Source organism: Sciurus carolinensis, chromosome 11 (genome assembly GCF_902686445.1).
Source record: "Sciurus carolinensis chromosome 11, mSciCar1.2, whole genome shotgun sequence".
NCBI lineage: Eukaryota > Metazoa > Chordata > Mammalia > Rodentia > Sciuridae > Sciurus > Sciurus carolinensis.
The window spans coordinates 29,886,051-29,958,139 of NC_062223.1; the positions used below are offsets into that span (position 1 = coordinate 29,886,051).

Consider the following 72,089-nt stretch of genomic DNA (forward strand, 5'->3'; position numbering starts at 1 on the left):
AGTTTACTCCCCCACTGAGTTGTGAGTGGGATGGGATGATATTTTCTCATGCATTCCTGATAGTGCCAGAATGCCCTACCCCTTTATTGGGAAGGGACTTACTTTCAAAACTTCAGACTTCCTTTACAATGAATTTGGGACCACAAGGATCATTGTGTTTACCTCTACTAGAATGTGATATAAACCCTGAAGTATGGACCACTGAAGGCAAGATTGGACGGGCAAAAAGCGCAATCCCAGTTAAAATAGTCTTAAAGGATCCCTCTGTCTTTCCACATCAGAGACAATACCCGCTACGCCCAGAAGCAAAAAAGGGCTTATTAAAGATCATCCAGAACCTCAAACAGCAGAAACTTTTAGTACCTTGTAACAGCCCATGTAATACACCAATTTTGGGAGTTCAAAAATCAAATGGGGAATGGCGTTTAGTCCAAGACCTCAGAATAATTAATGAAGCAGTTGTTCCCCTCCACCCAGTAGTTCCTAATCCATATACTTGCTATCTGATATTCCAGCAACTGCTGCTTGGTTTACTGTGTTAGATTTAAAAGATGACTTCTTTTGCATACCTCTGGATTCTCAGTCTCAGTATCTGTTTGCCTTTGAGGAACCAGATAGTGGATCTCAACTGACCTGGACAGTACTGCCCCAAGGATTTAGAGATAGCCCCCACCTATTTGGACAAACTCTGGCTAAGGACTTAGCAGAATTCAGAGATAAGACATCTGCAATTGTTCTCCAATATGTGGATGACATCCTGTTATGCGCCCCCACCCAGGAGGAATGTCAGAAAGCTACTACAGAGCTCTTAAACTTCTTAGCCAATCAGGGTTATAAAGTCTCAAAAAGGAAAGCTCAATTATGTCAGCAACAGGTCCAATATTTAGGATTACAACTATCTCAAGGAGTCCACAAACTAGGACAGGAAAGAATAACTCCCATAGGACAATATCCTCTGCCTCAAACCCTAAGGCAACTCAGAGACTTCCTAGGAATAACTGGATATTGCAGACTTTGGATTCCTGGGTATGGGGAATTAGCTAAGCCTCTTTACAGTCTTCTGAAAGAAACTTTACAACAAGGAGCAACCAACCTAATATGGGAACCAGAACATTAAAGCCTTTGAGACATTAAAAGGGGCCTTACTCCAAGCCCCTGCCCTTAGTTTACCTACTAAGGAGAAATTTAACTTGTTTGTCACTGAAAGAGGAGGAATAGCCCTAGGAGTGGTAACACAAAAGAATGGACCTATTCAACAACCAGTAGCCTATCTCAGTAAGGAACTTGATATGGTATCTCGGGGATGGCCCCACTGTTTACGAGTAATTGCAGCTGTAGCTCTACTAGTCCCTGAGGCAATCAAAATCACCCTGGGAAGAGACCTTATTGTCTACACTTCCCATGATCTCTCAGGAATTTTAAACTCGAAAGGAGGACTATGGCTTTCAGATAGTCACCTTCTAAAATATCAGGCTTTACTTCTGGAAGGACCCATAACTCAGATAAAGACTTGTTCTACTTTAAATCCAGCTACTTTCCTACCAGAAACATTAGAGGAAAGTCCTAAACATGACTGCCAACAGGTCCTAGCTATGAATTACTCAGCCCGAGAAGACCTTCAAAACCTTCCCCTGTCTAATCCAGACCTCACTATGTTCACTGATGGAAGTTCCTTTGTGGAACAAGGAGAACGCAAAGCTGGATATGCTGTGGTGACTCTACATAACACTTTAGAAGCGCAATCTTTGCCCCCAGGCACAAGCGCACAACTTGCAGAATTGATAGCCCTAACAAGAGCCCTGGAACTAGGGAAACAACAAAGAATTAATATTTATACTGACTCTAAATATGCCTACCTAATCCTGCATGCACATGCAGCAATTTGGAAAGAAAGAGGATTTCAAACAACTGAGGGAACAGCTATAAAAAACTATAAACAGATCTTAAAACTATTAGAAGCTGTCCATTTACCCAAAGAGGTAGCAGTAATTCACTGCCCTGGACATCAAAAAGGAATAGATGAAATAACAGAAGGCAATAGATGAGCAGATCAGCAAGCCAAAGAGGCTGCTAAGGGGACTTTACAACAAATGACAACCTTAGCCCCTCTGTTATGGACAGGTCCTCCCCCAGAGATAAGGCCCCAATACACCCAGGAGGAAACACAGCAGGCTTTATCTAGAGGAGGTAACCTCTTGCCCTCTGGGTGGATTCAAATGGAAGATAACAAACTTTACTTACCTGCTAACTCCCAGTGGAAGATTTTACACACCCTACATCAATCCTTCCATCTGGGAGAAGAAAACACTCTCAAATTAACTCAAGAGATATTTGAAGGGAAGCATATTTCAAAAACAATCCAACAAATAGTCAAAGCCTGTGAGATGTGCCAAAAGAATAACCCCCTTAACTCTGCCAAAAAGCCCCCAAGGCTACAAAGGACAGGACAATTCCCTGGAGAAGACTGGCAACTTGATTTTACTCATATGCCAAAAAGTAATGGATTTCAATATTTATTGGTTATGGTAGATACATTTACAGGGTGGGCTGAGGCCTATCCCTCCAGAACTGAACAGGCAGGAGAAGTAGTCAAAGCCTTATTACAGGAAATAATTCCTCGATTTGGTCTGCCCCGCAGTCTCCAAAGTGACAATGGAGCTGCTTTCAAGGTTGCTGTCACTCAGGGAATATCCAAAGCCTTAGGCATAAAGTACCATCTCCACTGTGCATGGAGGCCCCAGTCCTCAGGAAGGTAGAAAAGACTAATGACATCCTAAAGAGGCATCTAAGAAAACTCACTCAAGAAACTCACTACCCATGGCCTAAAATGCTTCCTCTAGCCCTACTCAGAATCAGAAATACCCCCAAAACATTAGGGCTCAGCCCATTTGAGCTCCTATATGGAAGACCATTCCTAAGAAATGATATCCTTAAAATCAGGAAACTGCAGATTTAGTGGCTCATATCACAAAGTTGGCCAAATTTCAAACTGAAATCTGTAAATATCCTGCATCTGAGCCAATCACTTCTCCACCTCTGTATGAGCCTGGAGATCTAGTCATGATAAAAACCTTACCTTCAAGTTCTCCAAATTTAGACCCTATTTGGAAAGGACCATTTCCTGTAATCTTATCTACCCCCTCTGCAGTAAAAGTGCTGGGACAAGAGAACTGGATTCACCACTCTCGAGTTAAAGCCTGCCATCCTGAGTCGACTCTCAAAGAAACTTCCTCCCAAGGAACTGAGGAGCGATACTCCTGCACTCCAATAGAAGACCTAAAATATCTCTTCTGCAGAGACAATGACCGCCCATCTCTCAAATGACCCTCCAACCTATCACTCTTCAACCAGACTTTTACCATGGACCCCTCGATCGACCCGATTTATAAAAAGGAACTCCAAGCTGCTTGCCCCTCGCCGTCCACTTTCAGCTCGAAGAAGTCAGAGCGGTCATCTACCCCCTACCCCAGCAGCATGGAGTTCCTAAGATTAGAGGGGGGAATGAAGCCAGAATTGGGGACAGGCAGTTAGTAGAAATAGGAAATCGGGTCAGATCAAGAAAATGGAGGCCATCAAGCCATCCACCTCTGGAAGTTGGAGACTGCCATGGGAGAATAGAATGTCAAGCACATGCAGAACCCATTGATAACCAAATTTACCTGCCCTTGTCAGAGACTACAGGCAGGAAGGTGCTGATTAATGCCCCCTGGGCCCTTGCCTGTCTGAGTCACCTTGACCCTCCCTCTGCCCCATCCGCTTTTCACTTTTTACATCTCAAAACCAGGCCTAATCCGGTGGGCAGGAAGGGAGGAAATAAGGAGGAAAAGAAATGGGAGAATGAAACCCATAAAAAGGACAAGATTTGCTCATCCCATGGATTCCGCCTTTGGGTCCCCTTCTTCCACCTGGGAGAAGTCTGCTTTTCCTTTTCTTTAATAAAGCTGCATTTTCCACTCTAAAAATAAATAAATAAATAAATAAATAAATAAATAAAAAATAAAAAATAAAAAAGCCTTATGTGTTTCCACCTACATAATAATTTCTGAATAAATTCCTGGCATTTTGAATTCGTACCTTCTGCACATGGCTATACTTCTTTTTTCTTTCCTCCAGGACTTTAAATCCTAAATCCCCAAATGATTGTGCTATCATCTTCTGAGGGTGATAAATTCATTAGGACAGGGTGCTCCACAATGGGAGTAGCCCTCATAAAACAGTCCTACAGATCTCCCTGGAACCTTCTGTGTGAAGATAATAAAAGTAGGGCTGTCTCTGAACAGAAAGAGGCTCTTCCCAAACACTGAATCTCACATTGCCTAAACGCTAGTCTTCGAGCCTCTACAACTCTAAAAAAATAATTTTTGTTGTTTATAAGTCAACAGTTCTATGGTATTTTATTATAACAGCTCAAACTGAACAATAAAATGGTGAAAGCATTGTTTGAAATATTTTGCCATTTACACAAAAGGGTTAAATGTGGCTTACCAGTAACTTATGGATAATTTTTTTTTCTATCCAACTAATCCATCTCCTTCTCAGATATTTACTTTTATTGTGATATCTAAAGACTAAATCAAGCTTCATATTGGCCCCCATTGTTAGATACAGTGGGTTTGAAATTTTTAAAAAAAAGCATTATGAAAGGATGACCAAAAATATCATAAACTGGTTTGATAGTGAACTTGATCTCCCTGAAATTTATGAGTTTGAAATGTATTATGTGAAATTATTGTTAGTGGATTCATAACTGAAACAGAAGTTTGGGTAGATGGTCCATATTAGTTCTTTTTTCCATTTTACTTTTTGTGTTTGTTTTAATTAGTCATGCATGATAGTAGAATGCATTTTGACACATCACACATAGATGGAGTAAAACTTCTCATTCTTCTGGTTGTACATGATGTAGAGTTACTCTGGTCATGTAATCATATATGTACATAGAGTAATAATATTCAATTCATTCAATCTTGGAATTCTAAAGACCTGTGTAACACAGCACCAATGGCCTTGATCTATTAAAGACTGTCCAGTCCAATCCTCATCCTTCCCTTCTTCTCTTCATCTCTCTAAATCACATCCTTCTTTCATGTCAACCCATGACTGATGGCAAATATTGTTTAAATAACCACAGTATCAGTTATTGTGTTGACAGGGTTAATGGTATAGTATTTTCTCTGTTCATTCTCAATATTGTAACAGTTGAGTATAAAAGAATGTAACAGAGATGGCATAGTGGTATATATCTAATACACAGTCTACTTCAATCTTCTTTTACATAAGAGAGAGACAATCTAGATCATTTTCAATGTCCTTTCCAGGTGCCAAATTCTGTCTCTATGAATTATGATTCTATTCCATGTAAACCCATTTCAGTGTTTTAAAATATTTGAAAAAGCATTAGTCACTTCATGGTTGTACAAAAAGATCAAGAACTGCATAGCACAGCCAAAGAAGGGAGTTGACCAGTTCTTGAAAATTGAGCCTGCTAGTATCCTGGCTTCAAGAGTTGTAAGGTAGCAGAGATCAGGAGAGAAGAGGTGACTGAGGAAAGGACAAAGTAGTGTGTGAAGTTGGGAATCCAGTTCTATTAAAATTATCATTACTGGATTTGCAGGAAGATGAAGGAGATCAACAATGAGAACTGTGTGGAATAGTGTCTCTTCCATCCCAGGATTATCAATAATTTCCAAGAGAAGAAATTTACTTGCAGAAGAGAAATTTCTCCTTCATTCTTATTTAGTCCTCTGAAATGCTCAGAGATATGACCCAGAAATTCCTAGAAAAAAATGTTAAACTTTTGGACAATTGCAAAATGATAATCTGTAAGTCAGAAAAGTTATTACTGTATGCTATGTTCTTTATTCTCAGAAAATGCCTATTTTCCTCAGCTTTTTGTTATAACAGTAACATAGTTGATATAATTAACATTAAGGGGAGAAAGTTTTACTTTGGTTCAGTTGGCCCCTTTGCTTCTGGGCCTGTGGAGAAGCAATATTTTGTGGTGGAAATGGGAGTCAAAGGAAACTGCTTCCTCATGGCAACTGTGAGGCCAAAAGGCAAGAAATAAGGCCCAGAGTCCCTAGGTCCCTATCAACTGTACTCCCTATATTACTGGAAAACTTCCAAATAGGACTCACCTCTTAAAGGATGCAGCACCTCCCAATAGTACCATGGACTGAAGACCAAGTCTTTGCACATGGGTCTTGGAGGATGCTTACCAAGCCATTGCAAGCAAGAAGAAAGTTGTATATCCACTAACGTGACATGTCTATGAAATTCTGAATATATGTAAGAAGCCAGTTAAAAGGGTGGTATTTCAAAGTGGCCTTCAGAAATTCATACTCATAGACATCATCACTACTCCCATTTCAGGTTAAAAAAAAAAAAAAAGTAAAGAAGAAGTGAAATCTTTCTGTACAAATAGGCACACACATTTCTAACTCCTTTTTCTATAAAAGAGATAAATGAATATATGACTCTACCCAAAGAAATGCATGAAAATATTCACAATAACATTGATGGTAATAGCAAAAGAGAAAGCAAATCAACTTCTATCAAGAGTAGAGTAGATAAATGATATATTTGTGTAAAGGAATAATTTACAATAATGAGAATGGATATACTACAGCTGTCTACAAAAACATTTTATGGATTTCACAGATATGATGTCAGATAAAACAATGAAAAGAGTACACCTGTAGGCATTCACTTATACATGGTTCAAAAAATGTAAAACTAACTTCTTACGATAAATTGCAAGAGTAATTACTCCCTGGATGTAGTATGATATTGGCTTAGGAGGGAACATTCAGAAGAAGACTTGGAGAGGGTTCTGGTAGTGCTCTTTTCATTGATCTGGGTCCTGGTTACAGCTGTCTTTCTCATATTTCTTGAAAGTTAATCTAGCTATTCTTATCATGTACATACTATCTATGAGCATATTACACTTCAAAAGCTTTCCTAAAATACAAATTTACTCAGCACTGGATTGTAGTTGCAGAATTTTATTATCATAATTTTATCCTTATAAATATAGTACAATAAAATATGTTTGTAAAATAGATGGGGCAGTTTTCACAGCAGCGTTAACAAAATTTCACTATTTTGTAAAGAAGTTATATTTTCAGGAAAAAAGTTACTATATAGTTTATAAAGAACAAATATCCTTTTAAAACCATGAGCAATTTTTATATTGATTCCTGCAAAAAGGAAACCAAGGGTACCTGACTTCATGTGGGTTGGGTGCCATACATTGAACTTATTCATAATGGTTCATGGCTTAGGGTCAGACCATGCTCTGTGAAGGAAGGAGCTCACAGGCAGATAGCTGCCAATGTAATATTACACTTGGGGAAAACTATGGTCACCAAGAACTCATTCAGAAACAAATGTTTTTCAATTGACTTATTTCTCATCTCTTACATCCTGTCATTTTCTTTCCTGATTCAAGAGATACACCTTCAATGACTTACAAATCTCTTTAGAAATGTAATGGTTTAATTTTTAATAATCACAATGAAGCTGCTGTATCCAGGTTGTAAAAGAAAGAATTGAAGAGAAATTATATTACATTGTCTGAAGGGCAGTCATATTTAGGAAGGTAAATTTAGGTTCTGCCTAAGCCAAGTGCAATCTGGAGAAAATTGTCCCCCGTGGAGACCAGAAATCCATCATCTGATAGAAAAATGGGTATAGACCAGGGATAATTCCCCACTCCTTCAAATGTGCAACAGAGAAAAAGATAGGTGGTAACCAAAAATAATCCTCACTCCTTCAAATGTGCAACAGAGAAAATGATAGGGCTGGTAAAGTTCTTGGGTAGTACAACTGTGTCAGTATCTTCAGATGAATTAGTGTCTAGTAATCACAGTTTTTAAATTAGGGCTTGACCTCAACAATACCCCCTATACCAGTAGATTTAGTATATTTGTATCAGTACCATCACTCAAATAATAACAATGAAACATGAAAAGAGATTGAAATGTAATACTAAGTAGCCATGACTCTTTACTCAAATCAATAATATTTTAATGATTTTAATTTTATTTAAAATATTGTACACCTTTGCATGGTCCATTATAGCAATTTAATTGGTATATATATGTACAATTAATTTATATTAATAAAATAAGGATATCAAACATTTACATAGCTTCAAAAATTAATCATTTATATGTGTTGTGAAGTTTGTACTCTTCTAGTCATTTTGAAATACATCATCGCCCAATAAATACTCTACTGTGCTACAGAATCAAGAGTGAAGCCACCATTCTAACTGTGTTTTGCTTAATATATAGTCAAGGTTTCAGGAAATGCAGTCTCAATCTACTGCCTGGTGAAACTTGAGAATACACCGAAATTACTTGCAGTTTCTGTGTAAATACACTGCCTTATATCTATCAAGTTGTATTAATTTTGCACATATAAAATTGTCCTTAGTAATGTAGAGACACTCACGTTTGATGAGATGTATGAACTTGAGAAAGAAACAGGGTGTAGAGGAGACAGTGAGTTGAAGTGAGTGTGGTTGGTGTGGAGGTGAGGAGGATCAGACAATGGTTAATGATGGAAGTAACTTGTGGGCTATATGTCTAAACAATAGTTTAGGAGACTGTCTCAGAAATGAAGAAGCAGGTAGACAATGGAAAGGACCCAAAAGTCAAGTAGGGAATGCATTTCAGTTTTGTAGATGTCTGACTTCATCAGATAGCCAGTAGGGTTATGAGAGCCATGAAGCAAACTGTTACGTAAGTCCTGGTTCATCTCTGACATTAATTAATTTCATGTTAAGGGCAAAGAATTGAAAGTTCAGTCTTTGCTGAAGTTGTTTCAGTATTCTCAGGAGAAAATACTCAGACAAGAATCTAATTAAGGGGGGTTTCAAGATGGTGGACTAGAGGGCGGCTGCATTTCATGTTGCTCCAGGACTCAGGATTCAAAAGAGGAGATAGTGAGTGACTTGGGACCAACTCAAAGCCACTGGGTGAGTCTCTCCCTTTGGGGAGGCGTCCCGGATGGGGCGGTAGCCCCGGAAAGCAGGGAACTTTGTGAAGTAGAGTTGCTCGGCGAGACACCCCTCCCTCCCCCGCTGAAGCGGTAAACACGGACAGCGGGGAACTTTGTAGAGAAGGCCGTGCAGCACAATGCTTGGTTTCGGAGCAACCTGCCAGGGCTCCGGCGGCTGCCAGAGGAAGAGGTGGGCGGCGAGCTGTTTGGACTCAGCAACCTCCTGAACACCAGGGGGGTGCTGTCCTGAAGAGGTGGAGGTGCGCAGTGAGTTGCTTGGTCTCCAAGTGCCAACACAGAACACCGGGTGGCTGCCTGGAGGAAGAGGTGAGCGGTGGGTCACTGGGGCTTGGAGCATATGTACGAGGATCCAGGTGGCTGCTCAGAGGAGGGGTCGCATACCCAGGTGATTAGGTGCAAAGCACGGTCCGGTCCGGACCTAGGTGACTTTTGTTGAAAGAGCTACACAGAGACAAGCTGAGGGGCGGAGCGAAGGTTCCAGGACTGCGGGCAGCTTCTCTGAGGAGGGGCAACCTAAGGAGACTCGTCTGCGAAGGGCAGGGCTCCGAGACCCAAGAGGTAGGTCCAGGCCCCTGGGAACATTGCCTGGGAAGGCTGCCCTGCCCAGGCAGTAGTTGTGGACTGAGGGGAACCTCTAGGAGGGGAACTGACCAGTGAGACCTCCCCACCGGGTGAGACTTCCCCGCCGGGTGAGGTTTTCCCACAAGGACGGTAAAACCAGAGACACAGGCCCAAACAGGCCTTGCCTCAGCCCGCAGCCTAGTTCCCCTTTGGATGACCATTGGTCAACAAGTAGAGGCACCTCTGCCCACTAACAGGGAATATAACCCACCTGAAGACCACCACCCCTAGAGAGGCAGTTCCTTGGGGAGCACCGCAGTATCAACTTCCTCTAAGACTTCAGGCTACTGAAGGATAAGAGGGGATACGCTAGCCATCTTCAGGGATATTATAAGTCAATAGAGGAAATCTGCAACATCTCAGCAGTCCACTGATACCTGAACGACATGAGAAAACAAGGGAAGAAAATGCCTCAAACAAATCTGGATGTTACACCAACAAAATCCAATGACAGCATGGCAGAAGAAATGTCAGAAAGGGAGTTCAGAATGTACATAATTAACATGATAAGGGAAGCAAACGATGAAATGAAAGAGCAAATGCAGGCATTGAATTAACGCACCAATTGACAGTTAAAAGAGCAAATACAGGAAGCAAAAGACCATTTCAATAAAGAGTTAGAGATAATGAAAAAAAAAAAACCAAACAGAAATCCTTGAAATGAAGGAAACAACAAACCAAATTAAGAACTCCATAGAAAGCACAACCAATAGGATAGAACACCGGGAAGACAGAACTTCAGATATTGAATACAAAATATTTAACCTTGAAAACAAAGTTGAACAAACAGAGAAGATGGTAAGAAATCATGAACGGAATCTCCAAGAGCTGTGGGATATCATGAAAAGGCCAAATTTGAGAATTATTGGGATTGAGGAAGGCTTAGAGAAACAAACCTAAGGAATGAACAATCTATTCAATGAAATAATATCAGAAAATTTCCCAAATCCGAAGAATGAAATGGAAAATCAAGTTCAAGAGGCTTATAGGACTCCAAATGCACAACATTACAACAGACCCACACCAAGGCACATTATTATGAAAATACCTAACATACAAAAAAGACAGAATTTTAAAGGCTGTGAGAGAAAAGAACCAAATTACATCCAGGGGGAAACCAATATGGATATCAGCAGATTTTTCAATCCAGACCTTAAAAGCTAGAAGGGCCTGGAATAAAATTTTTCAAGCCCTAAAAGAAAATGGATGCCAACCAAGAAGCTTATACGCAGCAAAACTTACTTTCAGATTTGAAGATAAGATAAAATCCTTCCATGATAAAAAAAAGCTAAAAGAATATACAAAAAGAAAGCCAGCATTACAGAACATTCTCAAATATTCCATGAGGAAGAGATGAAAAACAAAGAAGCAAATCAGCAAAGGGAGGAGCTATCCTAAAGGAACTCTAAAATAAAGAGGAACCAAGTCGTGTCAAAAATAAACAAATAAATGAATAAAATGAGTCAAATGACCAGGAATACAAATCATATCTCAATAATAACCCTGAATATTAATGGCCTGAATTCATTAATCAAAAGACATAGACTGGCAGATTGGAGAAAAAAGAAAGATCCAACAATATGTTGCCTGCAAGAGACTCATCTCATAGAAAGAGATACCCATAGACTAAAGATGAAAGGATGGGGAAAAACAAACCATGCACAAGGACCCAACAAAAAAGCTGGGGTATCCATCCTCATTTCAGATAATGTGGACTTCAAGCCAAAACTAGTCAGAAGGGATAAAGAAGGACATTTCATACTGCTTAAGGGAACCATAAATCAGCAAGACATAACAATCATAAATATCTATGCCCCAAACAGTGGCTCATCCATGTATGTCAAACAAATCCTTCTCAATCTCAGACACCAAATAGACCATAATACAATAATACTAGGTGATTTTAACACGCCTCTCTCACCACTGGACAGATCTTCCAAACAAAAATTGAACAAAGAAACCATAGGTTTCAATAACACAATCAATAATTTAGACTTAACAGACATTTATACAATATACCATCCAACAAAGAGTGAATACACTTTCTTCTCAGCAGCACATGGAACCTTCTCTAAAATAGACTATATATTATGCCACAAAGCTAATGTTAGCAAATACAAGAAGATAGAGACACTTCCTTGTATTTTATCAGATCATAATGGATTGAAACTAGAAATAAATGAAAGAGTAAAAAACAGAAATTACTCCAACACCTGGAGATTAAACAATATGCTATTATATGATGAATGGATAATAGAAGATATTAGGAAGGAAATTAAAAATTCTTAGAGGTAAATGAGAACAAAGAAACATCATATCAAAATCTCTGGGACACTATAAAAGCAGTACTTAGAGGAAAATTTATTTCATGGAGCGCATTCAATAAAAGAAGTAAAACTCAACAAATAAATGACCTAACACTACAGCTCAAAGCCCTAGAAAAAGAAGAACAGACCAACACCAAAAGTAGTAGAACACAGGAAATAGTTAAACTCAGAGCTGAAATCAACAAAATTGAAACAAAAGAAACAATACAAAAAACTGACAAAATAAATAGTTGGTTCTTTGAAAAAATAAACAAAATTGATAAACCTTTAGCCACACTAACAAAGAGAAGACGAAAGAAAACCCAAATTACCAAAATTCGGAATGAACAAGAAAATATCACAAGAGACACGATTAAATACAAAACATATTTAGAAGCTATTTTGAAAATCTATACTCCAACAAAATAGAAAATTTTGAAGATATCAACAAGTTTCTAGAGACGTATGAATTGCCTAAACTAAAGGAGGAGGACATACATAATTTAAATAGACCAATTTCAAGTAATGAAATAGAAGAAGTCATCAAAAGCCTACCAACAAAGAAAAGTCCAGGACCATATGGGTTCTCACCCGAGTTCTATAAAACCTTTAAAGAAGAGATCATTCCAATACTTCTCAAAGTATTCCATGAAATAGAAAAGGAGGGAACTCTCCCAAACTCATTCTATGAAGCCAATATCACCCTGATACCTAAACTAGACAGAGACACATCGAGGAAAGAAAATTTTAGACCAATATCCTTAATGAACATTGATGCAAAAATTCTGAACAAAATTTTACCAAATCGCCTACAAAAACGTATTAAAAAGATGGTGCACCATGATCAAGTGGGTTTCATCCCAGAGATGCAAGGTTGGTTCAACATCAGGAAATCAATAAATGTCATTCACCATATCAACTGACTTAAAGTCAAGAATCACATGATTATTTCAATAGATGCAGAAAAAGCATTTGATAAAATACAGCACCCCTTCCTGCTCAAAACACTAGAAAAAATAGGGATAGTGGGAACGTTCCTTAACATTGTAAAGGCCATCTATGCTAAGCCCATGGCTAATATCATTCTAAATGGTGAAAAACTGAAAGCATTCCCCCTAAAATCTGGAACAAGGCAGGGGTGCCCTCTTTCACCACTCCTATTCATTATCATCCTTGAAACTCTAGCCAGAGCAATTAGACAGACCAAAGAAATTAAAGGGATACGAATAGGAAAAGAAGAACTCAAACTATCCCTATTTGCTGATGATATGATTATATACTTAGAGGAACCAGGAAATTCCACCAGAAAACTCTTAGAACTCATAAGTGAATTTAGTAAAGTAGTGGGATATAAGATCAATGCTCATAAATCTAAGGCATTTTTATACATCAGTGATGAATCTTAAGGAAGAGAAGTTAGAAAAACTACCCCATTCACAATAGCCGTGAAAAAAATAAAATACTTGGGAATCAATCTCACAAAAGAGGTGATAGACCTCTACAATGAGAACTACAGAACACTAAAGAAAGAAATTAAAGAAAATCTTAGAAGATGGAAAGATCCCCCATGTTCCTGGATAGGCAGAATTAATATTGTCAAAATGACCATACTAGAAAAGTGCTATACAGATTCAATGCAATTCCAATTAAAATCCCAATGATGTACCTTACAGAAGTAGAGCAAGCAATCATGAAATTCATCTGGAAGAATAAGAAACTCAAAATAGCTAAAGCAATTCTTCGCAGGAAAAATGAAGCATGGGGTATTGCAAAACCAGAACTTCAACTATACTACAAAGCAATAGTAACAAAAACGGCATGGTATTGGTACCAAAATAGAGAGGTAGATCAATGGTACAGAATAGAGGACACAGACACAAACCCAAATAAATATAATTTTCTCATACTAGACAAAGGGGCCAAAAATATGCAATGGAGAAAAGATAGCCTCTTCAACAAATGGTGCTGGGAAAATTGGAAATCCAAATGCAACAGAATGAAACTAAACCCATATCTCTCACCATACACGAAAATAAACTCAAAATGGATGAAGGACCTCGGAATCAGACCAGAGACCCTGCATCTTATAGAAGAAAAAGTAGGTCCAGATCTTCAACATGTCAGCTTAGGACCAGATTTCCTCAACAGGACTCTCATAGCACAAGAAATAAAAGCAAGAATCAACAACTGGGATAGATTCAAACTAAAAAGTTTTCTCTCAGCAAAGGAAACTATCAACAATGCGAAGAAAGAGCCTACAGAGTGGGAGAAAATCTTTGTCAATCATACTTCAGATAGAGCACTAATCTCCAGAATCGATAAAGAACTCAAAAAACTCAACACCAAGACTACAGATAACCCAATCGACAAAAGGTCTAAGGAAATGAACAGACACTTCACAGAAGAAGACCTACAAGCAATCAACAAACATATGGAAAAATGTTCAACATCTCTAGTAATAAGAGAAATGCAAATCAAAACCACCCTAAGATTCCATCTCACCCCAATGAGAATGGCGATTATCAAGAATACAAGCAACAGCAGGTGTTGGCGAGGATGTGGGGAAAAAGGTACACTCATACATTGCTGGTGGGGTTACAAATTAGTGCAGCCACTCTGAAAAGTAGTATGGAGATTCCTTAGAAAACTTGGAATGGAACCACCATTTGACCGAGCTATCCCACTCCTTGGCCTATACCCAAAGGACTTACAATCAGCATACTACAGAGAAACAGTCACATCAATGTTCACAGCTGCTCAATTCACCATAGCCAGATTGTGGAACCAACCTAGATGTCCTTCAGTTGATGAATGGATAAAGAAACTGTGGCATATATATACAATGGAATATTACTCCGCAATGAAGAATGATAAAATTATGGCATTTGTAGGCAAATGAACAAAATTGGAGAATATCATGCTAAGTGAGATAAGCCAATCTCAAAAAACCAAAGGAAGAATGATCTCGCTTATAAGTGGATGATGATACATAATGGGGCGTGGGATGGGTTAGTTGTAGGGTTAGAGTTAGTGTTAGGAAGGGGGGCAAGAATGGGGGAAGGAAGGACTGTATAGAGGGAAAAGAGGGATGGAAGGGGTGGGGGAAGGGAAAAAATAACAGAATGAATCAAACAACATTACCCTATGTAAATTTATAATTACACAAATGGTATGCCTTTACTCTATGTACAAACAGAGAAACAACATGTATCCCATTTGTTTACATTAAAAAAAAAAGAATCTAATTAATTGTATTTGAACAACCAAAAAAGGAAGGCAGTGACTTAGGAGATTTAACTCCCAACAGTCACTAGGTGAAAATAAAATGCAATCTACTTATCATTCAGTCACCAGAGATAAGGACAGACAGACTTTGTCATCTCAGGTAAGTCTCTGAGTGACTATGCTTAAAAAGTAATGGAAAAATATGAGTTGATTTTCCAATTAGGAATCAAGTCTTCACAGGTATGTGAGTGAATGGTTTTATACCTTCTTACTCAAGTAAATAAAAACCTCAGTCTAATGACCAATGATATTTTCCTGATAGACCTGGGTGAGTTTTACTGCCTTTATTTGTCATGTGAATAAGGACTGTAGAACATTTAGTTATTCATATTTTAGTCGAGATTCATAGAAAATCCACTCCTTCACAAAATCATTATACAAGGGATGCAAATTTAAGTTTCTTTTACTTTTATTCAAAAAATTAACAGAGGTAACACATTATAAATGCCAGTGTATGCAATTTCAAGGCTTGTAGACAATCTACTGTTAAAATCATATATTCAGAAGTAATATATAAATTTTGAAGCAAAGTTAATCAAGTTCTTATGTTAGACCTTTTTAGTTTCTTTTTTTAACATTGTAATGCTTCTTATCAGTGACATTGTGTAGGCTATTTTCTGAGAGTAAAGAAAGCAATATACAGAAAAAAATCATGTAATCATGTTATGCTTCATGATAACATTTTTCAACTATGCATAAAAAGTGATCCCTAATTTATCATTTCTTTATTGACTTCTGTAACAGATTATTAACAAGAACCAAGAATAATGGACAGTGGAAATTGCTCAGCACTAAATCAGTTCTTTCTCTTGGGAATTACCAATAACCCTCAGATCAAAGTGATTCTATTCCCTGCATTTCCTGTTGTTTATTTCATTATTCTCCTTGCCAATCTTGGAATGATAGTTTTAATCAGAGTGGATTCCCAGCTTCACACTCCAATGTACATTTTTCTGAACCACCTCTCCTTCTCTGACCTCTGCTATTCCACTGCAGTTGGGTCCAAGATGCTGGTGGACCTTTTGGTCAAGAACAAATCAATTCCCTTTCTTGACTGTGCTCTGCAATTCTTCATCTTCTGTACCTTTACAGATGCTGAGTGCATGCTGCTGGCAGTGATGGCCTTTGATGGGTACAGAGCCATCAGCAGGCCCTTGAGCTATGCAGTGGACATGTCCAACAGGGTGCGCTCCCTGCTGCTGACTGGAGTTTACCTGGTGGGGTTGGGAGATGCTTTTATACACATGATGTTAACATTCCACTTATGTATCTGTGAGTCTAATGAGGTTAATCATTTCTTCTGTGATGTCCCTCCTCTCCTGTTACTGTCTTGCTCTGACACACAGGTCAATGAGTTAGTGATATTTACCATTTTTGGTTTCATTGAACTGAGTACCATCTCCAGAGTCCTGGTCTCTTACCGCTACATCATCTTAGCCATCTTAAAGATCCACTCTGCTGAGGGGAGGCACAAAGCTTTCTCCACCTGTGCCTCCCACTTAACTGTAGTTGTGGTTTTCCAGGGAACTATGCTCTTCATGTATTTCAGACCAAGTTCTTCCTACTCTCTAGATCAAGATAAAATGAGCTCACTGCTCTACACCCTTGTGATTCCCATGCTGAAACCTATGATTTGTAGCCTACACAACAAAGATGTGAAAGTCAGCATTAAAAAACTGAAAAATAAAATTTTGTTTTCATAAATATTCTACGAATACATATTTATACAGAAATTCATTATCGTGTTTTTTCCTCAAAACACATAATATGAAATCATCTCTAATATCTTCATATAATAGTTTATTGACTACCACATACCAGTAGTTTCTAGTTTATCAAGTATCCTACACTTCATTATATGTCTTCAATTTAAATTTTATTTTTTTGAGTTTGGAAAACTTTTCAGCCTGTTTCAGTGTAAGAAAGTGTCATTAGTTTTATGTAGATTTTATGCATTTAATTATTCTAAGAGTTATTGGGGTTTTACTGTGTGCCTTTCACATTACTGTGTGCCTTGATTTTCATGGCAAAATAATTTCCATGCAAAGGAGCTATATATTGTATTGGAAATTAGAAGCACTAATTAATATAACTTACAAGTAATTCACATTGAACTATAACACACCATGAGTCAAAATTTCAGCTATTCTATTCAAAAGCAAATGTCTGAATCTAGATTTCAATGAAGAAATGGTTCCTTGTAATGGTGAGGTTTAGATTCAGATCTAAGCAATAAGTAGAGATACAATGAAAGTGTGGTGGGAAGAAGAAAGGATTCCAGATGGAGAAGAGAATTAGAGACCCAGAGGTGCCAGGAAAAGGACTCTAGATAAAAGAAAGTTCAAGATGGAAGGAATATGAAGCCAAGTGCTTTTGATTTGTTTTCCCCAAATAATTAGTGAAGTTGAATATTTTTTTCACATACTTGATAATTGTACGTCTTCTTTAAAGAAATGGCTATTCAATCTTCTCTAGAACTTTTTATTCAAGTTATTTTTTCTTGTTTGTTTTCTGAATTGTTTGAGTACCAAAGGAGAAATAAATTTGGTGTTCTGTTGCATGGTAGGGTTACTGTAGTCAATGATAATGCATTGTGTATTTCAAAATAAGTAGAAGAAAAGATTTTGACTATTGTACAATAAAGAAATAATGAATTTTTGAGATAATGCATATGGTAATCACCTTCTTTGAGATTTTGGATATGATAATCACCTTGCTTTTGTTATTATGCAATGTATATATGACTGTTTTTAATTGATGATATTTTTATTTCTTGTATAAATCTTTTAATTACAAAAGATGTGGTATTTCTAAATAATCACAGGTTGAGCTGCTATTATAATAAGTGCAAAACTTGGAGCAATATTCCATATCTCAGAGTCAAGGTATATTTCACTATGTTCAGTATATTGAGAAAAATTCCCATGACCCCAGACCACTATGTAAAAATTACAAAATTATAAGTGGCAATGTGTTTTTTAGGTTTTGTGTTTTATGATGTATAGAATAGTACATACTAAATACCAGGTAAATCTGTATTTTTTTCCAGTTACCCAGGAAAACAACGTTAGGCAGAAGGTTAAGTCTGTGCACTTGAAAGTAAAAAGCTTTTGACATGATTAGGACTAAAAAGGGTATTGTCTGAATAACTAAAAGACATTCCATATGTTACTGATTGTATGGTTTAGTATCAATTTCAAAAATGGTCATTATCTAACAATGAAAGAAAATATTTAGAGTTATGTGTTTTCATTGTTTCATTTTTCATTACATGACTTGATGTCACATTGTACCCCATATATTTGTCAATTATGTGTCAAACAACAATAAAATGAAATGAAGAAAAATTGTAAATGAAGGACTTCAATAAAGTCCACCTTGTACTGAAAATCTCAACTCTGTCACTTCCACTCAGCTTTTCTTCCTTTCTTCCTTCTGTGTCTCAGTCCTGGTTAAATGGGTACCTATGTAATTCACAAATAATATCCTCCTAAAGGCATTATTCTTTCCATTGCTATGTTTATTAAATCTTCAACATCAGGTGAAAGACTGTGAGCATTCTTTGCTGAAGGACAGCATGCCTTGCCCTTCTTATTCTTTCACAGCATTGTGACTGAGACACAGAATGAAAAAACAAGTAAATAATAAAAATCAATCTGTGGGGTAACATTTGAGTGCTTATTAGATATAAAATTAAAATGAATTGAGAATATGCAATATACTTTGAATAAATATAGTTTTTAAAAACAAATAAAATAATTGCATATTCTAAGTTAGTGAATAAATCAAAATGTGCAAATAGTAGAGAGCATTCATCTAAGTACTTAATTGATGGTCAGCTAGTGCATCTGGCTCTGCTTAAGTTTATGTTGTCCAAACAGTAAGAGAATCTTGTTGAGAAAATGCAAATAGGGTCACAAGTTGGAAGGATTTTACAATTCTAAGAAATTCTTAATTATCCATTAAAATTATACAATCACATGTGGTAAGCATGAAACAAAAAGAAGGAAATTCTAACCCCAACAAGTGTGAAATCTTAGGCTCAAAGATACATATCTAAAGGTATAAGGAAACCAGTTGATAAGTTATAGTCTTCATCTCCCTGAACTTGACTAATGGAAAATTGTATTGTCACATATGATATTGCCAATGACTGTTTCAGGAATTAAACTACAGATATGTTTATCTTGCTATATTGCCTTCAACATTAAAGTACTTGAACATAACAGTAGCACCTAATGGTAGGTTTGATGTCTGTATAACAGTGAAAGCACAGATATGTACTGGGGATGGGCTGTATAACTGCATCTGTTAGAAAACATCTGTAATAATGCTCAGTGACCGAGGAAAGGGGAGGTATATGTTAACATCAGAGGCAGCAGCTTGAAATTTGCAGCACATCTCTCTCTCTAGACACATGCTATGGGATTAACACCCAAAGAAACTCCAAGTCACAGTGATATGTAGGAAGTCACTCCCCCTCCCCAGACATAAGTCCCCTCTGTAAAGAAGCTCAGACTAGATCATCTGTAAGGTTCTTTCCAATTGTCATTTTCTGCATTGTTATACCTATGATTCTACTATCAACTATTCCTACTCTCACTTTTGGAGGTATGGAAAAAGTAAATAAAAGGACAAAGGGCTTGATCTCTGTACAGAAGAACTGTGTTGTGTCTCTGGATTGATTTTGCCTGAAATAGCGCTCATGGTGGTGGCAGCTGGAGCACTTGTGTTGTGAAAGGACAGGTGCATTAAAACACAGCCTCCATAACTGGCCTGCTGTTCTGCATTTGGGCTGTAATAGACACAACACAGAATTTGTTACAAAACTATCAGTGTTCAGTTCAATAAAAATTAAAACCTTGGTGCAGTAAAATTACCTAAAGAAAGGCTAAAAAGAAAATGGTTAATGATATTAGTTACATGAATTTATGTTAGTGTGGCTATATAACAACTTTAGATCTTGCACATTGGAAGTTGGAATCAGAATTGGGTTTCGACTGGAAGACTATTTGTTAATATATTTTATAGTTGGACATATACATACCTTATGTCCCCAAAGTGTCCTTATTTTATACCAAATAGAACTAAATGTATATATATACATATACATATATATGTATATGTATATACACACATATGGATATACATGAATATATATATATATATCCATAGTTTATGCAGAATAATCAGTCTCATTATTTGCACTTTGAGAAATAACACATAACATACATTATCTCTATCAGGATGCTGCATATTAATGAAAATGAACTATCACTATACATAACAAATAGTTTGGAGGAATCGCCTAGAAAAGTTAAAGAACACAGACATAAAAGAACACAATCTGAATGAATCCATTTCAATATAAATTTTAAAATTATGCAAAACTAACCATCAAATCGCATATCAGCTTTTGTTCAGGTTGACAAAAATTGTCTGAAAAGCTGACTCCTTTCTGGGTTTTTTGGTTCAACTTTGAAGTACATAAGTGTTTACATTTCTAAAAATTCCCTTGCTCTGTTTATGATGTTTTAAAAATGCATATGTTTCTTTTAAACATATACAGTTTAAAATGTATTATAAGATTTCCAGAAATCAAACACTGTTCACTGTTGGGTTTTAGGATTTGTTACCCCTTTATAAATCTTTAGCAGTTCTGGTACGCAAAGCATATTGAAGCTATGTTTGTGAAATTAATAAAGTACAAATACCTTATATGATATTTCATAAGACAAATATCCTTTAAGTTCACAAGAATGTGCAGTCATGCTTATACAACAGAGATTCTAGCATTCCCAGGCACTGCTTTTCTGGCTTTCAGCAGCAGAGATCCATGACCCTAATTTTCTTTTGACCACTACCTTCCATTGAACCTGTGATAATGGCTCTTGATAAGGCCAGGCAGCCGTCTTCAGAAGGAAGGCCCTTAGAAGTAGACAGTTGCCTATAGTTATATTTAAGGGCACCAGTAATACCAGGAAAGCTGTTTAGGTACAGATGTCTTGTTTGTGTTATTCTCACTTGTTTTTGTTGTTTCAAAATCTACCTTAAGTCTCCTGTTTCTACCCCAAAAATATATTTAAAAAGAGCGGTTCTCTTTTAAAACACAAATTTTGCAGAGTAATTCAGATAAATCAATTTTCATAACATATTACAGCCCATGCTGTCACTTTAATGGGGAGTGGGAGCTGGGACACAAGGCCTGCAGAGATGGCTCTGTTTATGAAGTTGGTCTTTGGACCGAGACTGAGCAGAGTGTAGCCTGAGGAAATGAGGCATCCCTAGAGACAGGGGAGCACTTGAGGGGCAAAATGAGGAGAGCAACTAGCAGGTGCCCGAGGATGCCTCCACCTCCTCCAAATATGCACCTGAGAACTAATAAAGCTTCATCAGGACTGTGAGTGAACCTGTGGGAAAGTAGTTGGCAATAACAGCACAGAGCTGTGCCTCTATGAATAATCTCTCCCACAAAAGTGGATTTGGTATTTTAGTATTAGAATTGTCTTAAAAAAATGAAAATGAAACACAGAAAGACATGAAAAATCATCAATAAGAATTTTTTTAAAGTTATAGATTGATAGATTATCTTTATTTTATTATTTATTTATTTTTATGCACCATGGAGAAGTGAGTGGAGTCCCTCACATGTGCGAGACAAGTGATCTATCACTGAGCCACAATTTCAGCTCCCAATAAGAATATTTTACCACCAGAATATGTGGTGAATGCTTGTAATCTCAGTGACTTGAGAGGTTGAGGCAGGAGGATTGCAAGTTTGAGGCCAGCCACAGCACCTTAGTGAGATCTTGTCTCAAAGTACATACATATATAGGACTGCATATGCAACCCAGTGGTAAAACACCCCTGAGTTCAATTCCCAGTACCAAATGGGGGAAAAAAAAACCCACTTTTCCAAAAATTAAACATATATTAATGTCACTGAACTTCTTACTGATGAATACTGTGGCTTTTTACTCTCAAAAACATTCATCTAATTTTATCTAATTTTACCTTGTTCTCATGAAAGGAGCAAGGAATGTGATACAGGGTTTCACATTTAAGACCTCTTCCAAATTTCATATATACTTTAAAGTTATAAAATGCACTGAATGTGATGGGGGATGTGCTGGAGAGTGATATTGGCCAAATTATATTGTTATAATGTGTACATGCACTAATATGTAATAGCAAAATCCATCATTATTACAACTATAATGAACCAATAAATGTGGAAATAGAAAAAAAGGACCTGTTACATATTCCAAATCATCACAGTAATGAAGCAATTTATAAAATATGTGTTTTTTTTATTATTGTGTACAGATGGGATACATGTTGTTTCTCTATTTGTACATGGAGTCAAGGCATACCATTTGTGTAATCATAAATTTACATAGAGCAATGATGTTTGATTCATTATTTTTTCCCTTCTCCCCACCCAACCCACCACTGTCTTCCCTCTACACAGTCCTTCTTTCCTCCATTCTTACCACCCTCCTTATCCCTAACCCTAAAACTAACCCCAAACCTAACGCTAACCATCCCAAAGCCCATTTTATGCCCTATTCCACTTATCAGCGAGATCATTCGTCCTTTAGTTTTTTGAGATTGGCTTATCTCACTTAGCATGATAATCTCCAATTTCATCAATTTGCCTGCAAATGCCATAATTTTATCATTCTTCATTGCGGAGTAATATTCCATTGTATATATATATATGCCACAGTTTCTTTATCCATTCATCAACTGAAGGGCATCTAGTTTGGTTCCACAATCTGGCTATGGTGAATTGAGCAGCAATGAACATTGATGTGGCTGTATCTCTGTAGTATGCTGATTTTAAGTCCTTTGGGAATAGGCCAAGGAGTGGGATAGCTGGATCAAATGGTGGTTCCATTCAAAGCTTTCTGAGGAATCTCCATACTGCTTTCCAGAGAGGCTGCACTAATTTGCAAACCCACCAGCAATGTATGAGTGTTCTTTTTTCCCCACATCCTCTCCAACACCTATTGTTGCTTGTGTTCTTGATAATTGCCATTCTAATTGGGGTGGGATGAAATCTTAAAGTAGTTTTGATTTGCATTTCTCTTATTACTCAAGATGTTGAACATTTTTTCATATATATGTTGATTGCTTGTACATCTTCTTCTGTGAAGTGCTTGTTCTTTTCCTTAGCCCATTTGTTGATTGGATTATGTGTATTCTTGGTGTAGAGTTTTTTGAGTTCTTTATAGATTCTGGAAATTAGCGTTCTATCTGAAGTATGAGTGGCAAAGATATTCTGCCACTCTGTAGGCTCTCTCTTCACATTACTGAGAGTTTCCTTTGCTGAGAGAAAACTTTTTAGTTTGAATCTATCCCAGTTGTTGATTCTTGCTTTTATTTCTTGTGCTATGGGAGTTTTGTTAAGGAAGTCTGATCATAAGCCAACAAGTTGAAGGTTTGGACCTACTTTTTCTTCTATAAGATGCAGGGACTCTGGTCTGATTCTGAGGTCCTTGATCCATTTTGAGCTGAGTTTTGTGTAGGGTGAGAGATAGGGGTTTAATTTCATTCTGCTGCATATGGCTTTTCAGTTTTCCCAGCACCATTTGTTGAAGAGACTATCGTTTCTCCATTGCATATTTTTGGCCCCTTTGTCTAGTATAAGAGAATTGTATTTATTTGGGTTTGTATCCATGTTCTCTATTCTGTACCATTGATCTAACTTTCTATTTTGGTAACAATACCATGTCATTTTTGTTACTATTGCTTTGTAGTAGAGTTGAAGATCTGGTATTGCGATACCCGCTGCTTCGCTCTTTCTACTGAGGATTGTTTTAGCTATTCTGGGTTTTTTATTCTTCCAGATGAATTTCATAATTGCTTGCTCTATTTCTGCAAGGTACATCATTGGGATTTTAATTGGAATTGCATTGAATCTGTATAGCACTTTAAGTAGTATGGCCATTTTGACAATATTAATTCTTCCTACCAAGAACATGGGAGATCTTTCCATCTTCTAAAGTTTTCTTTAATTTCTTTCTTTAGTGTTCTGTAGTTCTCATTGTAGAGGTCTTTCATCTCTTTTGTGAGATTGATTCCCAAGTACTTTATTTTTCTCGATGCTATTATGAATGCGGCAGTTTTCCTAATTTCTCTTTCTGAAGATTCATCACTTGTGTATAAAAATGCATTGGATTTATGAGCATTGATCTTGTAACCTGCTACTTTACTGAATTCACTTATGAGGTCTAAAAGTTTTCTGGTGGAATTTCCTGGTTCCTCTAAATATATAATCATGTCATCAGCGAACAGGGATAGTTAGAGTTCTTCTTTTCCAATTCGTATCCCTTTAATTTCTTTGGTTTGTCTAATTGCTCTGGCTAGAGTCTCAAGGACGATGTTGAATAGAAGTGGTGAAAGAGGCATCCCTGCCTTGTTCCAGTTTTTAGGGGGAATTCTTTCAGTTTTTCACCATTTAGAATGATATTGGCCATGGGCTTAGTGTAGATGGCCTTTATATTGTTAAGGAATGTTCCCAGTACCCCAATTTTTTCTAGTGTTTTGAGCATGAAGGGATGCTGTATTTTATCTAATGCTTTTTCTGCATCTATTGAAATAATCATGTGATTCTTAACTTTAAGTCTGTTGATATGGTGAATGACATTTATTGATTTCTGGATGTTGAACCAAACTTGCATCCCTGGGATAAAACCCACTTGATCGTGGTGCACTATCTTTTTAATATATGTATGTATGTGATTTGCTAAAATTTTGTTGAACATTTTTGCATCAATGTTCATTAAGGATATTGGTCTAAAATTTTCTTTCCTCGATGTGTCTCTGTCTGGTTTAGGTATCAGGGTGATATTGACTTCATAGAATGTGTTTGGGAGGGTTCCCTCCTCTTCTATTTCATGGAATACTTAGAGGAGTATTGGAGTGAGATCTTCTTTAAAGGTTTTGTAGAACTTGGTTGAGAACCCATCTGGTCCTGGACTTTTCTTTGTTGGTAGGCTTTTGATGACCTCTTCTATTTCTTTGCTTGAAATTAATTAATTTAACTTGTGTATGTCCTCCTTGTTCAGTTTAGGTAATTCATATGTCTCTAGAAACTTGTTGATGTTTCAAGGTTTTCTGTTTTGTTGGAGTATAGATTTTCAAAATACCTTCTAATTATGTTTTGTATTTCACTCGTGTCTGTTGTGATATTTCCTCGTTCATTCCGAATTTTAGTAATTTGAGTTTTCTCCCTCTTTCTCTTTGTTAGTGTGGCTAAGGTTTTATCAATTTTGTTTATTTTTTCAAAGAACCAACTATTTATTTTGTAAATTTTTCCAATTGTTTCTTTTGTTTCAATTTTGTTGATTTTGGCTCTGATTTTAACTATTTCCTGTCTTCTACTACTTTTGGTGTTGGTCTGCTCTTCTATTTCTAGGGCTTTGAGCTGTAGTGTTAAGTCGTTTATTTGTTGATTTGTACTTCTTTTGTTGAATGCTCCCCATGAAATAAATCTTCCTCTAAGTACTGCTTTCATAGTGTCCCAGAGATTTTGATATGTTGTGTCTTTGTTCTCATTTCCTTCTAAGATTTTTTTTATTTCCCTCCTGATGTCTTCTGTTATCCATTCATCATATAATAGTGTATTATTTAATCTCCAGGTATTGGAGAAGTTTCTGATTTTTATTCTGTCATTTATTTCTAATTTCAATCCATTATGATCTGATAGAGTACAAGGTAGTACCTGTATCTTCTTGTATTTGCTAACAGTATCTTTGTGGCATAAAATATGGTCTATTTTAGAGAAGGATCCAGGTGCTGCTAAGAAGAAAGTGTATTCGTTCTTTGTTGGATGGTATATTCTATATATGTTAGTTTAGTCTAAATTGTTGATTGTGTTATTGAGATCTATGGTTTCTTTATCCAATTTTTGTTTGGAAGATCTATCCAATGGTGAGAGAGGTGTGTTAAAATCGCCTAGTATTATTGTGTTGTGGTCTATTTGATTTCTGGAATTGAGAAGGATTTGTTTGAAGTACATGGATGAGTCAATGTTCGGGGCATAGATATATATGATTGTTATGTCTCTGATTTATGCTTCCCTTAAGCAGTCTGAAATGTCCTTCTTTATCCCTTGTGACTTGTTTTGGCTTGAAGTCCACATTATCTGAAATGAGGATGGATACTCCAGCTTTTTCGCTGTGTCCATGTGCATGGTATGTTTTTTCCCATCCTTTCACCTTTAGTCTATGGGTATCTCTTTCTATGAGATGAGTCTCTTGCAGGCAGCATATTGTTGGATTTTTCTTTTTAATCCAATCTGCCAGTCTATGTCTTTTGATTGATGAGTTCAGGCCATTAACATTGTGATATGATTTGTATTCCCAGTCATTTGACTCATTTTTGTTTTTTGACATGATTTGATTTCTCCTTTATTTGGCTATTCCTTTAGGCTACTTTCTCCCATTGCTGATTTGCATCATTGTTTTTCACATCTTCCTCATGGAATATTTTGCTGAGAATGTTCTGTAATGCCGGCTTTCTTTTTGTAAATTCCTTTAGCTTTTGTTTATCATGGAAGAATCTTATTTCATCGTCAAATCTGAAAGTAAGTTTTGCTGGGTGTAAGATTCTTGGTTGGCATCCGTTTTCTTTCAGGGTTTGGTAAATGTTATTCCAGGTCCTTCTAGCTTTTAGGGTCTGGATTGAAAAGTGTGCTGATATTCTTATTGGTTTCCCCCTGAATGTAATTTTTATATTTTCTCTCCTGGCCTTTAAAATTCTGTCTTTATTTTGTATGTTAGGTATTTTCATAATAATGTGCCTTGGTGTGGTTCTGTTGTAATTTTGTATATTTGGAGTCCTATAAGCCTCTTGAACTTGATTTTCCATTTCATTCTTCAGATTTGGGAAATTTTCTGATATTATTTCATTGAATAGATTGTTCATTCCTTTGGTTTGTTTCTCTATGCCTTCCTCAATCCCAATAATTCTTAAATTTGGCCTTTTCATGATATCCTATAATTCTTGTAGATTCTGTTCATGATTTCTTACCATCTTCTCTGTTTGTTCAACTTTGTTTTCAAGATTAAATATTTTGTCCTCAATGTCTGTGATTCTGTTTTCCAGGTGTTCTATCCTATTGGTTATGCTTTCTATGGAGTTTTTCACTTGGTTTTTTGTTTCCTTCATTTCAAGGATTTCAGTTTGTTTGTTTTTTCAGTATCTCTAAACTTTATTGAAATGATTTCTTGCTTCCTGTATTTGGTCTTTTAACTGTTGATTGGTGCAATCATTTAATGCCTGCATTTGCTCTTTCATCTCCTCATTTGCTTCCCTGATTGTTTTAATTATGTACATTCTGAACTCCCTTTCTGACATTTCTTCTGCTGTGCTGTCATTGGGTTTTATTGATGTAGTATCTAGATTTGTTTGGGACATTTTCTTCCCTTGTTTTCTCATATTGGTCTGTTGTCAGTGGGACCCTGAGATATTGCAGATTTTCTCAATTGGCTTATAGTGTACCTGTAGATTTTCAGTGTATCACCTCCTAGCCTTCAGTAGCCTGAAGTTTTGGAGGAACTTGATAATGCAGTGCTTCCAAAGAAAGTTGCCCCTTGCCCCCTACTGGTGCCAGGGCTTGGAGCTGGCTCTTTGCGGAAATGCTGTCACTGGGGTGCCTGCACCGTGTGCTAGCTGTGTGGGAGGAGCCCACCGCCTGAGTGTGCAAGGCTACCTGGGGAAGACTCTAACTGCCCTGCCCTTCTCTGATAAGCCGCCCGTATCCATACCTGCTGCCCAGGCCAAGCTTCACCCTGTGGGGGAGACTCACCTGTGACTCTATTTTAGTCCGAGTCTCTCAATGCCTCCCCTTCTTGAGTCCTGGGTTCTGGAGGGACTGGAGATGCAGTCACCCTCTAGTCTTCCATCTTGTATTGCCCCTTGTAAAGAGCCTGCAGCCAGAGGGGGCAGGGCTGCCTGTAGAAGTCTCTGGCTGCCCTGCCCTGATCCCAGAGGCTGCGTGCGGGTCAAAGCTTTCCATTGGCATGGGGACTTGTGGCTGGCTTTGTGTAGAAAGGCTCTCACTAGGCGGTCTGCTCCGAGAAGTTAGCCTTGAAAGGCGCCTCCTGCCGCAGGGGGCTGGGCTGCTTGGGGTAGTCCCTGGCTGCCCTGTCCTGGTCCCTGAAGCCGCTTGCGGGCAAGAGCATGCTGCGCTGGCTCAGGGACTTGGAGCTTGTTCTGATCAGAAAGGCTCTCACTGGGGGACCTGCTCCAAGAAACTGGAGAAGGTGGCCGTGTGGGAGGGGCCCACGGCCGGAGTGCGCAGGGATGCCTGGGGAAGACTCTAGTTGCCCTGCCCTGCTCCAATAAGCCACCTCTATCCGGGCCTGACACCCAGGCCGAGCTTTACCTGATGGGGGAGACTCACCTGTGGCTCTATTTTAGTCTGAGTCTCTCACTGCCTCCCCTTCTTGAATCCTGGGTTCTGGAGCGACTGGAGATGCAGTCACCCTCTAATCCGCCATCTTGATCGCCCTGTGGCCAAAATATGTGATTTTTGACAGGATATTTGTCTTGCATTATTGATTTGACAGAGTTGAAAAAGAATAGAAAATATTATTTTATCTCTTATTTGTTTTATACAACCTTAAACCAGATATTTGCTTCTCCTTCTGGTTTTGTTTTTCTTTTAAGAATGTAATAATGATAAAAGAGTTTAGTGAAAGAATTTGAACTTTGTAGGAAGAGAGATGTGATTTTGAATCTGTATGCAGTCATTACTTATTAATTTTATGACAACAATCAGTTCTTCATTCTGTCATCTCTTAAACAGAACTTTAGAAAAACATTACAAGATTTTATCTGTATCTGTCAGTTATATAGAGATATAGCTGATGTTTTTCGATAGAATTTCTATAATGACACTCTTTTGGTTTAGATATGAGCAAACCCCAAAAGCTCATGTGTGAGATAAAGCAAGATGATTAGGAGGTTATATAGATTATGAAAGTTGTAATGTAAGCAGTGGATTAGTCCACTGGTAAGTATTAATTGGGTAGTAACTATAGGCAGGTAGGTTATGTTGGAGGAGATAGGTCACTCAGGTATGCTTTAGAGTTTACATGTTGTCTCTCCTGAGAAGAGCATTCACTGTTTCCTGCTTTGCCATGTCTGAGCTGCTTTCTCTGCCAAGCGTTTCATCCATAACGTTGCATCCTAATGTTCTGCCTCACCTTACGTCCAGAGCTTTGGAGTCAACTGTCTCTAGACACTAAAACTTTGAAACAATGAGACAAAATAATATTTTCCTCCTCTGCATTGTTCTTGCCAGGTATTTTGCCCATAGTAACAAAAAAAGCTAACTAAAACTCATACTAGGTCAACTATCAGGGACTAACCTCCTAGTAACAGAATTATTTTTTAAATTTTTTGTGCAAGTTCTCATTAAGTTTCACAAGATGATTTTGAACTTATGATTCTCTTTTTTCAGACTCCCTAATCACTGGAATTATAGTTGAAGGCCTAGTCCCCTAGCTAGTCAAAATCCAGTTGTAGATTCTAGCTTCAGGTCTTGCTTGTGCATCTCTTCCCAGTCACCTTAGGACTTAGTTTTCCTGACTCTGCCTTCACTCCTGGTTAGAGCTTAGCAGAGGTTTCTCCATAGCTACCCCTGCAAACCCTATCATCACCTGCTTAGGTCAGGTGCCTGAAGCTACACTACTATCTTCATTCCCAGACTTCACATTCTCAAAAAGTGAGTTCATTAATTAATCCCAGATCACTGTGTTTTATATTGCACTGAGGGCCCAATCCCAAGGGCCATGGCTGGAATGTCAACTAAAAGGAATCAATAGCTGTCGGTTGTGATGAATCAATGCAACAATCAAATGTTCAGAGAACATTTTTCTATTGATTGTTCAGACTGAAGTACTTCAATTTTCTTCAATCTCAGGGTGCCTTTTCTGTCATCAGTATTGAAAAATCCACGTGGTCCAGAGTCCTATTTCCCTACTGATCTGGTTGGACAAATTTCTTTTTATATGTATACTTCCCACTCTAGGGAACACTGAGGTTTAGATTTACAACTCACTGTCAGAAGGCTTCCCTCATTAGTTATCCTTTCTCACACTATTTAACCTCATCTTTGGTTTTAATACAGGTTTTTCTTCTTTTATTTTCATTTTTACTTTCCAGGAACGTTTCATGTGTCATGCTGTAGCTGTAAACTAATCCATCATCCCACCATGCATAGGTTACTGTTCCTACCCCTGGCTCTCAGAGTATCCCTTCCCTTGAAATTTTAACTACATGCTTATAAATCAAGAGGTTTTAAACTCAGTAGTCTTTTTGGGAAAATATCTTTGAACCAGACTTTAATTTAGTAAATATTTGCCTGCAGTTTGCAATTAAATAAAAGAAAAGAAAAACAATAACCTAGGTAATATTTTGTAATGGTCATCACTTGTATATACAAGTACCACTCTGGAGAATGAATGCAAAGTACTGCACTTGAAATAGCTAGTATTTGCAGATTGAAGGCATGTAATCTAAACTAAAAATAGTCAATGGTAAACTCACATTGATCTGTTAAAATTTCCTCCAACATGTACACTGGGGAAGATACTATACTGAGGCATGAAATTAAATAATGAATACGATTTAATTAATGAATCTGGAAGATTGAGAGAACCTAAACAGCTACAAGGCAAGGAAACAGAAACAAACAAAATGACAATATTTAAAGTATTACATCAAGGATTCCAGTGAGATTCCATTTACAAGTTATCATTTGAAATTGTTGGGATAGTCAGAAAACAAATATGTAGGAACTGCTATTTGATGACATCTTTTAGAATATGGAGGATTTAGACAAGTGAGCTGTTTGAATAGTTGAGGACATATTTACATAGGAATCAAGATTAATTGATAAATAGTCTTTATGAATTGAATATATTTTCTTTCACAAAAGCAGGATTATGAAATGTGGTTAATTTACCCTATGTTTTAAAGGATTGGAGAAAAATTAGAGAAAGAGGAGACAAGGTATAAAAGATGATATATAGAAATTGAGGGGTAAATATTCCCTTACATTGATGTTTACTATTTCAGCTATAAAGCAATAAGCAGGCAGATACCACATTAGTAATGTGAGGGATTCCAGCTGCAAGTTAACTTTCAACCCTATTCTGTGGCTGATACTTCATAATCTACAGATCTGAGGAATATCCAAGTTAAATTGACATTTCCAACAGTTAGAACCAAAGATCAAAGAACAGACCTTATTGAAGTCAACTGGCCCTTTTCATGTCATCTTAAGAAACCAATTTTTGGTGAAACATTTTTCTAAAGGCATTTTTGGCATCTTTGTTCCTCAGACTGTAAATTAGGGGGTTCAACATAGGGATAATCAATGTGTAGAACACAGAGGTCACTTTGTCAATGTCCAGTGAATGTTCTGTGCTGGGGCACAAATAAATGAAGATCAGGGTGCCATGGTAGATAGTGACCACTATCAGGTGGGAAGCACAGGTGGAGAAGCCTTTCCTTCTTACTTCTGCTGACCCTGTTCTAAGGATGGCTACTATAATACAGACATATGAAAGGAGAACAGTTAGAAGACAGATAGCTTCCACCAAGCTAGCAAAGACCACCAGAATGATGTCGTGCATGTGTCAGTGCAGGACAGAGAGAAGAGTGGGGAGATATCACAGAAGAAATGGTTAATTTCTTTGGAACAGAATCACAGATGGAAATATTGGTGGTGTGAATAATTGAGCTCAAAGTTCCCCTCACAAATGCTCCAAGTGCAAACTGACAACACACCCTCTGGGACATAATAACAGTATAAAGCAGGGGGTTGCAGATTGCTATGTACCTGTCATAAGCCATGGCAGCCAAGAGGAAGGATTCTGTGTCAACCAAAGAGAAGAAAAAATATAACTGTGCAGCACAACCATTGTAAGAAATGGTCTTCTCATCAGAAATCAAGTCCACAAGTAACTTGGGGGCAATGATGGAGGAGTAGAAGGAAAATATGAAGAATGCCGATGAAAAAGTACATTGGGGTACACAGGTGGGAGCTGGTGGTGATTAGTAAAATCATCCCAAGATTTCCCATCAGGCTAACAGAGTAGATGGAAAAGAACACAGCCAAAAGAAGACTCTGAAGTTCTGGATGGTCACTAAATCCCAGGAGAAGGAACTCCACCTTCACAGTGCCATTCTCCAACATCATTGTCTGAGGTACTTCTGGTTTTCTGGAGCCCTAACAGAGTAAAGATGGAAGTATTAGGAGGTTTCAAGATGGTGGATAGAGGGCGGCTGCATTTCATGTTGCTCCAGGACGCAGGATTCAAAAGAGGAGATAGTGAGAGACTTGGGACCAACTCAAAGCCGCCGGGTGAGTCTCTCCCACTGGGGAGGTGTCCCAGATGGGGCGGTAGCCCTGGAACACAGAGAACTTGGTGAAGTAGAGTTGCTTGGCGAGACACCCCTCCCCCCACTGTAGCAGTAAACATGGACAACTGGGATCATCGTAGAGGAGGCGGCTCAGCACAGCACTTGGACTCAGAACAACTGCTTCTGAACACCTGGGGGGTTGCCTGGAGGAAGAGGAGAGCACGGCAGGTCGCTTGGTCTAGGAGTGACTGCATCAGAGCCACAGGCAGTTGCCAGAGGAGGAGGCGAGTGGTGAGTTGTTTGGACTCAAATCAACCACTCCTGAACACCTGGGGGACTACCCGGAGGAGGAGGAGGAGGAACAGGGTGGGTCACTTGGACTCGGAGTGACTGCCTAGGGCTACAGGTGGTTGGCAGGAGGAGGAGATGTGAAGTGAGTTGCTTGAACTCCCAGTGACTGCGTTGGAACACCAGGCAGCTGTCCAGAGGAAGAGGTGTGTGGCAGGTCTCTGGGTCTCAGAGCTATTGTATGGGGCTCCAGGTGGTGGCTCAGAGGAGGGGCCACATAGCCAGGCGATTAGGTGCAGAGCAGGGTCCCGAGACCAGCTTCTTGCTGGAAGAGCCCCACAGAGACACGCCTAGGGGTGGAGCGAAGTTTCCAGGACTGCGGGTAGATTCTCTGAGGAGGGGCAGCTTAAAGAGACTCGTCTGCGAAGGGTGAGGCTCCCAGGCCCAGGAGGTAGGTCCGGGCCCCTGGGAACGTTGCAGAGGAAGACAGCCCAGCCCAGGCGGTAATTGTAGATTGAGGGGAACCTCTAGGAGGGGAACTGACCAGCGACACCTCCCCACCAGGTGAGTCTTCCCTGCCAGGTGAGGTTTTCCCACAAGGTTGGTAAAACCAGAGACACAGGAACAAAGAGGCCATGCCTCAATCCGCAGCCTAGTTCCCCTTTGGATGACCATTGGTCAACAAGTGGAGGCACCTCTGCCCACTATCAGGGAATATACCCCACCTGAGGGTCACCATCCATAGAGAGGTAGCTTCCTTGTGGAGCATCGCACTATCAACTTCTGCCAAGACTGCAGTCTACTGAAGGATAAGAGGGGATATACTAGCAATCTTCAGGGACATTATAAGTCAATAGAGGAAATCTGCAATATCTTAATGACCCACTGATTCCTGAACAATATGAGAAAACAAGGGAAGAAAATGCCCCAAACAAATCTAGATGTTACATCAATAAAATCCAACAACAGCATGGCAGAAGAAATGACAGAAAGGGAGTTCAGAATGTACATAATTAAAACAATCAGGGAAGCAAAGGATGAGTTGAAAGAGCAAATGCAGGCATTGAATGATGAGATGAAAGAGCAAATGCAGGCATTGAATGATAGCTCCAATCAACAGTTAAAAGAGCAAATACAGGAAGCAAGAAATCATTTCAATAAAGAGTTAGAAATATTGAAAAAAACCAAACAGAAATCCTTGAAATGAAGGAAACAATAAACCAAATTAAAAACTCCATAGAAAGCACAACCAATAGGATAGAACACCTGGAGGACAGAACCTCAGATATTGAAGACAAAATATTTAACCTTGAAAACAAAGTTGAACAAACAGAGAAGATGGTAAGAAATCATGAACAGAATCTCCAAGAACTGTGGAATATCATGAAAAGGTCAAATTTGAGAATTATTGGGATTGAGGAAGGCTTAGAGAAACAAACCAAAGGAATGAACAATCTATTCAATGAAATAATAGCAGAAAATTTCCCAAATCTGAAGAATGAAATGGAAAATCAAGTTCAAGAGGCTTATAGGACTCCAAATACACAAACGTACAACAGACCCACACCAAGGCACATTGTAATGAAAATACCTAACATACAAAATAAAGACAGAATTTTAAAGGCTGTGAGAGGAAAGAACCAAATTACATTCAGGGGGAAACCAATACGGATATCAGCAGATTTTTCAATCCAGACCCTAAAAGCTAGAAGGGCCTGGAACAACATTTTTCAAGCTCTGAAAGAAAATGGATGCCAACCAAGAATCTTATACCCAGCAAAACTTACCTTCAAATTTGACAATGAAATAAAATCATTCCATGACAAACAAAAGCTAAAAGAATTTACAAAAAGAAAGCCAGCATTACAGAACATTCTCAGCAAAATATTCCATGAGGAAGAGAAAAAACACAAAGAAGCAAATCAGCAAAGGGAGGAATTATCCGAAAGGAACTCTCAAATAAAGGAGAAACCAAGTTGTGTGAAAAAAAAAATAAATAAATAAAATTTAAACAATGAACCAAATGACCAGGAATACAAATCATATCTCAATAATAACCCTGAATATTAACGGCCTGAATTCATCAATCAAAAGACATAGACTGGCAGATTGGATAAAAAAGAAAGATCCAACAATACGTTGCCTGCAAGAGACTCACCTCATAGAAAGAGATACCCATAGACTAAAGGTGAAAGGATGGGGAAAAACATACCATGCACATGGACTCAACAAAAAAGCTGGAGTATCCATCCTCATTTCAGATAATGTGGACTTCAAGCCAAAGTTAGTCAGAAGGGATAAAGAAGGACATTTCATACTGCTTAAGGGAAGCATAAATCAGCAAGACTTAACAATCATAAACATCTATGCCCCAAACAGTGGCTCATCCATGTACGTCAAACAAATCCTTCTCAATTTTAGAAACCAAATAGACCATAACACAATAATACTAGGTGATTTTAACATGCCTCTCTCACCACTGGACAGATCTTCCAAACAAAAATTGAACAAAGAAACCAAAGATCTCAATAACACAATCAATAATTTAGACTTAACAGATATTTATAGAATATACCATCCAACAAAGAGTGAATACACTTCTTCTCAGCAGCACATGGATCCTTCTCTAAAATAGACCATGTATTATGCCACAAAGCTAATGTTAGCAAATACAAGAAGATAGAGACACAACCTTGTATTCTATCAGATCATAATGGATTGAAGTTAGAAATAAATGAAAGAGTAAAAAACAGAAACTACTCCAACAGCTGGAGATTAAACAATATGCTATTATATGATGAATGGATAACAGAAGATATTAGGAAGGAAATTAAAAATTCTTAGAGGTAAATGAGAACAAAGAAACATCATATCAAAATCTCTGGGACACTATGAAAGCAATACTTAGAGGAAAATTTATTTCATGGAGTGCATTTAATAAAAGAAGTAAAAATCAACAAATAAACGACCTAACACTACAGCTCAAAGCCCTAGAAAAAGAAGAGCAGACCAACACCAAAAGTAGTAGAACACAGGAAATAGTTAAACTCAGACCTGAAATCAATGAAATTGAAACAAAAGAAACAATACAAAAAACTGACCAAATAAATAGTTGGTTCTTCGAAAAAATAAACAAAATTGATAAACCTTTAGCCACACTAACAAAGAGAAGACGAAAGAAAACCCAAATTACTAAAATTCAGAATGAACAAGGAAATATCACAACAGACACTATTGAAATACAAAACATAATTAGAAGCTATTTTGAGAATCTATACTCCAACAAAATAGAAAATTTCGAAGACTCCAACAGGTTTCTAGAGACATATGAATTGCCTAAACTGAATGAGGAGGACATACACAATTTAAATAGACCAATTTCAAGTAATGAAATAGATGAAGTCATCAAAAGCCTACCAACAAAGAAAAGTCTAGGACCATATGGGTTCTCAGCCGAGTTCTACAAACCTTTAAAGAAGAGCTCATTCCAATACTTCTCAAAGTATTCCATAAAATAGAAGTGGAGGGAACCCTCCCAAACTCGTTCTATGAACCCAATATCACCCTGATTCCTAAACCAGACAGAGACACATCAAGGAAAGAAAATTTCAGACCAATATTCTTAATGAACATCGATGCAAAAATTCTCAACAAAATTTTAGCAAATTGCATACAAAACATTAAAAAGATAGTGCACCATGATCAAGTGGGTTTCATCCCAGGGATGCAAGGTTGGTTCAACATCAGGAAATCAATAAATGTAATTCACCATATCAATAGACTTAAAGTCAAGAATCACATGATTATTTCTATAGATGCAGAAAAAGCACTTGATCAAATACAGCACCCCTTCATGCTCAAAATACTGGAAAAATTAGGGATAGTGGGAACATTCCTTAACATTGTAAAGGCCATCTATGCTAAGCCCATGGCTAATTCATTCTAAATGGTGAAAAACTGAAAGCATTCCCCCTTAAAACTGGAACAAGGCAGGGATGCCCTCTTTCACCACTTCTTTTCAATATCGTCCTTGAAACTTTAGCCAGAGCAATTAGACAGACCAAAGAAATTAAAGGGATATGAATAGGAAAAGAAGAACTCAAACTATCCCTGTTTGCTGATGATATGATTACATACTTAGAGGAACCAGGAAATTCCACCAGAAAACTTTTAGATCTTATAAGTGAATTCTGTAAAGTAGCAGGATATAAGATCAATGCACATAAATCTAAGGCATTTTTATACAAAGTGATGAATCTTTAGAAAGAGAAATTAGGAAAACTACCCCATTCACAATAGCATCGAAAAAAATAAAACACTTGGGAATCAATCTCACAAAAAGGTGAAAGACCTCTACAGTGAGAACTACAGAACACTAAAGAAAGAAATTAAAGAAAACCTCAGAAGATGGAAAGATCTCCCATGTTTTTGGATAGGAAGAATTGATATTTTCAAAATGGCCATACTACTTAAAGTGCTATACAGATTCAATGCAATTCCAATTAAAATCCCAATGATGTACCTTACAGAAATAGAGCTAGAAATTACGAAATTCATCTGGAAGAATAAAAAACCCAGAATAGGTAAAGCAATCCTTAGTAGAAAGTGTTAAGCAGGGGGTATCACAATACCAGATCTTCAACTCTACTACAAAGCAATAGTAACAAAAATGGCATGGTATTGGTACCAAAATAGAAAGGTGGATCAATGGTACAGAATAGAGGACACGGACACAAACCCAAATAACTACAATTTTCTCATACTAGACAAAGGGGCCAAAAATATGCAATGGAGAAAAGATAGCCTCTTCAACAAATGGTACTGGGAGAATTGGAAATCCATATGCAACAGAATGAAACTAAACCCATATCTCTCACCATGCATGAAACTAAACTCAAAATGGATTAAGGACCTCAGAATCAGACCAGAGACCCTGCATCTTATAGAAGAAAAAGTAGGTCCAGAGCTTCAACATGTCGGCTTAGGACCAGATTTCCTCAACAGGACTCCCATAGCACAAGAAATAAAAGCAAGAATCAATAACTGGGATAGATTCAAACTAAAAAGCTTTCTCTCAGCAAAGGAAACTATCAGCAATGCGAAGAAAGAGCCCACAGAGTGGGAGAAAATCTTTGCCAATCATACTTCAGATAGAGCACTAATCTCCAGAATCTATAAAGAACTCAAAAAACTCTACACCAAGAATACAAATAATCCAATCGACAAATGGGCTAAGGAAATGAATAGACACTTCACAGAAGAAGATCTGCAAGCAATCAACACACATATGGAAAAATGTTCAACATCTCTAGTAAGAAGAGAAATGCAAATCAAAACCACCCTAAGATTCAATCTCACCCCAATTAGAATGGCAATTATCAAGAATACAAGCAACAACAGGTGTTGGCGAGGATGTGGGGAGAAAGGTAGACTCATACATTGCTGGTGGGGCTGCAAATTTGTGCAGCCACTCTGGAAAGCAGTGTGGAGACTCCTTAGAAAACTTGGAATGGAACCACCATTTGACCCAGCTATGTCACTCCTTGGCCTATACCCAAAGGACTTAAAATCAGCATATTACAGAGATACAGCCACATCAATGTTCATAGCTGCTCAGTTCACAATAGCCAGATTGTGGAACCAACCTAGATGTGCTTCAATTGATGAATGGATAAAGAAACTGTGGTATATATATACAATGGAATATTACTCAGCCATAAAGAATGATAAAATTATGGCATTTGCAGGCAAATGGATGAAATTGGATAATATCATGCTAAGTCAGATAAGCCAATTTCAAAAAAAACAAAGGATGAATGATATCGCTAATAAGTGCATGATGACACATAATGGGGCGTGGGAGGGGTTAGGTTTAGAGTTAGAGTTAGGTTTAGGGAGGGGGGCAAGACTGGAGGAAGGAAGGACCGTATAGAGGGAAAAGAGGAGTGGGAGGGGTGGGGTGGAAGGGAAAAAATAAGAAAATGAATCAAACAGCATTACCCTATGTAAATTTATGATTACATAAATGGTATGCCTTTACGCTATGTACAAACAGAGAAACAACATGTATCCCATTTGTTTACAATAAAATAAAAAAAAAAGAAAAAAAGATGGAAGTATTAATTACAGCCTGGACAATGACCAATGATAAAGGAAAATATAAACATAAAGCAAGAACACAGTCAAAATAATGACAATAATGATTCTAAATCCACTTGAGTCTAAGGAAGCAAACAGGCATGTCTACAGTGAGTGTAGTTTACTGCATATAGTTTTAACTTTTGTAAATTAAATCAGATTTACCATCTACCTTCTAAAGGTATTGTTTCCTACACTCAATAGGGCCGTCACCAAATCATCTGAGGGCTCTAAGATTGTGTATGAGCTTTAATGTCCTTCTTTTTTTCCTTGTAATGTCAAGGGTTTTTTTTTTTTTTTTTTTTTTTTTTTTTTGTGTACTGGGGATCGTACCCAGGGCCTTGTGCTTGCAAGGCAAGCATTCTACCAATTGAGTTATCTCCCCAGCCCCTTAACGTCAATGTTGAGTGACTAATGTCAAGGGGCTAAGCCCCTCATTTTGGCAAATTAATAAACTGCCTGGGTTTCCCTTTGTGTTGTCTTGTTTATTTCTATAACATAAAAGTGCTGCTGTTCTAAGAGCAGCCTGGTGGGTGGAGAAGTCGATTTGTATTTTTCACTTTGAGATGTGGTGTCCCCTTTGAGGAACCAAGAAGCTCCTCCTGTATATCTTAAGTCCACTGACAACACAGAAAGAGCAAAGATTCTGAACAGTTACTTCAATAACGACTGTGCCTCAGTAGTTACAAGACCTTGGCAGCACAAGTACTTCCCAAGTTTCAGTTTCTTCATCTGCAATATGAGAAAGAGAGCACCTTTTATCAAATGCACGTGCTGAATTAGTTTGCTTCCACACCCTCAGTACACTCCTGGTCTTGTCCACTCACTCTTAACATTGAGTGTCAGTATAATGATTCTGGATAAATCCAGACACCTATTTTTTTTTTTTTTCAAATCTGGAATCTAGATACTAAATAATAATTTGTCATACTTAAAAATGTACTATATCTAATTCAGGAAGCTATATTAAATGTAAACAGGAATGTTTTCATGTCCTTTGCAGGGAATAATTGTGTAAGTTTTGAAATAAGTTTATCTACTTTCCCTTTATTTCTTCTTTTGATTATTCTTGACCTATCTACAACTCTATAAGCTGTATATCCACATTTGCATTACAAATGATCATTTTCTGTGTGAATTTTTTCTAGCTTAGGGACAACTGATTTCTCTCTCTTCCATGGAAAAACCCAGATTTTTATCTATCAGTAATTAATTTCAGAATCTCTGATCTTTAAAATTATGGTTTTTGAATTCTCTTTTGTGCCAATTATAAAAGTTTAACAAAGATCATTGAACATGCACATTTTACATTTGTATGAGTCAGAATTTTAGGTTATGTGTGTGTGTGTGTGTGTGTGTTTATCCATGTATGTAAAGACAGGTCCTTTTTTGATTCATACTATATACAACTCTTTCCCTTATGGAATACCAATCTTAAACCTTTACAATTCTACTTATGACCCTACTTTTCCACCTTCTTCTGACTCCTAGAAAATTATTTCTAATTTATGGAGAAAATATTAAATAGAAAATAAGTTTACCCTGTTTTTTCTGATCAAGTCATCTAATTGGCATTTGAACATATCAGTGTCCCTACTCTCTCCCTTTCTTCCCTGGGGAAAATGTGCCTCTTCTCTCAGAAGTTGATCCTATGAACCATTTTGTTTCAATTAAGTTACTTCTACTAATTATCTTTCATAAACTTTTAGCACATGATAATGTTTGTCAATTTCTTCTTTAAAAATGCAGTCCTGCATCTATTTACATCTATTTACTTATATTTCCTTTCATTTCACTTAATTGTTCCCCTGGGGGTATTCACAGGGATGTCCCCAGTCACAGGTCAGACCCTTGCGAGAGGATTTTTGTTCCAATAATTTAAAGAAAGTTCATTTCTTCAACATTATAAATTACATCTTCACTTTCAAAATCAAACATTTTAAAATATGTTTTGTTTTTAAGTATGACATGACAGAACTCTGTCCTCAAAACTGCCACTGCTGCTGGCTCCTGTCACCTCTTGCTTCCTCTCTAATCCTGATGTGTCCCCGCTCAACCTCTGCATCTGGTGATTGCCTTCTCAACCTCTTTCTCTCCTTATGGAATATACTCTTCCTAAGGGGGACTGCATCTTTTCTTTACTACTACTTTTGTGTATCCATTTCAAAATCATCTGTCCTGCATTAAATGACTATGGACCAGGCACACATTCATATGCCTGTGCTGTCATCCCTATCTTACAGGTATCTCTACCACTGCCAAGATTCTCTGTCTCCAATAAACTCACATTCAAATATCTTCATATTTGCATTAATTTCCATTTATATCTCATGTGCTTCATTCTATATCATGACCAAATCTAACATTACAAAAACCTCAAAATGCTTATGAATGAGTTCTATAAAATTATGCTTATAGTAAATTCTATAAATTAAATTGTAATACTTTATCAAAAAAATTGCCCTTATAATCAACATATAACTCTCACCCCAGAGTTGGCAACACTCACCCTGGCCTTGTTACTTGATTTTCCTTACATTGGTACAGCTATTTAATAAACTTTAATTTCTTTTTTAAATCCCTGGATATAGTTAAGAATAAATAAGCAAACTATAACTATCTAAAAGTCTCTGGGCACAAAGAGTGTAATAAGAGACCAAGATGATTATGGTTTTGGTGTTATCATTAAAGTTACTCTTTTCTACTTTTGTTCTTTTTCTAAAATGTCTAGCTAAATCAAATGATTTGTGGGTGAGTATGATATACCTGATATACCTAGAATTATTATTTTCATTTTGTAATTTTCAAAAGACTATCAAATCTAATTAAACTCCCGCCATTTTTAATATGATAAGGCTAATTATCACTCCTTTTTTTTTTTTTTGGAAAAAGGAACTGATGTTTGCAGGCAAATTAATCAGTCCATGATTAATTTGTTTACTTACAAAGGAACCAGGGCAAGAGATTGGCAGTTCTGTATCACTGGGCTAGTGCACTCTCCAATAAGCCCCGCTTCCCAAGAGAGGTAGTGACACAGAGATGATGAAGTTGGAACAATGATTAAATACTTTCATTGTTTCCTGAAAAAGCAATGTGCTAAATTTGATATGGGAGTATTAAATTACCAACTTAAATGTTCATTTAAGGTCTTCCTGGAGCTGTCAGTTTTGCTTCTTTCATTCAGTAACAGTATCATGCTCACAGACTCTGGAGCCAGATTGCCTGGGCTTGCATCCCTCCTCTGGCACCTGTGTTGTGAGACTTTAGGCACACTTTCTATGCTCTATGGTTTCACTCTGATATGTAAATTGTATTGTATAGTAGCACTTGTCTGCAGGGTAATGAGGATTAAATAAGTTAACTCATGTAAAGTGCTTTGAAATTTGCATTTTGAACATCAAACATTCAATACATATTAGCTACTAATATTCAACTATTGGGACAAGTTTGAGCATCATTAGACATTAATATGTTATCTTATTATGAAGCAAGATCTCCATAAATATTTGTAATTTTCAGACATATTTAAAAAAGAAAATTTAAAAGAAATAAAAAGTAAGAGAAAAATTAAAAAGATAAGTCAATTGGAGAAAGAAAGCATCCCTGATCTACTGGTCAACTCTTTGGATTCCTCCTTGCCTGTAATGCAAATCATTTCCTCTGTAGAAAATATCAACTCTCATAGAGTGGCAACCCTCCCATTCCTGTCTACATACATGGAATACAGACTACAAACTGGTGGAGTCCTGGAGCAATGGCCATGACATGAAGGCAAGAGAAAGATATGGTTGTCTCTAGTGATTAGAAAGTGAGCCCCAGATCAAAGCGCTTCTGTGCTGTGCCATCCTCTATTTTGGCAATTGCAAAGAATGACTCTTACAAAGATGTGTTCATCATTAGGATCAATGCTTAAATGAACTTCTGGTCTGGACTATTAGGAAATAGCCACTTCTCTTCTGAAAATGTTTTTTATTAAGAAATCTTATTTCTCATCACATTAAAGATGATAAATTCATAAAAAGAATACTGCTGGTAATAATCTTGCAAGGATGTTACAGGCTTCAATATAAAACAACAACTTGAAACCAGGAAACATGCCATGCAATCAGCAGGTACGAATGAAGGTTTGTGAATGCATTCCATAAAATGATGTTATAGTAAGTTCTGTAAATTAAATTATAATACTTTATTTTTTAAAAATTCAACTTACGATTAACATACTACCCTCATCCTGGTCCTGTTACTTGTTTATTGAAAACTGGCATCAATATGATAAGTTAGAATAAATTATATATAAAATTAAGTCAGCTTTAATTGAGATCTATGTCTCTTCCTACTTTAAAAAGTAATAACATGTAATAGAAATTGTGTTTACACTTTGATTTTTAGTTAGGGTCTAATAATTTTGAGAATTCTCTTAAGAATATCATGTGTTCAATGAGATGATCTGTTACTGTCAATTTTATTGGAAGCACTTGGAACCCGCTTGGTTTTAGGCATGTTTACTAGCAAATCACAGGCTAGAAAGGTATAATGTGAGTGGGAAGTGCCTAAGATCTCCCAGGAATATAACAAGAACACTTATGGACTCACTGCCTTTATTTCTTTCACCATCTTAGTTCACTGCTGTGAGCCCCAGTTAATTCTTCCCTGGAAAAATTAAGGTCAAGAGTTAAAGGAAAACAACATTATCCATTGTAGTATCGGACATAATACATTTAAGAAAGGACTTCTGGGTTCATAGAAGAAATCTATGCCTCCTTTAGGAAGGCTGTTTCTGGGGAGAAGCAAGATGTTTTATAGTTTGCTGTGAGATTTTTCAAGTCAGCTTTTAATTTCACATTAGATTAATCTCACAAGATCTGTAACTCTGATATCCAAATCTCCCATGGGAAAAGATATGTGAACAATTAAACATTTCCACTATGGAGCTGATTAAACACAAAACCAAGTGATAATGTGTTTGTTTATAACTTGGGAATACCTCAGGGAAACATTTTAACTGTCAAAATGGCAACTTATATGGAAAACTGAATTATGATATTTATTATCTTATATTTGTTATAAATCTTACTTGATTTAAATGACAAATCAATTTATCAAACAGCTAGCAGAATATTTTATGCAAAAACAAGGAAGAATGAACAAAAGTGTAACTAAACAATAGTGACTTGTCAATTTAGAAGTACAGGATCTTGAAAGTCAATATGTCAAGTAAAAATAAATTATGAAGGGATTTAATAAATCTGATATGTACTATATATTTGCACCCATATTAAAGTTAAATTTTAGGCCAAAATGTCTTCATTCAACAAATACAGTCACTCTGAATAAAAATTGTTTCAGAAGCAAAGTTATAAAAAGAAGAGAATAACTTGAGACATGCTTTAGTAATTTTATCAAGTACAGAGCAATTTTGTGAGATGGATGGAATAACATAAAAATTTACATGGAGATTGTACACTCCATGTCATTGATATTGGTCTGAAAAAATAAAGATAAGGTTCTTGTTCCCCTTCTTTGTTCCCCTACTATGGAAGATTATAAGCCTGAGAAATGTAGAGGCAAGAGCAAAAAGTAAATTTTATTTAAGAAACAGAAAAGAGAAAAAAAGAGCCTCCTCCACAGAAGAGAACCCCAAAGCTGGTACCCATGGGATGGGGATGTCTTGCCCCTTTATAGATTTGAGGTTTCCTTTCTTCTCATGCCTACAGTAGGACCAAAAGGCAGGAAGAGACCCTTTCAGTGGGGTGATTACTTCTGATGGCAAGTGCAATTCTTTTCTCCCACAGAGGTGTTGGCAACCAGTTGATGGGGAAGAGCTATCTACCCATTTCCTTTTCTTTGATATCATCAAACAGTCTTTTTCCCTGTCTCAGCATGATTAGAGGCTTGAGAATGAGATCAATAAAGAATATGTTGCCTAATAAAGTAATACTGGGAAAACAATCACACAAACACACACACACACACACACACACACACACAAACACACACACATGTAGCTGAAAATGTTTTAATTGTCTTAAAATCTACTTCAAGTAAATTGAATATATTTTAATTAATCAAGAGGATCCTGAGTGTAGGTGCTTTAGTTAGCTTTATGTTACTATGAACACAGTGCCTGACAGCTAGTTAGGGGAGGAAATTTATTTTGGCTCATGGTTCCAGAGTTTTCTCTCCACAGATGGCCAACTCCATTACTCTGGTCCCAATTTTTATCTTTCTCTAGCTCTCTCTTACCCTTTCCTCTGTTGACTTAAATCTCAAGCAGACTCTCTATTCTTAGGAAACAGAACTTTGGACATTTTTGAGTTTCTGATTGCTCAGAAGATTACACTATGCAAGAAGAATCTCTTCATCTCTGAATTGTCCCAGTAAAATCCTACATTCAATTCATTATCTCACTTGTGTCCACCTGGAAACTAACCCATGTGTCTCTAGATCATGGACACCTGGCTGACTACTGTAATGAAAGAAGAGGTATTTTCGAAGAAGTGTTTGAGAACTCCAGGAGAGAAGGGGAAACTGTACACAGCCCTGTCAGGGAGTAGCTAGCAATGAGGAACGAATTGCATGGTAAGGTCACAAAGTGTTCTTTAAATTACTTCAGAGTCCTTCTTTAACTACCTTAGGAAATCAAATAGTGGTAGTTAATCTGTAGAAAACAAACAAAAGCAAGGGAGCTATTTGTATAGCAAACACATTGAGAGAAAAGAACTAATGGTACTAACTCTTGACAGGGTCTATTAATGTTGACGTAAAGCTAGGATTTATGATTGTGTCTCCACAGTCATAGGGATTTTCCATAAGGAAGATCCCTTCTACTAGAGCAGATGGCCTAAGATAACTTCTGACCAGCTATTGACCCCAGTGCCCACATTAGCATAGGATTGACTGTAGATGAAGTCCCCCTAAATAGGATGGCCACCATGACAGTTCTGGAGAGGATGAGTAAGGTCAAAATATCCACCAACCAATGAGAAGGAAGAGGTGAACACCTGATTGGCAAAGAGTACAGAAGGTGGTTCCTAACACTCCTGGTAAACATCAAACAGTAATTGAAGAGAAGCCCCTTCATAGTAATAAATTTGGAGACATCATTGTCTCCTTCATCATTCTCTGCTTGGACATAGCTGCTTAAGCCTCACTTTGCTTTTCCTTTCTTTTCACCTCACTTTCATTTTACTTTCACTTGTAGTAAAGATCTCTTGCATGACTGTTGGTGTCTGACTTTAAATTTTCTTTCATGGAAGACGAGGACCAAGGTTTGAATTTTTAGCCCCTGCTTTCTTGTGAGAGCAGCAGCATTGTTATGAGTTTGCATGATAGAAAGAACTTCAGCTTGCACCGTCAGAGGCATAGACAGAAGTTTACTTAAGAAAGTAGGTATATATTAAAAGTATAATGTGGGCAATCTCAAGAGAAATGTCTTTAGGGGTAAAGCAAAGCATACACATTCAGGTGAGGATGCAGGCCATTTCATGAATTAGAGACATATTTTGAAGGTCCCAGGATGTTCTTTTAAAGAAAAATGGTGAGCATGTCAGTACATAGCATTGAGAGGAGGGTCAAAAGACATCAGTGTAGATTGGGAAGAAGGGAGCTGGTTTGAAAGGAAAGGAAATAAAATATTAATACCTCCAGAGCCCTACCCCCTCCTCAACTTGTTTTAAAGGTTACCTCCTGGCTTACTCCACATTTTGGACCATCTTTTGGTCACTAGTCATGTAGACAAGATAATGGGGGATGAGAGGGCATAAGAACAAAGGAAGTTTAAAATATATAAAAGGGGCAAGACACCATCGCTTCCTCCGACACCCAGTTCTTCAGAGAAGTCTATCTCTATTCTATCATTCAAATAAAACTCATTTCTACACTTGCCTCTATATTTTTTGGGTGTTCAATTTTCACATTGGGGAGCCAGGATTCAGTCCTGGTTCTCAACTGGTAACATCACTGGGAGGTTTGTAGGAATGATATCAATCTGGTGATCTCAAGACATTTTCTGGTGATCTGGTTAGTCTCGGGATTCTAGTGTTACATAGTAAGGGTCCATCATGGAGACTAGAGGGCCATGTGTCCTCATTAACTGGTTCTTGAGATCACACTGGAAAGATTTCAGATATCACTCAGAGTAGCAGGCATGAGTTTATTAAAAGAGATAGGAAAAGGGAAAAAGGAATGCTCTCAAGGGGGAGAGTGGATCCTCCAAGAGTGGAGAGAGACCATGCTCCCCTTTGGGGTTATTTTATTTCCCAGGGAGGTTTATAGAAAGTCTCACCCTGATGTAGGTGGGACAGATGAGGCTGGACTACCGAGGAACTAGCAGGAAGCAGGGTTATTGCCTGCAACTGGTTCAGAGTGGCTCATGACTAAAATTTCCTCTGAATCCTGAGTATAGAAATTCTTTTCACTTTATACTCAGTGGGGATGGGGGGAAGAAGCACTTGAAGGTTTACATTTTTGCAGAAGTCTACATAAAAATATTTTTTTCCTTTGAGTTCACATGCTGTTTTTTTGTCACAATGTTAAATTAGAGATTCTTGCAGTTTTTTTTTTTCTTTCTTTTTTTTTTTTTTTCTGCAAACCTGGCATCTACAAAAAGAGGAAACTACAAACCTCAATCCCCTCTGCAGAGGTCACATCTTACCATGAAAATGGAAGTAACACCATGAAGTTCCAGGCCAAATTTAGCTCTCACAAGACAGAGCAACAGAAAATGGGCAGTCTAACCACATTTGATCCTTTTTGTGAAAATTTTACTGATGTTCTACTAATAAAAACAATTATGGTGAGGGTATCTGGAAAAGCTTAATTAAGATTCTTTCATGAAGGAGGGGACACCAGTATAAGACCTAGGTTATACCAGGTCTATCTCTTGGCTTTTGACTGACAATAGTGAAGTAAGAACAAAGGAGAGACAGCTGTTGTAGATAGATGATACAGTCAGATTGGGAAGATGGAAGCTGGTTTGAAAGAAAATGGAAATAAGTTCTAATACCTTCAGGACATTCCCTCCTCCCCTTGAAACTCTTGTCAAAGTTACCTGCCTAAAGGGAACTGTTCCTCCCAAGAAATTGTTAATGAAGTACTTCTCGTGCAACTCCTTTCCTGCCTATTTGGGCAGACAGGGAAAGGCACCCCTGGAAGGCTTCTTTCCTACATTTTGGCCACATAAACAAGACAAGAGAAGGAGGGGGCATGAGAAGAAAAGGATAAAAGGGGAAAAGACCCCACTCCCATGGACAGCAGCTCTGGATTCCCTTCTTCCTTTGAAGAGGAGTCTGATTTTTCTTTTTCGAATTTTTAAAAACTCATTCTAATTAACTGTACATGACAGTAGAATGCATTTTGACACATTGTAAACAAATGGAAACCAACATCTCATTCTTCTGGTTGCAAATGGTGAAGTCTCATGGGTCATCTAATCATACAAGTAATATAGGTTAATAATGTCTGTCTCATTCCACCATTCTTTCCACCTGCAAACCCCATCTGCTCCTCTCACTCCCTCTGTATAATCCAAAGTTCCTTCATTCTTCCTTATCCTCCCATTATTTATCAGCATCCACTTATCAGAGAAAACATTTGGCATTTGGTTTTTTGGCTTATTTCCCTTAGCATGATATTCTTCAGCTCCATCAATTTACTTGAAAATGATATAATTTCATTTTTATTTAAGGCTGAGTAATATTCCATTCTGTATATATACCACATTTTCTTTATCCATTCATATGTTGAAGGGCATCTATGTTGGTTCCATAGTTTAGCAATTGCAAATTGAGCTGCTGTAAATATTGATGTGTCTGCATTATTATAGTATGCTCACTTAAAGTCTTTTGGGAATAAATCTAGGAGTGTGATAGCTGGCTCAAATTTTGGTTTCATTCTAAGTTTTCTGAGGAATCTATGCTTTCCACAATGGATGCACCATTTGCACACCCACCAGCAATATATGAACCTTCCATTTCACACACCCTCATCAGCGTTTATTGTTGCTTCTGTTCTTGGTAACTGCCATTCTGACTGGAGTTAGATAAAATCTTAGTTTTGATTTACATTTCTCTAATTGGTAGAAATGTTGAACATTTTTTCACATATTTGTTGATCAATTATATTTCTTCTTCTGTGAGGTGTCTGCTCAGTTCCCTAACTCATTTATTTATTTGATTATTGATTTTTTTTTTTTTTGATGTCAGGTCTTTTTGAGTTCTTTATATATCCTGGACATTAGTGCTGTATCTGATGTGTATATGGTAAAGATTTTCTCTAATTCTGTAGGCTCTCTCTTCACATTCTTAATTGTTTTCTTCTCTGAAAAGAAGTTCTTTAGTTTGAATCCATCCCATTTAATGATTTTTTTATTATATTTCTTGCACTTGGGAGTCTTATTAAGGAAGTCAGTTCCTAAGCTTACATGATGAAGATTTGGGTCTTCTTTTCCTTCTATTAGGCACAGGGTCTCTGTTTAGTGCCTAAGTTTTTGATCCACTTTGAGTTGATTTTTGTGCAGGGTGAGAGATAGAGGTTTAATTTCATTACATATGAGTTTCCAGTTTTGCCAATACCATTTGTTGAACAGGCTATCTTTTCTCCAATGTATGTTTTTGGCAACTTTGTCTAGTATGAAATAACTGCATTTATGTGGGAATGTGTCTGTATCTTCTTTTCTGTACCATTGGTCTACATGTCTATTTTGGTGCCAATACCATGCTGTTTTTGTTACTAAAGCTCTGAAGTATAATTTAAGATCTTTTATTGTGATGTCTCCTGCTTCACTCTTCTTGCTAAGGATTGCTTTCGCTATTCTGGGTCTCTTATTTTTCCAAATGAATTTCATGATTACTTTTTCTATTTCTATGAGGAATGTCATTGGAATTTGAATTGGAATTGTATTAAGTCTGTATAATGCTTTTGGTAGTATGGCTATTTTAGAAATATTAATTCTGTGCATCCAAGAACATGGGAATTTCTTTCTTTAGTGTTCTGTTGTTTTCATTGTAAAGTTATTTCACCTCTTTAGTTACATTGATTCCCAAGTATTTATTTTTTGAGGCTATTATGAATGGTGTAGTTTTTTGAATTTCTCTTTCAGTGGATTTATCACTGATGTATAGAAATGCATTTGATTTATGAATACTAATTTCATACCCTGATACTTTTATGAATTCCATTTATTTTTTCTAGAAGTTTTCTGGTGGGATTTTTTGAGTCCTCTAAATTTAGAATCATATTGTAAACAATAGTTTTAGTTTGAGTTCTTCTTTTCCTATTCATATCCATTTAATTTCTTTCATTTCTCTAATTGCTCTGGCTAGAGTTTCCAGGGCTAGTTGAATAGAAGTGGTGAAAGAGGGCATCCCTTTCTTGTTCCAGTTTTTAGAGAAAATGCTTTCAATTTTTCTCCATTTAGAATGATGTTGACTCTGGGCTTAGCATAGTTAGCTTTTATAATGTTGTGCTAAGTTCGTACTATACCCAGTTTTTCTAGTGTTTTGAGCATGAAGAGGTACAGTATTTTGTCAAATGCTTTTTCTGCATCTACTGAAATTATCATATGATTCTTGTCTTTTGATATGATGAATTACATATGATAAATTCCATATGTGAACCAACCTTGCATCCCTGGGTTGAACCCCATTGATTGTGGTGTACTATCTTTCTAACGTGTTTTTGTATGCAATTTGCCAGAATTTTATTGAGATTTTTGCATCTTTGTTCATCAGAAATATTGGTCAGAAGTTGTTTTTCCTTGATGTGCCTTTTTCTGGATTTGTTACAGGGTGATAGTAGCCTCATGGAATAAGTTTTGAAGGATTTCCTCCTTTTCAAATTCATGGAATATGTTAAGGAGTATTGGTGTTAGTTCTTCTTTGAGGGACTTGTAGAATATGGCTCAGAATCTGTGTGGTTCTTTGTTGGTAGTCTTTTGATGGCATCTTCTATTTCATTTATTGAAATTGATATGTTTAAATTGGGCATGTCCTCCTGATTCAGTTTGGGTAGAGCATATGTCTGTAGAATTCTATTTTATTGGAGTATAAATTTTCAAAATAGTTTCTAAATATCTTCTATCCATTGTGATTTTTCCTGTTTCATCATGCATTTTTGTAATTTGAATTTTCTCTCTCTCCTTGTCAGCATAGCTATGGGTTTATAGATTTTATTTATTTTTCAAAGAACCAACTTTTGCTTGTGTCAGTTTATTGAATTGTTTATTTTGCTTCAATTTCATTGATTTCAACTGTGATTTTGATTATTTCCTGTTTTATCCTGCTTTTGGTGTTGACTTGTTCTTCTTTTTCTAGGGCTTTAAGATATAATGTTAGGTCATTTATTTGTTGACTTTTATTCTTTTAATAAACAAGCTCAATACAATGAACTTTCCTATTAGCACTGCCTTGGTGATATCCCAGAGGATTTGATATGTTGTATTGGTGTTCTTATTTACCTCTATTTTTTTTTATTTCCTTCCTGATTCCTTTGCTATCCATTGTCATTCAATAGTGTGTTATTTATTCTCCATGTTTTGTGTTAGCTCCTATTTTTTATTTTATCTTTGATTTGTAGTTTTATTCCCTTATGATCTGACACAATGCAGGGCAGTATTTCCATTTTTTTTTTTTTTTGTATTTGCCAAGAGTTTCTTTGTGACATAACTTATGGTTTATTTTAGAGAATGATTCATGTGCTGCTGAGAAGAAAGTGTATTTGTTTGAAGATAGATGAAATACTCTATAGGTGTCCATTAAATATAAATTATTAACTGCATTATTTATTTCTATAATTCCTTTGTTTAGTTTTTGTTTGGAAGATTTATCCAGTGGTGAGAAAGGTGTGTTAAAGTCATCCAGTATTATTGTGTTGTGTTCTATTTGATTCTTGAAATTGAGAAGGGTTTGTTTAATGTACATAGATTCTCCATTATTTGGGGCATAATATTTATGATTGTTATATCTTGTTGATATATGAGTCCCTTAAAGAATACAAAATATCCTTCTATATCTTGTCTGACTAACTTGGACTCAAAGTCAACTTTTTCTGATATGAGAATGGAAACCCTGCTTGTTTACACATTTCATGTGCAGACTATGTTTCTTCTCAACATTTCACCTTCAGTCTATGGATTTTTTCCTAAGAGATGAGTTTCTTGAATACAACATATTATTGGGTCTTTTTTTTTTTAAACTGGTCTCTCATTGTATTTCTTTTGATTGATTAATTTAGATCATTAAGCTTTAGTGTTATTATTGAAATATGATTTGTATTTCTTGTCATTTTTATGTATTTTTGGTTTTTAACTTGACTTAAAATTGACTTTTAATTGACTTTTCCTTTTGTGTAATTCCTCCCTGTGATGATTTTCATTGTTTTCTTTTCTTTTTCCTTTTCTCCTCATGGAATATTTTGCTGAGAATGTTCTATACTGCAACTTTCCTGGTGCAAATTCTTTTAACTTTTGTTTATTATGAAAGGTTTTTTATTTCATCTCCAAATCTGAAGCTTAGTTTTGATGGATGTAAAATTCTTGTTTGGCATCCATTTTCTTTCAGAGCTTGATACATATTATTCCAGGACTTCCTGGCATTGAGGGTCTGGGTTGAGAAGTCAGCAGTAATCCAAATTGGTTTCCCCTTATAAATAATTTATTATTTCTATTGCAGTCTTTAAAATTCTATCCTTATTCAATATGTTACTCATTCTCATTATAATGTGCCTTGGTGTGGGTCTGCTGTAATTTTGTACATTTGGTGTTCTGTAAGCCTCTTGTATTTGATTATTCATTTTAATCTTTAGTTTTGGAAATTTTCTGATATTATGTCATTGAAAAGATTACACATTTCTTTGGTTTGTGTCTCCACACCTTCGTCTATCCCAGTAAATCTTAAATTTAGTTTTTCCATGTTTTCCCAAAGTTCTTGAAATTTCTGTTCATGGTTTCTTAATGTCTTCTCTGCATGGTCAACTTCATTTTCAAGATTTATATTTTGTCTTCATTGCCTGAAGTTCTGTCTTCCTTGTGATCTTCTCTGTTGATGATACTTCCCACTGAATTTTTAATTTGGTTTATTGCTTCCTTCATTTTGAGGATTTCTCCTTCATTCCTTTTGGTAATGTCTCCTTCTTTATTGAAGTGATTCACTTCCTGTATTTTCCCTTTCATACCATCCTTTATTTCAAAGATTAAGTTAACTTTGTACATTCTAAACTCCTTCTCTAATATATTTTTTCTCTATTGTCTATGGATTACATTGTTGGAACACCTTAGTTTGTTTCAGGCACTTTGTTCCCTTATTTTCTTCATGTTGTTTGTGTGTTTTCCCATCTAGTGCTCTGGATCTGAGGCAGCACATTTTCTACACTGTAAACTCACTGTTTCCTGAATGCTTCTAGTACCTCACCTTTAAGGGGAAGACCAATATTAACAGCACTCAATACAAACAATATACAGCCTTACACCAAATATATACTATTATCTACAGTTTTTTCCCAATAAGCAGAAATGATACATTCTATTATTGTCTACAATATAAATAGTAAGTTTGCTAAACAGGTTTACCATTTCAAATGATGGACAGAGAGAGAACAGAACTAGTGAAGCATGTGATGTTTAGGAAAGAGAAGGAGAGAAGATAGAGGTAAAAATTTATAGTGAGACCAAAACAGGAATTAATAGAGATTGGCATTTAGCATGAGAGAAATAAGAAAGAGAACCTAGGGAGACATATAAGTGACAAAAAATATATATACAGATTTTTTTAAAGAAAAAAATATAATATACACAACAAAACTGTAATATACTATTCAGAATGAATGCATAAAAAATATTTGGTTTCAAAGATGGTAGAGATGTGAGAAAACAGATAGTAAAAGGAAAGCCACAAAGGAAAACCGAACAATTGTTTCTTTTGGCTTTCAAAATTTCTCAGCTTCCCATCTCTGCTGGTAGATGGGGTCCTTTGAAGTTTGATGTTTGCTCCAGTTCAGCAAGAGCCAGACATGTTGACTTGGTGAGCCATAGCAAGTGGCCCTCACACCCACTTGCAGCCTCCCTCTAGTCCACCATTTTGGATCTCCTCTCTGTCCTGTCCTTTAAATAAAGCTTCTTTGCTGTACTTGTTGTTAACACAAAAAGACCAACAGGATGCAAATATCACAAATCATCTCAGCTGTTTATTCAGGAACAAAGTTTCACACCAAAACAGGAGGTGCAGTGATGAAATGGTACCCGTGGATCCACTTTCCTGGTGGAAAATGAGCCACTGAACAAAGAAAGGGACTGGGTTTATATAATTTATTTTGAGAGGTGGTCATTTTCTATATCTATTATTTCAGACTCTGAAAGGAAAAGTGAATTTGAATGATGACATTTTTAACTTCTTAAAGCTGGGTGGGGGTGATGTGGGGGAATGGATGACCTTTCAGAGTTCTGGAAGTGAATATGGGGTCTTGCAGAGGGGGCTGTGTGAGAGAAGTACTGAGATCATCTTGAGTAATGTTAGCTCTCTTTATGCTGCTCCAGGAATTCGGGTGATGAGCAGTGGGAAGAGGGATGTTCTAGGATGTCTCCCAGTAGTTATGGTTAAGTTGAACACTTTATTGAAAAACTGTAAAAATAAAATAGGGAGAAGACAAACATTATAGTTATATCTAAAGATTAAATAGTTCGTTAGGTTAGGGGAAACAATTATAACATAAGAATGAAGACTAATAGCTTACTAATGCTAAGGGTATAATTCTAGCATGGAAGACTTATCAGTGTTCAGAAAATGATTTTAGCATGTAACAAAATTGAGGGTCCTGTTATTTCTAGTCAAGAACCAATCAGATTCTCATATTTAATGTAATACATGTTTTGTGGGGTATTTTATTATATTATATTGTACCTGAATAGGTTTAGACAATAAAATGTAAGGATTTAATACACATGCTGTGAGAAAGAATTCTTTAATCCTGGTGGGTATTTCTAGCCTTATTAGTAAGGGAATAAGTTGGGGGTTGTACTAGTCTAGTGTGAGCTGTTATTGCAATGGGTAGGTTTTGGTTGTGGGGTTAAATATCAGTTTGAGGAATAAGGAAATAAGGTGAAGAGGCTAGTATAATTTTAGTAGGCAGGATTAAATATGAGCCTTGCAAAGAAGAAAACCTCAGAAGTTTGGAGGTATCGGGACTGTGGGACTGACTCAAGTGTATACCTTGTGGTTTATTTAAAAGAACTATTATTTTTCTTCTAAATATCCAGGTCTGGCTGTATTTTGATTATACTGTTTTTACTAGATATTTAAGATCAAGTTGGTAAAATTGACCTTGTCCCTATCTGCTGTTAAGAGTCAGCTGAGCTCCCATAAGGGTCACTCTTGGTGAACTTAAGAGCAGTTTCTTAGCTCTATTAGTGTCATCTGCTAGCTAGATTGGGTTAGGGTCTCCTTGATGAAGTTATTTCCCTCAGAAGCATCAGAGTTGTCTCTCTTCTCCAATGACCCTTGTATTTGCAGCAGGTCAACTGTTTGGCTTTCTGTTCTTCAGTGGTATCATTAATCTGCCTGACTGGGAGGTCATGTGGCCCAGAGTTGATAAACTTCTTAGAGAAGTTCTCTTGTTCCCTGGTTTCAAGCTGACTCAGAGGGCAAAAGTCAAATATTAGTTTTCTTGGCCCTTTTATTTTAACCTCAGAATTTAAACCTTGGTGTTAAATATCTAGCAAGCCAATTTCACCAGTCCTAAAGTAAGAGTACTAGACTTTAACTTCAATGTCCATAACTGCATAGTCATTTACTTATATTTAATTGGGGTCTTTATTAGTACTAGAAGTGAGTCTTATATCCTATCTCTCTTGTAGGTGATTACTTGTTATCTCAAATTAGCCTAGGTTGTGTGTTCTTGAAGCATACCTCACAAAAAATTAACAAGCAACAGCTATAGTGTTTATAAGAAAAATACAAAATAAAATTAAGAAGGGTAAAAACATTTTCAGTTTGTGTAATAGCTATCATGAGTTTCTGCTACATTATACAATATATTCCTGTTTAAGATCATAGTAATCTTTACAACAAACATCAATTTTCTGAACACAACTTTAAATGAGCTGAAGTCTGACCTATTTTGCAGCCAATCAAACAAGTAGTATGGTGGTAGGCAGAGCCTTATCTTAAATTAGATGGGGCTCCTGGTGAATTTTAGGTAAAGTACTCTAGTTTTGAAGCTGATTGTCACCTCTTTCTTAAATTCATTAACAAAGTTTGCATATATTTTTTCCAGATCTTATGAACATTAGTTAACATTATATTTAAAACATAAATTAAAGAAAGACAGAGAGCTTTTAACTTTCCTGTTATGTTTTATGATATTAGCCACTAAACAGATTAGGCTCTTATTATCTTTTAGAAATTTATTTATATTTTTATCCCAATGTAAAAAGTAACATTTACAAAACATTAAATTATATGACTAAATCCCCAATTAAATGTGTTATTCTTATAACTTTAAAATCGGCAGCTTGATGAAGATGTTCTTTAAATTTCTTTCTTTAAAGACCTGAATACCTGGAAAATATGAACACATTCAATATACAAAGAAGAATAACAGTACCACAACTATTGTAATGATGATTATATATTAACCAAGTTTAATTTTTAAAGGAAAATTTAGACTCTGTAATGTAGAGTAATACTCAAAGCAGTTGTGGTTTAACCAGAGTTGTATAAAACCCTAATATCTTTAAGACTAGTTGCTCTAAAGAATGAAATTAACAGACACAATGTGATAAGTAAATGAATGTTTTAGAAAACTTTTGTCAGTTTAAAATATAGATTAAGCCTTGGTTTTATATCAGTACATTAGTGTTTGGCCTTACAGAAAAACATTTAAAAGCTTGAACTGATTGTTTCACATACATATAACCAACTCAGTTACACATAAACTTGTTTAAGATTGTGTTTTACTTACATAGACCTTTGTGTTGTTTATTTTATCACACAAAGACATTTTTACCCAGAAATACTTTCTCTTCTATTAAATATACTTTTATACTTATAATCTTCTAATTTCTCTTTCCTATCTGTTGACCCTTCTTTTGGTTTATACTCTGAAATAACCCTTATGAAATTTTTGAATTTAGATAGATTGCTCCATTTTGATAAGAATTGCTTTCTATTATTTAAAAAACACTAATTAAAGCACAGTTAAAACTTTTGAATCCTTTGTGAATAGAAATCATTGTTTACTGTTATGGGGCACAACTTAAGAACAGACTGATCACCACTGAGAAGTCCAAATTTGAGAGTCTTTATTAAGCTGGCCAGCTGACTGTCTCACACAATGCCCCAAAAAATGGCTATTGGGAGAACAGCCCCAACCACAGGGTTGTAGGGGTTCTTATACCAAAATCACATTAATCATAAGTGTCTGTTGCTATGTTTTGAAATTACACATTAACATCATGAGATCATTGACAGAGGGGGAAGTGGGTCAGAATCACCCTTACCTAGGTACAAACTAAAGAATGGTTGCTAACATCCACACAATCACTGTTCACATGGTACATTGTTTAGGAGCAATAGGAATCAAAAGAGCAATTTTTTACTACATAGGATTTGCCATTGTATATTATTAAACATGTCACACCAAGTAACTGATGATGGTACAGAGGTGGGGTGTACCCATGGGAGAAGCTTAATTCCTTCATAACATGGAGTCACAGAGCAAAATGGAGTCTGTTTAGTCATTTCCCTTAGAGTCTGGCCTATAACATTCTCATGGAGTCAGATCTGACAGTCCATCACATTCCCCAGTGGTTTTTTGTACATAATCAAATCATTGATTTATTAGTAGTGTATGGGTGATTATAGTGAGTATGCAGCACCATTAGCTTAACAGACTGGTTTTTATCTCTAACATATTTAAGTCCAAATCTATTTGTCTCTTAAAGTTTTGAAATTTGGTTTCCAGTAATCAGTGCAGTGGTTCCTACAGCTGTGGAGCCCATTATACCTATTTCCACTAGGAGGGGAACTAAGACAGGGGCTGTTTGTTTAGATATTTGCCCCATATGTTCCTTTTATCCCTCCCCATCATAATAGTATTCAGAATTTAGCCCATTTGGCTATCTCAAAAAGTTGAACGGTTAAGCACAGAGTTATTCCTGATGTATTCCAAGCAAGAGAAAAAACACAATTAACATTTTTTTCAGTCTTATCTTTAGATGGTGGTTGGGGTCTCTGAGGGCTGTCCATTTTTCTGTTGTCTTGACTCACATGTGATGAGCCCATGTTGTGAGCAAGGTCCCTTCCATTTCAGTCAGGTGATAGTCCTTTCTGGAACAATTTGATGTAGACATAGTCTTCTGACTGAAATGAGTGTTGGAAATCAGTGATCTGTTGGGGCTAGTTCTCTCATAAGTTGAACTTGTTAGAGAGACTTAACAACAGGTTAGAACAGGAGCAGGTTTTGGTAAGGGTGGAGGAAGGGCTCTGAAAGCATTAACCTTTTAATCTCTCAGAGGTCATTTGCCTCCAACTTTCTGGACCCAAACTGGCCCTTATTTTTGTGATTTAACCCAATTTACCTATCTATATTGACTGTCTTTTTAAAATTTTTATTATTACCCCTCTAATTTTTGGGGCATTTTACTGCTGTAAGGAAAAAGGGCGATGACTGCTCTTGCTGCTTCAAGCTAAGAGTGGGCAATGTGGGATGGGGCAAGCAGTAAAAAGTTCCCTTCTAGGGGTTTAAGTCCTGTTCTATGAAAGAAACAAAAACCATGAGTACAAAATAAATAGCATCTGGAACATGTCAATGAATATCATGAAGCTGATAGAAATTAATAATCTCTTACCAGAAGGTGGAAGAGCTGAGAGGTTGTTCCATTAAAAGGCCTAACAAAGCTTATCAAGTCTGGAGAGGATAAGGCCTCAATTGTAAATATTTAACAATGTTGGAGTTATCAGGAATGTATGCACAACATTTAGTTAAGTTAATGTCACCTGATTTTTGTAAAATATCTTTTTACTGGCATAATATTTTTCTTTAGTAGAGATCCCTTTATTTTTGTTAATTAGGGTTAGAGAATCATACTAGCAAACATTGATTAAGTCTACCTGTACCAGAGGTTAGATGATCTGTAGGCCTTAAATTGACTAAAAACTTATAACTCTGGCAGTTTCTCTTGATAGTTATCAGGCATTTTTGTCTAAGAATCTTTTTTGTTACCTCTAGTCTTACTTATTTTTTCCGGGGGGCGGGGGGCTACCACAAGTGTACATCTCAAGTTACATTAAAATAACTATTGTTTAGTTTTTAAAATGTCCAGGAATGACTGTGTTTTGGTTTTATCTGTTTTTGCTAGGTATTTAAGATCAAGCTGGTCAAATTGGCCTTGTTCCTACCTGCTGTTAAGAGTCAGCTGAGTTCCCACACAGGTCACTCTTGGGGAATTTGAGAGCAGCTTCTCAGTTCCTTTAGTGTCATTTACCTGGTAGGGTCTCCTTGATGAGGTGGCTTCCTTTGGAAGCATTAGGGATGGCTCCCTTTCCCAAGGACCCTCCTCTGTAGCAGGTGCACTAATTGACTTTTTATGCTCTAGTGGTCTCATCAATCTCCCTGATTGGAAAGTTGTGTGGCCCAGAGTTGCAAAGCTCCTTAGAGAAGTTCTCTTGTTCCCTGGGTTCAGGCTGACTCTGAGAGCAAGAGCCAAATGCTGATTTTTTGGCTCCTTTATTTTAATTTCAATCTTTAAGTTTTGATCTTAAACATCCAGCAAGTCAATTTCACCAGTCATACAGTAAGAGCACTGGGTTTTAACTTTAATGTCTATGACTTTATAGTTATTTACCAACTTTTATTAAACTGGACTCTATATTATCTGTCCTATAGGTGATGGCTTATTATCTCAAATTAATTTAGATTGTTCTTGAAGCAGTACCTCTGTAAAACATCAATCAGTCAACTGAGTTTACAAGGAAAATACAAAATGGAATTAACAACAGTAAAAACATATTTAGTTGTGTAATCGCTATCTTAAATTTTGGCTGAGCTATATATTATATTCCCTGTTTGAGATCACAGTACTTTTATAACAAAAAATCAATCTTTAGAGTGTAACTTATGAGCTGAAGTCTGTCTTATTTTGGAGCCATTGTAACATGTAGTGAGGTAGGAAGCAGAGCCTTATCTCAGGTAAGGCAGGGCTCTTCATAAATCTTAGGTAAAGCAGTGTAGTTCTGAAGCTGATCTTTATCTTTTTTTTAAATATGATTTTATAAAGTTTACATTTATTGTTTCCTAGGTCTATATGAATGTTACTTAACACAGTATGATATTACACCTAAAACATGAATCAAAGAAAGCTGAGAGAGCTTTTAACTTTCCTTTTGTTTAGTAAAGTGGCAAAATGTTTTTCCTGTTTCATGATATTAACTTTTAAACAGATCAGGCTCTCATTATGTTTTAGAAATACATTTACATTTTTATCCCAGTGCAGAAGGTAACATAAGTTTCAGGTCCAGTTACAGAACAATAAATGATATAAATAAATTCCCAGTAAAATTTCTTATTCTGATAAGTTTAAATTACCATTACAACTTTAGGTTGGAGAACACCAGCTTGATAAAATGTTCTTTTAAACCTTTTAAAGACTTGTATAACTGGAAGATGTGAACACATTTAATATATAAAAAAGAGTAACAGAATCATAATCGCATTGATGTTTTTATATTAACCATGTTCAACTTTTAAAGAGAATTTAGACTTTGTAATGTAGTACAATACTCTAATATAACAGTTGTTGTTTAACCAGAATTGTACAAACCCCCAATTTTTTTTTATTTTTTTTTACGTTTACATAGGGTAATGATGTTTATTTTATTTTTCCCCTCCCCCCACCCCTCCCACCCCTCTTTTCCCTCTACACAGTCCTTCTTTCCTTCATTCTTACCACTCTCCTTATCCCTAACCCTAAACCTAACCCTAAACCTAATGCTAACCCCTCCCACCCCCCATTATATGTCCTCATCCACTTATCAGCGAGATAATTCGTCCTTTAGTTTTTTGAGATTGGCTTATCTCACTTAGCATGATAATCTCCAATTTCGACCATTTGCCTACAAATGCCATAATTTTATCATTCTTCATTGCGGAGTAATATTACATTGTATAAATATGCCACAGTTTCTTTATCCATTCATCAACTGAAGGGCATCTAGGTTGGTTCCACAATCTGGCTATGGTGAATTGAGCAGCAATGAACATTGATGTGGCTGTATCTCTGTAGTATGCTGATTTTAAGTCCTTTGGGTATAGGCCAAGGAGTGGGATAGATGGGTCAAATGGTGGTTCCATTCCAAGCTTTCTGAGGAATCTCCACACTGCTTTCCAGAGTGGCTGCACTAATTTGCAACCCCACCAGCAATGTATGAGTGTTCCTTTTTGACCACATCCTCGCCAACACCTATTGTTGCTTGTATTCTTGATAATCGCCATTCTAATTGGGGTGAGATGAAATCTTAGTGTAGTTTTGATTTGCATTTCCCTTATTACTAGGGATGTTGAACATTTTTTTATATATCTGTTGATTACTTGTACATCTTCTTCTGTGAAGTGTCTGTTCATTTCCTTTGCCCATTTGTGGATTGGATTATTTGTATTCTTCGTGTAGAGTTTTTTGAGTTCTTTATAGATTCTGGAAATTAGCGCTCTATCTGAGGTATGGTTGGCAAAGATATTCTCCCACTCTGTAGGCTCTCTCTTCACATTTCTGATAGTTTCCTTTGCTGAGAGAAAGCTTTTTAGTTTGAATCTATCCCCGTTGTTGATTCTTGCTTTTATTTCTTGTGCTATGGGAGTCCTGTTAAGGAAGTCTGATCCTAAACCAACAAGTTGAAGATTTGGACCTACTTTTTCTTCTATAAGATGCAGGGTCTCTGGTCTGATTCCGAGGTCCTTGATCCATTTTGAGTTGAGTTTTGTGTAGGGTGAGAGATAGGGGTTTAATTTCATTCTATTGCATATAGTTTTCCAGTTTTCCCAGCACCATTTGTTGAAGAGGCTATCTTTTCTCCATTGCATATTGTTGGAACCTTTTTCTAGTATGAGAAAATTGTATTTATTTGGGTTTGTGTCCATGTCCTCTATTCTGTACCATTGATCTACCTGTCTATTTTGGTACCAATACCATGCCGTTTTTGTTACTATTGCTTTGTAGTAGAGTTGAAGATCTGGTATTGCAATACCCCCTGCTTCACTCTTGCTACTGAGGATTGCTTTAGCTATTCTAGGTTTTTTATTCTTCCAGATGAATTTCATAATTGCTTGCTCTATTTCTGCAAGGTACATCATTGGGATTTTAATTGGAGCATTGAATCTGTATAGCACTTTAGGTAGTATAACCATTTTGACGATATTAATTCTGCCTATCCAGGAACATGGGAGATCTTTCCATCTTCTAAGGTTTTCTTGAATTTCTTTCTTTAGTGTTCTGTAGTTCTCATTGTAGAGGTTTTTCACCTCTTTTGTGAGATTGATTCCCAAGTATTTATTTTTTTCGATGCTATTGTGAATGGGGTAGTTTTCCTAATTTCTCTTTCTGAAGATTCATCACTTATGTATAAAAATGCATTGGATTTATGAGCATTGATCTTGTAACCTGCTACTTTACTGAATTCACTTATGAGTTCTAAAAGTTTTCTGGTGGAATTTCCAGGTTCCTCTAAATATATAATCATGTCATCAGCGAACAGGGATAGTTTGAGTTCTTCTTTTCCTATTCGTATCCCTTTAATTTGTTTGTTTTGTCTGATTGCTCTGACTAGAGTCTCAAGGACGATGTTGAATAGAAGCGGTGAAAGAGGGCATCCCTGCCTTGTTCCAGTTTTTAGGGGGAACGCTTTCAGTTTTTCACCATTTAGAATGATATTAGCCATGGGCTTAGCGTAGATTGCCTTTATAATGTAAAGGAATGTTCCCACTACCCCAATTTTTTCTAGTGTTTTGAGCATGAAGGGATGCTGTATTTTATCAAATGCTTTTTCTGCATCTATTGAAATAATCATGTGATTCTTAACTTTAAGTCTGTTGATATGGTGAATGACATTTATTGATTTCCGAATGTTGAACCAACCTTGCATCCCTGGGATAAAACCCACTTGATCGTGGTGCACTATCTTTTTAATATATATTTGTATGCGATTTGCTAAAATTTTGTTGAGAATTTTTGCATCGATGTTCATTAAGGATATTGGTCTGAAATTTTCTTTCCTCGATGTGTCTCTGTCTGGTTTAGGTATCAGGGTGATATTGGCTTCATAGAACGAGTTTGGTAGGGTTCCCTCCTCTTCTATTTCATGGAATAGTTTGAGGAGTATTGGAATGAGCTCTTCTTTAAAGGTTTTGTAGAACTCGGCTGAGAACCCATCTGGTCCTGGGCTTTTCTTTGTTGCAAACCCCCAATTTTTAAGACTAACTGTTCTAGATAATAAAACTTAACAGATAAAATGTTAAGAGTAAATTAGTGCTTTCAGAATTATTGGTCATTTTAGCATATAGACTGAAATTTGGTTTATATCAGTACATTAATATTTGACCTTAGGAAAAAAACTTGAATAGTTTTAAATGTTGTGTTACTTACATATACATGTAAACCTTTTAAAATTTACTCTTAATTAACATTTTTTAATCACTTAGACACTCTTGTTGTTTACTTAGATGTATTACAACCTTATTTTATCACATAAAGGCTTTTTTATGTAGAAACATTTTTATTAAATATATTTTTATATCTAAAACCTTGCAATGTTTTAATCTGTTGATCCCCTATTAAAATTTATATTTTGAAACAACGTTTATAAATTTCTGAATTCAGATAAATTTATCCATTTTAATTCAATGAAATACTTTGTTACTTACAGAACTCTATTTAAATACAGTTGAAACTTTTGAACCCTTTATATAGAATAATACCTGTTAAGACTTTTAGTAATCATGTTTTTAGTGATAACATAAAGTAAATTTAAACCCCTTTTTTATTTACCAATTTATGAAAACACCAAAAATGTTTTAAGTCTCTAACAAACACATCTATGATCAATCCTATATAGTTTAAATCTAATTTAGTTATTTTTTAAAAGTCAAGTTATCAGAGAATTGTATTGAGCCATATCAGTTATTTCTTTCCTCTTGATGAAAAACCTAGAAACAATGGATATTAGACATTTTATAAAATTAATATTTTATTTATTTTTTGACCACCTGGAAACAAAACTGTGTTAGTAACTTGAAAGCCATACTTTTGTTTACCCAATTTAAAAACCTTTTAAATCATGTGAATAAAAAATATTTGGATCCATTTTTTTTTAAATTTTAATTTATGAGCTCATATGTCAATTTTGGTACCAAATATATGTAGACATGACAATACACCAGTGTACACATACATAAAATAAACAGATGGACAAAGACCTTATAGCTTATTTTTTAAAACTCATTAGATTGAAAGTTGACTCTTGTAAACTGGCCTCTGAATGAAACAGAGCATTAAGACAACTTTATAATTGGATAAAATAGGTCTGATCAAAAATTAACCAAGGCACACCAGATCAAAATTATGAACTCAAAAAAATAGAATTTTAAAGTCTTTTTGGCCTCCATGCTGATGTGGTTCCTCTAATCAGAGATGAAAAGGAATTAAGAGAATATAGACAGAGGTTATACCCTATCCCTCCCTGAAGGAGTTTCCCAAAGAGACAGCAAGGGAAACTGCTTCTATTGGTCTCCTTGGGAGAGCCCCCTCAGGTTGGGGTCTTGTTCTAAACCAGTTTTTCTGGTCTCTTGGATGGCAGCCATCAAAATTTTAGCTTGGCATTTTGGTGGACCAAGTCCAATAGTTGGAAGTTTCAATTGGGAGCAGTTTATATTTTAATGTAAGCTTTACTGAACATGGTAAAAAACCTTTTTAACCATTTTTCCCCAAATTTGACTATAAAACATTTGATCAAGATGTTCAGGCTGCCCAAAGACAATTTGGTGGTCCCCTGAGGGGACCATCTGAGCTTGAAAGTTGGCCATTCTCTCTCACAGAATTTAGAGAGAGAAAAGACATCGCAGCGGGTTCCGTAGTCACTGGCTCTCTTCTGGAATTCCTGGAAATTAGTTAACATGCACTGGAGGGGAGTACATGACTGATGTGAGGGAGACTGACCCATGGTTATGCTTAAAGGCAACAAAAAACAGAAATGGACAAAAAAACACAGAACAGGTAAAACACCAAAGACGTGGACAAGTGGCCACTCCAGATTCCAGTCCAGAGGGACTGAGCAACATCTTGCCAGTCCTGGACTTGGGAAGTAATGCTGCATCCAGCCTTCCTCAGAGTCCCCACATGTGGATCAACCAGAAATAGACTTGCTGGTCCCCCAGAGGTGCAGAAACCGTTTATTCTCTCATAGAATTTAGTTCAGTCCTGGGGTGGGACTCCACAGACCCTGCAGCCTGGGACTGAGGAACGTTTCTCAGAGGTCTTCCCCTAGGAGCAACGTTGTGGACTCTCCCTTCCGCAGGAATTTCCAGGTCATTGGTGAGTGGTGGTTACCCACCAGACAGCGAGGATTTTGCTGGGGACTACAAAATGTTATGGAGTGCAACTTAAGAACAGACCGATCACCACTGAGAAGTCCAAATTTGAGAGTCTTTATTAAGCTGGCCAGCTGACTGTCTCACACAATGCCCCAAAAAATGGCTATTGGGAGAACAGCCCCAACCACAGGGTTGTAGGGGTTCTTATACCAAAATCACATTAATCATAAGTGTCTGTTGCTATGTTTTGAAATTACACATTAACATCATGAGATCATTGACAGAGGGGGAAGTGGGTCAGAATCACCCTTACCTAGGTACAAACTAAAGAATGGTTGCTAACATCCACACAATCACTGTTCACATGGTACATTGTTTAGGAGCAATAGGAATCAAAAGAGGAATTTTTTTACTACATAGGATTTGCCATTGTATATTATTAAGCATGTCACACCAAGTAACTGATGATGGGTACAGAGGTGGGGTATACCCATGGGAGAAGCTTAATTCCTCCATAACATGGAGTCACAGAGCAAAATGGAGTCTGTTTAGTCATTTCCCTTAGAGTCTGGCCTATAACATTCTCATGGAGTCAGATCTGACAGTCCATCACATTTACCAATTTATGAAAACACAAAAAATGTTGAAGTATATCATCTCATGGAATTCAAGAAGTTAGGAGTACTTGATGTTACATTGACCATTAGCATTTTAACTTTGAAAATTAACAGATGTCTCTAGCAAACACATTCATAAGTATTCCCATATATGTCAAATCCAATTTACTTATTTTTTTCTGTAAAACCTAAGATATTAGACAAATATATTAAACAGTATTTACCATCTTTTCCATGTTGAAGGAAAGTCCTACGTGGATATAAGACATTTTAAAATAAACATCATATTAGTTTGAGCACCTAAAGAGACTTGTGAGTTAAGTAATTTTAAAGACAGTTTACCTTCATTTGTTTACCCAATTTAAATTTAACACTTTAAATCAGATGAATTAAAGGTATTTGGATCCATAGTGCTGAATTTTAATTTATGACTTCTCATTATCTATATGCCAATTTTGATATTATGTACATGATATATGGATGCAAGCACATGTATATTGACAGATATTACAGTATACACATAACTTAAAAGCAGGGCCTTGTAGTTTTTTGTACATGAATCTCCATTGCAAGATTATAGATGTTTTAAGGACTCTAGAATTGAATAAAATAGGACTGATTAGAAAAGAAATTTAAAAAAAACAAGAGTCCTAGCCAAAAAAAAAAAAAAAAAATACAAGATCATTAATTATTTCAGTCAAGCAGCATGAGAGAGCAAGAAGAAAGGGGCGGGTAAAGAGAGAGAGAGAAAGAAAGAGAAAGTCATGCAACCAATTTCTGTGTTGTAGCCCAGATGTTAAAAGGGACACTTTTTTTTTTTTTTTTTCTTTATCCCCAGTTTGGTCTGCTGCTGGACCTGTAGACTTTTGCAATTTACATATCAATGCTGACTTCAGTGTGTCTGACCAGAGAAATTGCTGCCCGGGACTTTTTAACCTTCCCTCCATCCCTGTTGATAATCTGATGAGGTTAGGAAGCAGAAAATTATGAAACATTATTATTGAGACACGCCACTGACTATTGGGTTGGTTAGAGTTAAGTGAAGCATTTTACTTGTTAGTTGTACCCTGAAAAATCTCTTCAGAAGGGGAATATTTACCTGCTGCATGACCATTCACCATTCCTGTAACTTAGGATTCCTGGGAGGTGTTAGGGGACTTGGGAAGCTGGCTGCAATGAGGGGAGGGGTGCTTTTCCCTGGAAACAGTCCACATCCCAGTGTCCCCACACCTACATTTAAGACATGGCTTGATGGAGGGCCTTGGATTTTGACAAGATTTTGCCTAATGTCCAGTTTGATCACATTGGAAACAGGGCCCTGGAGATGTGTTAGAGGGTCTCTGGGGCCATGAGCAGCAGTGGCTTTTTTTGGGGGGCATGGGGTTCTATGGGTAACTGAGGCTAGGTGCTGATGCTTTTCTTTCTTGTGTTTGGCCTTACCTTCCCTTTGCTAAAGGTCTTGAAAGGAGTATGTAGAAATTGCTTCAGGAAAGCTTTGGCACTCTTCTCTAAGTGTCTGAGTTTCTTATAGGTGTCAGGTGTACATCGTTCAATGAAATTAAAATGTTAAGGGTGTCAGTCACTAGGGCTGTTGACATCCAAATATGTATATTTAGTAATTGTCTCCGTAAGTTGGGCCAAAAAATGGGCAGGATTCTCATCAGTTCCCAGGGTAATTTCCTTTATCTTTTCCTAGTTTACTCAGGTGTGAGAATTTTTTGAAATTCCCTCAAGGAGGCAAGTGACCTTATGCTGTAACCTGATAACTACCAGGTCTTGAAGTTGGTAAGTTCAATCAGGTTCAACTGAGGGAAGAGCAGCATTGGCTGCTGAGTGGATTTCACGGTTTCTCCATGCAAGAGATTTGCATGATCTCTAGTAGTTTGCCAGATACAGGCGTGCCCATCATGGTTCAGGGTGGAAGTTAATATATAATATGTCTGCCCAAGTGAGATGATAGGCCTGAGTCAGATGGGTGAATTCCTTCCTATGCTTGGCAGGGTTTTCAGAAAATAAGCCTAATTTGTCTTCTATTTGGAACATATCTGTCATGGATAAGGGGATATAAACTTGGGCAGTTCCCTCAGCCCCTGTTATTTCCCAGAGAGGAAACAAAAGCCCTGCTGGTAGTGTTTTGACCACATACAGGAAAGCGATGGCAAAAGGAAGGGAAAGTGTGGAGATTGTGAAGGGGAGTCTGATGGAGGAGGTGTAGGACTTTGAGAAGAATCTGATGGGAATCTGATGGGACTTTGGTGGGGGGAACTCAAAGAGGAGAAAGAGGCCTTAGGGAAGGCTATGGGCCCCCAGGATCTGTAAGGAGGGGGATTATCAGCCATTTCCAGGACTGTGAATGAGGAAAGGGATTGTCAATTTGTAGCTGGTAACTCCAAAGTAGTACAAGGTTGATATAGGAAGGGGTTTAAGTGAAGGAGGAGAAAAGTCTGGAGATACAAGAGTTTCAACTATCTGCCATTTGGGGTTAAATATTTTTCTGAAGCTTGTAAATTCTCTTTATTGAGCATTTCATATTTGGGCCATGTGTGCTGGCTATCAAATTTTTACTGTGACCAGATGTGAGTACTGAGTTTAATGAGGCATTTAATTTCAAGATCAGTATGGGAATAAAGTGTTTTAAAATTGGTAGAGACAGCCCACAGGGGTGTCTCTGAGAATCAATTGGGTAGTTCCCATCTTTGGAGAGGTTTGAGAGAGAAAGTGACAATGAAGAGCAAAGTGTCCCCTGAACTCTATGCTTCTGTATGTGCCAGACTTGGACTGGACTTCCTCATGAGTGACTGAGAAGAGTCTTTTCCTCAATACCAGTGGTAAGGGACAGGGTCCTGGTTAATCTAAGGGCAGAGTCTCTGTCCAGAAGTTAGGAAATGAATAAGGAACATGGTCCTGGTTAATAAATAGAGTCTTATCTCTCTGAAGAGATGAGAAGGCCAGTGGTGGATGCAGAAGCAAAATGGTGAGTAGGTCCCTGATTCATGAAGTTCGCTGAGTGCCCAAGGGAAGAGAAGATTCAGGAGGGAGAGAAGTAGGCCTTATTTAATGCCAACAACAAGTTTGATATAAGTCCCTTTACTGTTCACATGGCACAAAGCTGCAAAATTTAGTAGGTGGTTGATATCTGGTACCCCTGAGGGCTACTGGTTTCAGATTTCAGACTCAAAGCCTTCCTCTAACACTAGGGAGTTGCCCCAGACAGATGACTTCAGTTGCTTTTGAGCCTTCCTCCTGTCTCAGGCACCAAAACTCTCCCACAAAGCAAATGATATCTGGTACTCCTAAGGGCTGTCAGAGTTAGATACAGCACCAGACATTTGCCCTGTCCAACTGGACTGAGTTTTCTTGGGCCTTCCATCCACATCTTGCATCAAATGACTTCTGCATAAAGTGGACAGCAAAGAGCAGGAGAGGCCTGCTTTCAACAGGAAAGGGAAATGCTGTCAGTTTGGAGATTCAACCATAGTTCCTGTGAGCAGAGGCTGGAAGTCCTCCCAACTTTCAGACCTTCAGAGGGCCTTAGAGGTGCTGACAGGTCACAGTCACTCTCCAGGACTCATCAGCTGTTTATTTGGAGGGGAAGGGAATGGGTTGTGGGGAAATAGGGGATATTACCTTTTGATTCCAGGTCAGTGAACAAACTGTTAGCACAAAAAAGACCAGGGCAGACACAAACCTCAGGAATCATCTCAGCTGTTTATTAATGAATGAAGTTTCATACTGAAATAGGTGTTTTCGTGAGCTATTTCACTGCTGTGACTAAAAGAATCTGACCATCACAATTATAGAGGAGAAAAACCTTATTGGCGGGCTCACAGTTTCAGAGGTCTTAGTCCATAGGAACCTGGTTCCATTCTTTTGGGCTCAAGGTAAGGCTGAACATCATGGCAAGAGAGGGTGGTGGAGGGAAGCAGCTTATGTCACAGTGATCAGGAAGCATAGAGAGACTCCACTCTCCAGATACAAAATGTATACCCCATAGTCATGCCCCAATTCCCACCTCCTTGATTTCAATTAATCCCATCATAGATTAATTAACTGATTGGGTTAAGACATTTACAACCCAATCATTTCCTCTATGAACCTTCCTGCATTATCTCGCATATGAACTTTTGGGGGACACCTCACATCCAAACTATAATGTGGGATACAAGGGTGAAAGGCACCAGTGGACCCACTTTCCTGGTGGAAAATGAGTCACTAACAAAGAAAGGGACTGGAGTAATACAAGTTATTTTGAGGGGTGATCTACTGAGCATACTAGTTTTCTTGGACACTCTAGAATTTGAACCTTTTGGGGTCAGGAATCTGTGGGCAGTGTCTGGAGAGGATTTATTTAAGGAGATTAATGCCTCTTAGAGACTGTTACTTTAGAGATGATAAAACACCTCCTCTCTCTCTTTCTGGAGCCAACACCTGAAAAACATTTGTCTTGGGAGATGAAGGCTGTCAATGCATGACTGAATTTTCACTCCCTTTTCTCAGGCCACATTATCTTGGAAATTTTTTCATTTTCCATATCCATTAGATATGGTCATTCTTTTCACATGATTATTAAGTTTTACTGGCAGAAAAGACAGCTTATATCCATCTTTGGTATTGGGCAGTACATGATTCTGCCCAGAGAGGAAAGGATCTGGGCCATAGTGTAACCTTAGTCCACCTCATGCTTTAAATGTAGTCCTCACTGCTCTGCCACTGACATTATTTTAAAATGGACAGGACATGTTTTCTTTCCCTCTTCTTCCACTCCCTCTCCCTAATCTGGGAGTAGGGTGGGGAACAATATTACCTTTTTCCCACCCTAGGCTGAGTTATATATCTTTGAGCACACACACCAAAGGAACCAAGTAATTCAGACCTCAGGGTTGGCACCAGAAAATCTAAGGAATGGCTGTCTCCAAAATTAACAAGTGAATCATAACACCCACAAAGGGAATACCTAGAATGGGTCACTTCTTTAAAACCTCTCTTCTCCCTGATGAGTAGAATCACAGTCTCTGGGCCAGTAGTCCCTTGAGCTTCTACTTTGCTAGCAAAGCAATAAAAGTTCTTATTCTTTTTTTTATAAGTTTTTATTCTTTTTTGTTATTAAACTGACATCAGGGACAAGGACTGAGCTTTCAGTAACAATAGTGCTCACTGCTCTATTCAAAGTCAAGTTGGAAGATAAGAAGTTTAAATTTAAGCCAGATTTGAAGGAAAACAAAAGAAACTTCATTGTTTTGAATGCTCTGTCTCCAAAATCTCTGAATATGAGCAGAAATTTTAAAGAAAAGGCAGAAAAATGAAGCATAAAAAAACCACATTGTCACAGGAAAGCAGGGAGCTGAAAATTCAAACCTCGGTTCTTGTGTTCCCATAAAAGAAAATTTAAAGTCAGATGCCAGAAGTACTGCAAGAGAACTTTCTTATAAGTGAAAGGAAAGTATAAGTAAAGTGAGGCTTAAGCAGATAGCACTCTCAAGAGAGTGGGCCATCTCCAAGCAGATAGTGACAAAGGAGATAATGATATCTCCAAATTTATTACTGTTTGAAATTTACCAGCAGTGCTGGGGACCACCTTCTGTATTCTTTGCCAATTAGGTGTTCAACTCCTCCTTCATGTTGGTCAGTAGAGAATTTGACCTTAGTTGGTCCTCTCCAGAACTGTTATGGTAGCTATCCTATTTAGGTGTGCTTCATCTAGAAGACAATTCCATATTAATGTGGGCCCTGGAGTCAACTGTTGTGCCCAGATCATGAATCACCAAAGACCACCAGGGAGCCATCTCTGATGCAAAAGCAAAAGGGTCTTTATTGCAAGCTTGAGCTCGGACTCACAGTGTTCACTGACACAGTAGGT

At 37.0% G+C, this 72,089-nt stretch overlaps 1 protein-coding gene and 1 pseudogene across 1 annotated transcript; one reads left to right on the forward strand and one right to left on the reverse strand.

Annotated features, from left to right (window-relative positions):
* The first annotated feature begins 16,006 nt into the window (after positions 1–16,006).
* On the forward strand, positions 16,007–16,942 carry LOC124959393 (olfactory receptor 5W2-like). Its single transcript, XM_047517879.1, has one exon. It carries the CDS (start codon positions 16,007–16,009, stop codon positions 16,940–16,942), a length of 936 nt encoding a protein of 311 aa, XP_047373835.1.
* A 14,595-nt stretch (positions 16,943–31,537) lies between these two features.
* On the reverse strand, positions 31,538–32,478 carry LOC124958076 (olfactory receptor 1020-like; annotated as a pseudogene).
* Between the last annotated feature and the right edge of the window lie 39,611 nt (positions 32,479–72,089).

What these genes read in the sequence shown, in the direction of transcription:
- LOC124959393 (XM_047517879.1), top strand. Translation starts at nt 16,007, where the DNA reads ATGGACAGTGGAAATTGCTCAGCACTAAATCAGTTCTTTCTCTTGGGA.